Source organism: Amphibalanus amphitrite, unplaced genomic scaffold, assembly GCF_019059575.1.
Source record: "Amphibalanus amphitrite isolate SeventyFive unplaced genomic scaffold, NRLGWU_Aamphi_draft 000584F_arrow, whole genome shotgun sequence".
NCBI lineage: Eukaryota > Metazoa > Arthropoda > Thecostraca > Balanomorpha > Balanidae > Amphibalanus > Amphibalanus amphitrite.
In genome coordinates, this window is record NW_024882078.1 from 259,480 (window position 1) to 318,677 (window position 59,198).

At 50.5% G+C, this 59,198-nt stretch overlaps 4 protein-coding genes across 17 annotated transcripts; 2 read left to right on the forward strand and 2 right to left on the reverse strand.

Moving 5' to 3' along the window:
- Window positions 1–4,935: 4,935 nt before the first annotated feature.
- Window positions 4,936–14,837, reverse strand: LOC122394304 (neural Wiskott-Aldrich syndrome protein-like). The gene is made up of 2 exons (XM_043391080.1): window positions 14,675–14,837; window positions 4,936–9,096 (listed from the first exon to the last, which is right to left on the reverse strand). Exon 2 carries the CDS (start codon window positions 9,072–9,074, stop codon window positions 7,557–7,559), a length of 1,518 nt encoding a protein of 505 aa, XP_043247015.1. The 5' UTR covers window positions 9,075–9,096; window positions 14,675–14,837; the 3' UTR covers window positions 4,936–7,556.
- A 354-nt stretch (window positions 14,838–15,191) lies between these two features.
- Window positions 15,192–25,531, reverse strand: LOC122394303 (mediator of RNA polymerase II transcription subunit 1-like). Of its 2 annotated transcripts, none has more exons than XM_043391079.1 (11): window positions 25,410–25,531; window positions 23,485–23,634; window positions 23,167–23,300; window positions 22,724–22,868; window positions 21,839–22,085; window positions 21,171–21,372; window positions 20,637–20,754; window positions 20,358–20,471; window positions 19,951–20,131; window positions 19,065–19,248; window positions 15,192–18,605 (listed from the first exon to the last, which is right to left on the reverse strand). In XM_043391079.1, exons 2-11 carry the CDS (start codon window positions 23,596–23,598, stop codon window positions 16,439–16,441), a joined length of 3,606 nt encoding a protein of 1,201 aa, XP_043247014.1. In that variant the 5' UTR covers window positions 23,599–23,634; window positions 25,410–25,531; the 3' UTR covers window positions 15,192–16,438. The 2 variants fall into 2 exon arrangements, with proteins under 2 accessions (XP_043247014.1, XP_043247013.1); XM_043391078.1 differs by having other exon boundaries at window positions 25,494–25,525.
- Window positions 25,532–25,767: 236 nt separating this feature from the next.
- LOC122394299 (digestive cysteine proteinase 2-like) lies at window positions 25,768–39,797 on the forward strand. 12 transcript variants are annotated; one of them, XM_043391060.1, is made up of 14 exons: window positions 25,768–25,877; window positions 30,650–30,716; window positions 30,935–30,975; window positions 31,842–31,997; window positions 32,218–32,324; window positions 32,670–32,840; window positions 33,233–33,365; window positions 34,946–35,141; window positions 35,249–35,362; window positions 37,391–37,491; window positions 37,820–37,991; window positions 38,296–38,383; window positions 38,751–38,913; window positions 39,125–39,797. In XM_043391060.1, the coding sequence occupies exons 3-14, from the start codon at window positions 30,936–30,938 to the stop codon at window positions 39,307–39,309; spliced, it is 1,626 nt and encodes a 541-aa protein (XP_043246995.1). In that variant the 5' UTR covers window positions 25,768–25,877; window positions 30,650–30,716; window position 30,935; the 3' UTR covers window positions 39,310–39,797. The 12 variants fall into 12 exon arrangements, with proteins under 12 accessions (XP_043246995.1, XP_043246999.1, XP_043246997.1 ...); XM_043391064.1 differs by having other exon boundaries at window positions 25,768–25,820; XM_043391062.1 differs by having other exon boundaries at window positions 25,771–25,877; window positions 30,458–30,716.
- A 302-nt stretch (window positions 39,798–40,099) lies between these two features.
- Window positions 40,100–44,373, forward strand: LOC122394300 (nucleolar protein 4-like). 2 transcript variants are annotated; one of them, XM_043391071.1, is made up of 8 exons: window positions 40,100–40,718; window positions 41,050–41,110; window positions 41,345–41,463; window positions 41,599–41,736; window positions 42,204–42,359; window positions 42,650–42,859; window positions 43,128–43,515; window positions 43,814–44,373. In XM_043391071.1, exons 1-8 carry the CDS (start codon window positions 40,629–40,631, stop codon window positions 43,969–43,971), a joined length of 1,320 nt encoding a protein of 439 aa, XP_043247006.1. In that variant the 5' UTR covers window positions 40,100–40,628; the 3' UTR covers window positions 43,972–44,373. The 2 variants fall into 2 exon arrangements, with proteins under 2 accessions (XP_043247006.1, XP_043247007.1); XM_043391072.1 differs by having other exon boundaries at window positions 40,315–40,718; window positions 43,421–43,515.
- The last annotated feature ends 14,825 nt before the right edge of the window (window positions 44,374–59,198 follow it).

The window sequence follows — 59,198 nt, forward strand, 5'->3', positions numbered from 1 at the left end:
CGTGGCCGACGTAGTCAGAGTTGTTCGTCGCGCCGAGGTCTCCCGTGCACTCGTGGATGGCCTTTTTCTTTCTGGATCGCGGTTATGGTTGGCCGAGTTTCTCAAGATGGCAGTCTCTGTCTCCAGCCACTTGCTGAAGATCTCCAGATCGGGCTGCTTGGGATGCATCTGATGCACTTCTCGTCCCCACTGGTAGGACAACTCCGCAGGAAGCTTCAATACCACTCGACGCAGATTCTCGATGGCTCTCAGATCATTGTAGTGGTTCAGAGCGCGCAGCGTCAGCACAGTGTTGCTGACAGCTGAACTGAACCTCTCCACTGAGGCGATGTTGTTGATTGAAGGAGCTGGGGTCGCAAACATGGAACTGAGATATGCTTGACTGATGTCACCTTCTCGACCGAAACGCTCGTGCAGCCTTGCCAACGCCTGGTGATACATCTTGCCATTGAACAAGAATCCCTCGATGGCTTGATGGGCGACTCCATCTACTGCTTGCTGTAGAAGCGCCATCCGCTCCGTGTCAGAGAGAGATGCCTGATCGTGAACCAGTGCTCTGAAGAGACTGATCCAGCGCGGCCACTCACTTGGTTCGCCTGTGAACCGCGGTAAATTAAGACGTGGAACACTGTTGGTAAAAGCTGACATCCCAGGAGGTGGATGCCCGTGCTTCTCCTGCCCTTTGCTGTTTGATGTCCAGTTGTCTGGGTTCAGAGATGAACCATCCACCTCCACTTCCGGAGCAGCTTTAGGTCCTTGTGGTCTTGGACCAGGCACATAGTCGGGTACGCTCGAGCGATGCGGTGGTTCGGCAGCTTGATCTACCCCCGCACCTTCAGCAGATGCCTTTCTTCCTTTGACAGCTGCTTCGTCGAAATCATGCCGACGATCCCAGTTCAATTCGTCTTCCGCAGCCTGATACATGTGCACCTTCCGAGCAGCTCTGTCGCGGGCCTCTTCAGCTATTCTGAGCTGTAGCACCCTGTCGCGTTCATCTAATTCTTGTCTTTCTTTCATGTTCCGACGACTCTCTTCCACTTGAGCTTGGAGGTCCCGCAGCTTGCGATCAGCGTCATCCAGTTCCACAGCAGCCTCTCTGGATCGAACTGAAACTGCGGTGCCTGCTGACGTGTGTGACTTGGCACGACTTCGAGTGTGACGGGAAGTGGCAGCTGATGACTTGGCTTCATCCAACTCTTGAAGGTACAGCTGGATCTTCCCCCGAATAGCCGACTCTTCTTCTTCAAGATTATCAGCGTATCGCTGAGCTTCCTCCAGTTCTGCGTCATTGAGTTTGGTTTCATACTCCTGATGAACTTTTCTCAAATCAGAAAAAGCTTCTTTCAACCTTCCGTTTACTTCCTGGATGCAATCGCGGTTCCGATGTCTTGCTATCTCTGCCTCTAACACCTTGGACACCCTCGTCACGACAGCCCTCTTGATACCACGCAGTCGTCGCAGACCAGCAAGCTCTTGATCTCTAACATCCTTAAAAGCTCCATCTGCAGTGGGATCGGGCCGTTTGACATCCTTTGCCTCTTCTTTTTCTATCCCCATCTTCTCCTGTTCAGCTCACTGGTCGCAATCCGGCCCGCGGAGGACCAGAAATGTCGCCACGTGTCCTCTGGTATTTCACACGCCAACGACACTTATTTAGCCGGATGATAGACAAGGACTGTAGGAGAGCGATGGGTAGATCAGGATGGTGAGGAAGACGCCAGCCGCTGCCCAATGCCAGCCTCTCGATGGCGAGACCACTGTAATTGGACAGATCAACCGATACTCCGGCGCCTCGATGGCAAGGTTAGCCGGAGCCGACTGGTCGCACCCCTGTCTGAGCGGAGACCCCGCACCCGAGCCTCGATGGCAAGACCCGGGGAACGAGTTTAAGCTCAGTGACTCGATGGCGAGACACTGTGGCCGCCTCCCTCACACACCCCGGAAGAGGCCGTGTTATGAGTCCCGGATGAAAGGAAATGATCGGCTACTCGCACGCTGAGAAGACTTGCTGCTGTTCACTGTCGCGTCCCCTTTTCCACTGGTCCAGCTCCTCTCCACACCAGTTAAGATATTTCACTTGCTGTATTGTGCACCACCACCACACCACAGCCAGAGCACCACTTCCACCCACACAGCGAGCACTTCCCCGCCGAGCATCCAGAACGAACTACCCTCAATAACCGCGCGCTGACCCGAGGTCACCTCGCATGCGCCTCGAGGGCAGGAGCCCAAGCAGCCAATCACCGGCGAGAGGCAGTGAGAGGCGGCGAGAGGCAGTGAGAGGCGGTGAGAGGAAGTCAGTGAGCAGAGGCAGGCAGTCAGAGACAGGGAAGGAGGCAGTGAGAAGAGGTGAGAGGCAGTGAGAGGCGGCGAGAGGCGGTGAGAGGCAGTGACATGCAGTGAGAGGCAGTGAGAGGATGTTAGAGGCAATGAGAGGCAGTAAGAGGCAGTGAGAGGCGGTGAGAGGCAGTGAGAGGCAGTAGAGACGATGAGAGGCAGTCAGTGAGCAGATGCAGGCAGTCAGAGGCAGAGCAGGAGGCAGTGAGAGGCGGTGAGAGGCAATGAGAGGCGGCGAGAGGTGGTGAGAGGTAAAAACATGCAGTGAGAGGCAGTGAGAGGCAGTGAGAGGAAGTTAGAGGCAATGAGAGGCAGTAAGAGGCAGTGAGAGGCGGTGAGAGGCAGTGAGGGGCAGTCAGGGACAGTGAGAGGCAGTGAGAGGCAGTGACAGGTAGTGAGAGGCAGTGAGAGGCGGTGAGAGGCAGTGAGAGGCGGTGAGAGGCGGTGAGAGGCAGTGAGAGGCAGTGAGAGGCAGTGAGAGGCAGTGAGAGGCAGGGCAGGAGGCAGTCAGAGGAAGTCAGGGGAAGTGAGAGGCAGTGAGAGGCAGTGAGAGGCAGTGACAGGTAGTGAGAGGCGGTGAGAGGCAGTGAGAGGCGGTGAGAGGCAGTGAGAGGCAGTGAGAGGCAGGGCAGGAGGCAGTCAGAGGAAGTCAGGGGAAGTGAGAGGCAGTGAGAGGAAATGAGAGGTGGTGAGAGGCGGTGATAGGCAGTGAAAGGCAGTGAGAGGCAGTGAGAGGCGGTGAGAGGTGGTGAGAGGTGGTGAGAGGCAAACAGGGGCAGTCAGGGCAGTGAGAGGCAGTGAGAGGCAGTGAGGGCAGAGGCAGACAGTCAGCGGCAGGGCAGGAGGCAGTCAGAGGAAGTGAGAGGCAGTGAAAGGTGGTGAGAGGCGGTGAGAGGCAGTGAGAGGCGTGAAAGGCAGTGAGAGGCAGTGAGAGGTGGTGAGAGGCAGTGAGAGGCAGTGAGAGCAAAGGCAGTCAGTGAGAGCAGAGGCAGGCAGTCAGAGGCAGGGCTGAGGCAGTCAGAGGCAGTCAGGGGAAGGCAGTCAGAGGCAGGGCAGGAGGCAGTGAGAGGCAGTGAGAGGCGGTGAGAGGCAGTCAGGGCAGTGAGAGGCAGTGAGATGGTGAGAGGCAAGTAGAGGCAGTGAGAGGCAATGAAAGGCAGTCAGGGGCAGTCAGGGGCAGTGAGAGGCAGTCAGGGACAGTGAGAGGCCACCACTGCAGACCATTCCTCCCACAACCGCAGACCATTCCTGTCAGGTGTCTCATGTATCAGGTACCGGGCCAACGGGGTTCATTCAATCCACTGAATATGAATCTGACTATAAAGCTGAGTTAATCAACAGTGGAATGGTTGAAAATACACTCACTTACGGTGCATGACAATTTTTAGAGGCATAACTGTAATGTCTTTGTTATCTGGTTCAAACTTCAAGATAAGCTGCATGTCACACCATGGGGCATGGGTGGGATGTAGGTGGGCCTAGTGAGCAGCAAGTCAGTCCTTGAGCTGGTTGACCGAGCCTACACCATCAAAAAAGGGGGCAAGTGGTTAATCGCCGACAGCCTTGACCGAGAATGTTGATATGTTTCAACAGACGCAAGTGGCTGCATGGGGCTTGGCCAAATGTCATACATTAAGCCCCTTACCGATATGAACGATAATATCATAGGTATAAAATAAATACAATGATTGGAACAAGAATTGGTTGAACATTGGGAATTTCAATTTAGGTACATTACATCTTAGCAAGTCACAGAACTTACTTGCAACAATAATTCCAATAATATAATTTATTGGAGGTTAATGACTGCGATATAGATTATTCTATTGATAATGATTATTTTTACCTTACTCCTCAATCCTAGGCAGCAACCAACCTCTATGCTTGACCATTGCCGGTGGACGGTAGACCAGCGCGGTGTTTACATTTTTTTGCGCCTTGTTTGTCGCTGAAGCGCAATTCAAAGTGCTGGTCAGCCATGTTTGACTGAAAATATTTATTCTATTTAATTAAAAACCTAGTCATAGAAAGGCTTGCCGAGCTTAGCTAATACTACCATTCGATTGAGAAAATAAAACTGAAGGGAAAAACGAAATTTTACGAAAATTGAAGGGGTCCGCAGGTCAATGACCTTGACCTTTGACCCATAATTTCTCAGAAAATGAGGCTTGCCGAGATTATTTATTTAAGCACAGTAATAAGTGATTCTAAATGTATTATCCCACCAAATTTCAAAGAAATCTGTGGGGTCCGATCTAGAAGGGTCACGTGACCTCAACGTGGCCGCGACCTTTGACCTCGCCGTACTCCTAGGTCAGGGCGTGCCGAGCTAAGCTTTTACTATTGTCGTGATCAGCACATTTTTATCTATCAGTGAGCAAATTTGTAAGAAAATTGAAAGGGTCCGGCCTGACTGACCTTGAACTTTGACCCTTGATAACTCCGTAAGTAAGGCTTGCCGAGCTTAGATTTTGTGCTTATCGTACTCAGGAGGTCAAGATCTATCATTTAGGTGATTATGAGCCGGATCGTAGGGGTCCGCTGGATTCGAATATCAAACAGCTGTTTGATATCAATCGGCTGCACACTTGACGAACATGCTAATTTCGTAGTTTATTTGGAGCGATATGGCAGCAATTATTTTCTACGGAGAGTTTTCTCTACCAGGTGCTTTCGCCAATAATGATGAAATGCATAGTAGGCTTTCTGAACTGAACTGTGGCGTAAATATCGCGTGGACCCGTCTCGATTGGATAACGAAGGACTATGAGTTAAACACGTGGACACTTCATGCACGTTCCTTTGCGGTCGGAGGGAGCCTGAGGCCGCGCTGTGGCCTCCGTCCTACCCAGCGACCTCGGCGAGCGGGCCGTCGGAGCGCTGTGCTCCAATAGTGCCCGGCCCTGAGCGCGCCGCCCAGGAGCGCTGCGGGTACGCCTGCCGTTCGGGCCGCTTCTCGGCGTCGCCGTGGTCCTGATAGCGATGTCGGAACGAGGCCAGCGGGTAGAAGGTTTGTACGCGCGCCGTGATGTTGCCCGTGGTGTGTCCCTCGCGGTCGGCGCCCTGCGGCGTGCGGTCGGCGAACGCCTCCGTGTAGTCGGTGCAGAACGTCCTCCGGTCGAGCTGCAGCTGTTTGATGGGGTTGTTGGAGTTGAAGCCGGAGCTGTTGATTTTGGTGGGCAGCAGGATGGCGCCGGGCTCCCGGTCGGCCGGGTTGCCGAAGTCCTGCTGGTGTTTGGTCTGCGGAGGCCGCAGCTGACCGGCCACCGTCACCGGCCGCTGGTTGGGGTAGCCCGTGCCCACGTCCCTGGTGTCCGTGCTGGTGGAGGGCAGCTGAGCGCCGGGACCCAGCGGCGCCGTGGAGAAGTAGCTCTGGTAGGCGGTGGGCGGTGTGGCGAAATGACGCGCCTGCGGACCGCCCTCGGCGCCGCGCTCGTGCGTGAAGCCCGTGCTGCAGATGATCTCTGGGTTCTCCGGACAGCGAGTGCCGGAGAGGTCCCCGTGGAAGGGCTTCTGCTTGAAGATGGCGTGGTACTCGGAGACGTAGTCGTTGTGCTCGTTCTTAGCCAGGTGCTGTCGCGCCAGTGGCTGGTGCTTGGGAAACGTTTCTGCCCGGCTGTCCGGCTGCCTCCAGTCCCTGGGAAATTTGACCAGCTGGTGCGTGGGCGTGGCGTTGCTGGCGTACCCAGACGCGGTGCTGTCGTTGACGGTGGCCGGCAGGGGCTCGCGGCCGTCGTGCATCACCCAGGGCGGGTGCCGCTCGGGCAGCGCGGACCGGCACAGCCCACTGGTGAGGGCCTTCACCTCAGCTCCGGCCATTACGCCGATGTCACCAGTTGGCACCAGAGAGCGGATGAAGCCAGTTCCGTTCCGGATGAGTGGCGGGTTCGGCTTGTAGGCCGGCTTATTGTGAGCGAGAGAGTACGATGTCGCGTAGAAGTCCATGTCGTACGTTCCACCTCCTTGACTTTGCTCGATGTGGCGGCTACCTCTTGAAGTGCTGGAATAGTAATACATTGCTGATCCTTTTGCGATGCTTCTGGAACTCAAACCTTCACGTACTCAGTTCCTGAAACTAAACGGAATGTTTACTGTGAAATTTTCGCAAATGCCTATTTTTATACGCATATGTCCCTACATGCATGGGCGGCGCTACTGATTTGTCTTCCAGTCTGTCGTGCAATCCAAGGCCATATAAGTTGTGCAATCAGCTCATGTTGATCCTAAACATTTTTCAAGGTTTGACAAAACTTCTTAGCCAATTTGTAACACCATCAGTTGCTAGGCAACCATCATGACACCGGATCTGATCCTCCGGTCTGGACGACAAATTATGGCTGTGTCAAGTGTCGGCTAGCCCTTCGATACACCAAGGATAGGGTCGCTCATAACTGTCCACAATCAGTGAGGTGGAATCGGCGACTAGCCCAAACAAAAATAAAACTTTCGGGACGAATCTCGTCATTCGAAAAATCTTAAGGCCCATGGATGGTAGCTTTGCAAGCCACTGCATAGCATTCCACACCGGGATTACCTAAACCTTAAACGTACTTAACGAGTTCCCACGACTTGAAGAGGCAATATGGGCGTGATACAAATATCTCTCCTGTGAATAAGAGGTCACCGTGAGACACAATTCATATGGAAGTATGAGTGAACTTTTCTTACCTAGATGAATACGACAGTGAGTATATGACTACGATATAAATTTTAATCACTGAACACGATTTATTTCGCAAGTATGATTCACAAACCATAGATGTTACCGCCAATATTCGCCATCTTGCCCATCGTCTTTCGAAAATACCCCAAAGACAGGACTAGTCAAGGAATATGCATTATATAATATATCGTTAACAAAGTGCTACAACATACATTCCTCTGACACCTTAAATTCGCCTCAGTGGTAAATGAACAAATCATCCCCTTTTCATTCAATCACACCACTCAGCAAACGCTTTAATATAGATTCGCCGCGATTAACCTGCTTACGATCTTGCAAAGCAATAAGACTGTAACCCCGACGTCAGGGCACTGCAATCGTTACAGAGGTCGAACACAATACTCCCGCCCCAATACTCGCTGAACTGTGGCCGAGACAGGGCTTCAGCACCCTGGGAACGGCCCCACCGGTGGATGGGAAGGCACGATGGCGACTCAGACAGATCTCACCGCGGCAAGCACGGCGACGACCAATCCCAAGCGTCCTCCGGCTCCATCTAGTCCTCCCACTCGTCATCATCGTCTTCCTCATCGTCGTCATCATCGTCTTCGTCGCTGGAGTGGATGACGCGCTTCCTGTCGGCCAGCGCGCGCGCCAGGGCGCCGGCCAGGCCGGGCGGCGGCGCCTCGGAGGCCGCGGGCGCAGGCGCCGGTTTGTCGGTGACGTGTCGCAGCGTGGCGCCGCCGCGGATCTGTGCCATCAGGTCATCCCGGCCGCCACCACCACCACCGCCGCCGCCGCCGCTGCCTCCTGTGTCATTGGAGGCCGCTACTGGCCGCAGCGTGGTGCCCGCCCGGATGGAGTCCAGCAGCTGACTGCGACTGTCAGAGACCGCGGGCAGGCCCGGTTTGGCGGCCGCTGACGGCGGCGGGGGCGGTGGCGGCGGCGCCGGTACGCCCGCGGGCGGGGGCGGAGGCGGAGGCGGAGGAGGTGGAGGCGCTGAACTGGGTACTGGCGGCGGGGGCGGCGGCGCCGGAGCGCCTGGTTTGGCGGCGGCGGACGGCGGCTGCGGCGGCGCCTGCCGGGTACGACTGGGCGGCGGCGGCGGCGCGGCGCCGCTGTGCGTCAGGGGCGGTGTGGAGCGGACTGGCGGCGCCGGCGGGGCTGTTGGCCGGCCGGACGCCGGCGGCTGCCGAGTGGGGACCGGTGGCGGCGGCCCGGGCGCCGCTCCCGGCACACCCAGCTGGTGCACCTCCTTGATGGCCGCCTCCACACCGCCGTGCTTGTCGATGAAGTCGTAGATGAACTTCCGCGTGTCCTGGTCCTGTAGCTGAGTGTCTGACACACCAGCTCGGTTGAAGAACTGTTTCAGATTGGGGTCGACGTTCTCCAGGTCGAAGCCTTTGTGTGGGTCCCAACCAACATGCGAGATATGCTGGAAGTTGGTAGGCAGCGAGATGTCGGCCTTGCTCAGTTTGTTTCTCTTCTGCTTTCCTCGCGGCAGACCACGGTCAAGCTGTTGCGTGGGTGCTGGCCGCTGCTGAGGCATGGTGCCCGAGCGTGGCAGGGTGCCGTTCGAGTGGCGACTTTCGCCCATCTGACGGGACCGGAAGCGCTGCTCCTTCTTGAGCTGCTTGTTGTGCAGGTGCTCTTCAATGCGCCTACCGAACTGGTCAGCCTCCGACTCATCGGCAAAGTTGAGCCCCGCTCGGCAATCGTGAGCCTCAAATGTGTGGAAGAAATTCCGAGTGCGGCTGTACTTGAAGTTCTGGTAGAGCTCCTGCTCCCAGAGGCGCGCGTCGGCCGAGTAGAGCTGCAGGAAGTAGGCGCGTCGCGAGTTGTCGCGCACGAAGCAGACGACGCCCGTGTCGTGCCGGATCCAGGCGGTGTGCGTGGGCGGGCTGGTGCAGTACAGCTGCACGATGGCGGTGGCCAGCGTCTGGCAGCGCTCGCCCAGCAGCCGGAACAGGCGCTGGTTCTCCTCCGGGGTCAGCAGCTGGGTGGGCACGTTCTCCGCCGGGCGGCTCGACTGCACGCCAGCGGCCGGCGGCGGCGGCCGCATCGGCATCGTCATGGCCGTAATGGTGTGACGCTACCTGTCAGGACAGAGGAGCTGAATCAACAACGACATCAATTCCAAACGCATAATTAAGTTGACTGTCATAAATCAGTGATGAGTCATAATGCTGTTTAACTTAACTATTTGGAACAAAGTTGGGCATATGTAAAGGTAAAGAGATGACAGAGATGAAAGAGATGAAAGTCTTTCATTTAGTAAATACCTTAGTGCATTTAGTAAATGCACATAGGGAGTGAGGGATCAGGAATGCACCAAGCCCTGAGATGGAGATTGGAAGAAAAGAAAATTATTTAAGGAGGGAGGGAGGGAGAGAGAGAGAGAGAGAGAGAGAGAGAGAGAGAGAGAGAGAGAGAGAGAGAGAGAGAGAGAGAGAGAGAGAGAGAGGAGAGAGAGAGAGAGAGAGAGAGAGAGAGAGAGAGAGAGAGAGAGAGAGAGAGAGAGAGAGAGAGAGAGGAGAGAGAGAGAGAGAGAGAGAGAGGAGAGAGAGAGAGGAGAGAGAGAGAGGAGAGAGAGAGAGGAGAGAGAGAGAGGAGAGAGAGAGAGAGAGAGAGAGAGAGAGAGAGAGAGAGGAGAGAGAGAGAGAGAGAGAGAGAGAGAGGAGAGAGAGAGAGAGAGAGAGAGAGAGAGAGAGAGAGAGAGAGAGAGAGAGAGAGAGAGAGGAGAGAGAGAGAGAGAGAGAGAGAGAGAGAGAGAGAGAGAGAGAGAGAGGAGAGAGAGAGAGAGAGAGAGAGAGAGAGAGAGAGAGAGAGAGAGAGAGAGAGAGAGAGAGAGAGAGAGAGAGAGAGAGAGGAGAGGAGAGAGAGAGAGAGAGAGAGAGAGAGAGAGAGAGAGAGAGAGAGAGAGAGAGAGAGAGAGAGAGAGAGAGAGAGAGAGAGAGAGAGAGAGAGAGGAGAGAGAGAGAGAGAGAGAGAGAGAGAGAGAGAGAGAGAGAGAGAGAGAGAGAGAGAGAGAGAGAGAGAGAGAGAGAGAGAGAGAGAGAGAGAGAGAGAGAGAGAGAGAGAGAGAGAGAGAGAGAGAGAGAGAGAGAGAGAGAGAGAGAGAGAGAGAGAGAGAGAGAGAGAGAGAGAGAGAGAGAGAGAGAGAGAGAGAGAGAGAGAGAGAGAGAGAGAGAGAGAGAGAGAGAGAGAGAGAGAGAGAGAGAGAGAGAGAGAGAGAGAGAGAGAGAGAGAGAGAGAGAGAGAGAGAGAGAGAGAGAGAGAGAGAGAGAGAGAGAGAGAGAGAGAGAGAGAGAGAGAGAGAGAGAGAGAGAGAGAGAGAGAGAGAGAGAGAGAGAGAGAGAGAGAGAGAGAGAGAGAGAGAGAGAGAGAGAGAGAGAGAGAGAGAGAGAGAGAGAGAGAGAGAGAGAGAGAGAGAGACTTAAATACTTCAGGCTCAGAGTCTTATCTAAGTTCTACTGCATCTCTTTTCAGCAAGCACAAATCAATGTTAAACAGCTTTTGCTAGTTCTGTTCAAGTGGTAAGTATACACACCACACAGCCCTTGGGGTTGTGTGTCTTGCAGTTCATCATTTCATGGTTCCTACAGTTATATAAATGCATCCTGTAACCCCTCATCAAAATGATATTTTAAGATGTGTGGAGTTGTGTGTTCGATTGACTCTTGCTTTCATAGGGTGCCTGGCATCTGTCACACTTCCCACATTACGAAAGCTTGGTTTTATAAAGCACACTCAAAGAAGTTGTAAATAAAAACACAATCTAATTATGGTTATGCAAGTATGTGTAAGAAAACAAATCATTAAGTTTATGCAAAGCAGTCCTAATTAATACATGTGCCTGCGTATATTCAGTCCCTGTATGGCCAAGAGAATTGCTGTTAAAAATATGGAAACAGATAGACACTCTGGTCTACCTACAACCATTGAACGAAATGCGTGCAACTCTCCTAAGCCCTTGGCATAGCTCTCAGTAGTCAGTATCATCCTACATCAGTCCCACGCACAAGGGGGAAAAGCTCAAAAAATTGAGCGCTCAAAAAATTGAGCGGGCCCCATTATGAAGGAATAGGCGAAACGATGGTATTTTACAATGCCGTTAGCGTCACACTACGGCAAATATCGTATCCAAATAAGGTATCAATGGCAAGAGAGAGCAACAAGGTTTCTTCTCGAACACTTGCCGTGATAATTCATATCGGTGTTTTTGGAAAGAAAATGCCCTAAAGACGCTCAACTTTTTGAGCGCCACTTGTCGCTCGGGACCGCGATACTCAATAAATTGAGCGCCACGACAGACGACAGTCAGCTGGCGCTCAAAAAATTGAGTGCCGGCCAGCATCTACACTCAATTTTTTGAGCGTTCTCCGTGACAGGTGAAGCAGGTACTGGCTGCCATTTCTGATGTTATGTTCGTTGAAATACGTTAAACTGAGTTGAAACAGAAATGCAGTAAGTTGAATGCTACGTGGTACCTAAACTTTTCACAAACCCATGGCATCATGTCACATTTTCCGCTAGTAGTTTTATCGGTCGCGTTTCGGATTCGGCACACCTCAAATAATTATACAGGGCTTGAATAATCCGTATGAATACTGTATTGATATTCTCTGACTGTACTGGAAGAAGGGAATACGTGAATACAGAAAGATATCCACCCACGCTTGAATATTGGAGAATTATAGCAGGAAAAACTGTATTGCCACGGTTACAACTTACAAGGCTATCGGCCGCAAACAAACAAAAATACTATACAATGTGGGTTAGATTCACAAACATCATCAAGTGTGGAACACAGAGACGAGCAAAACAACATCACATTATCGCATGCCAGCCCGACCACATTGGAACCGGGTGACCTGCGACCGGAACCTGCGTCTTGCCAGCATACATCACAAAAGCAGGAGGCAGTGTCGTACTGCTTTGATCCAAAATATGCCATATAACAAATGATATAAACGACCTAAGCTCGGACTAAGCTAATCATTATCAAATCCTTAACATGTAAAGGACGAATGGAAACATCGAGTCTCAGACCAGCAGTAGCAACCATCACAGTAGCAACATCACAAAGAACACGCGGCATTTTCAGACAGCCGTTTTGTTATCGGGCTACAGGCGGCGACGGCGTGGTTGCAGACCAGCTGCGAGGTAGCGGCGTGCGGGCAAAAGGCGCGGGCACACCTCCATGTGGCCGTGCGGACAGTGCGCGGTCGGCGTCGCATAGTGGGCGGCATCGGGCTGTCCCGGGGCCGTCGAAGCCGCACAGGTTGTCGGCGCATGTGGGCGCGCGCGGTCAGCACGGCCAGCTGCTCACCGCCAGCACAGACTGCGCAGCGTCGCCGCTCCGCCGGCCAGAACACGCAGACAACCCTTCTTGCAGTCGCACAACACGTCGCCAAACTCATTCACCTGCTCCACCATGTTGTTGATGTCACCAAGTCGTTCAAGTTGTGGCTCGTGCCGTCGAGCATGACCTGCCCGATCGGACACGGGTCAGCGGCTTCTGCTCCAGCGAAGTCTTCATCTTGGTGACGTCTTGCTGATCTCCACAAAGGCTGAGCAGATGACCTTACCCACAAGGACGGCCGACGTCCTCGCCAGCGACCGCTTGGTTGTGCAGACCTGCCAGAAAAAGAAAAGCTGTTTGGTGATCTCAAACGATTTTTTTCTTTATGCAGTGGAAAATGGAAAATATGTCATACAACAGGAACTAAAAAAAGATGCAGCCTAGGTCGTCTAAGAAATGAGTGCAACATTGATAAAATTCTTCATTGAATGAGTTCTGCAAATACTTTTGATAAAATGTGTGGTGATTATAAGGAGACCACTTTACTATAAAATTGCTCAGGATTCCCTATCTGGACCTGTCAAAAAATCCTGACTGCACACCAACAATGAGCATTAAATCCGAAACCTCTACCAGGTACCTAGGGATAATTAAATTCTGATTCATGAAAATATTTCACATCATACAAATAAAAAGCCTTTACTATATTGAAACTGAAAATGTGATGCCGATCCAGTGACCTTTGGGTCTCAAAGTATAATAATGAATAAATCTATTATAAATTTGGTGGTGACTGCCGACTGGCATCTGGCGGCCTAGACCTTCAGGCTTAAAAGTGGCCTTCCTTTTCCGTTGACTTCGATCCTCCAGATGGAAATGATATAAAGGATCATTTTTATCTTATTTCATATGAGCCAGTCAGCAAAGTGGCTATCCTGTTTCAGCATTCACACACACAATAGTTGACTGTCAGTCTGTCATGCTGTCAGTGTTGTGAAGTAACGAAGGAGTTGAGTTTTGTTGATTATAAATTGTGATGTTATGTAAAGGACTGGAAAATGAATGTGAAAACTATGGAAACATATTGGCAGAGTATTGTCACTTACTATCAGGACATATGGATAGAGAATACGCTCAAATTAATAAGAAATGCCAAATATCAAGGTACTCAATCACTGATAGCAGTGGACTACCATATGTTTTCATGTCAATTATATGAAAGTTAAGACTGAAACTACCTTTTACCTCATCCTACCTAATGAAAAATTGTGTGAAGAAAACATTCACAGCCTCTTTGAAGCACTTAGACCACTAAAAAACAAAAATTTTCACGTAAATATGTTGTGTCTCCTTCCTTCAAAACATCATATCGGATGGCGCCACTTTCGTCGACAGTTACTTATCTGCACGCAAATCGAGGAAAACGTGAATTGATTGACGTTTACGTGTTTCCAAATTTAAAATCACAGCATATTCAAACTTTTCAGTGTACCTTTTAACATAAAAGTATAACTAAAACGATAAAAACTTACCTTCAACACAAGGACGACGACGACCACACGGCCGGAGACGTCGCGACGAAATAAACAAACGGCGCCGCCAAATGAAAAATATTCTCCGATATGGGTAATGTGAAATTGAGTCGCAATCATTTTGGGTAGTATGAAAAATGCTCTTTCCAACAGAACCCTAGTAAAAAACGTGAATGGACAAAAAATAACTTTTATTTCGACATAAATATTGGCCTGTTTTTAGGTCATCCTGGTATGCCGTAAGATTTCGACCTATAAATTGGTGTTCCCCCAATCATTGAAGCTTGAGCAGTGAAAAATATGAAAGCCTAATCTGTTTTGCATCATTAGTGATTCTCCTAGGGTGTTGCCATTTCTCCCTAGGTGTTGCGAGTTGCTTTTGCAAAACGTGTTCCTGAAACGGCTCAATTTTTTGAGCCCTCAGCATTACGCCTATGGGAGCCTCTGACGTCACACGCTCAATATTTTGAGCACTCAATAATTTGAGCTTTTCCCCCTTGTGCGTGGGACTGACATGAAGTGGCCAGAATGTACCGTACCTACAACACAATAAAACATCAACATGAAATGCAAAAGTTAACTATTACATCTTTTATCAATAGTCTTACAGGATTTAATACTGATACCATACCAAAACAAAAAGTTAATGAACTTGGAACAGGGAAAATCACCCTGAAATGAAATAGCTTCAGAGTTCAGCCTGGCCCCTGGGCCCATTTATTTATCTGATTGAATACAAGCTCAATCATAATCAAACAAAAACAAGTAGCGAATTTTTGAAGTATCACTTCGACGAATTGAAAATCTTGATCTGAAGCTGAAATATAAAATACTCACAAAATCCCTCTTATCTATTCCGATGACCACACCTCCAATTTACAAAACGCCCCATTGTATACACAAATCCCACATCTGTCCAATGGAATTCAGATCTTGCGATTTAGTTACATTAGTGGCGCAGTCGGTGATTCATTACGAAACTTTAATTTAGCAGCTGCTTCTTTAGAGCGGCTAGTTTCCCACACGCGATATACGTATCGCTCTGATGAAACTGTGAACCAGCCTTTTGCTTTTATCCGTTTGTTCGTTTCACATTTCTTTTGCCTTGCAACCAATTTTCTTCACTTGTAGCGTGGCATTAACCGTAGCAATACCCGAAACCTATGAAAATGCACAAGTCGACCTACGACCCTTATGTGAAGAAATCTGCGGATTGTGTGGTGCAAACCTGTAAGAATCTTGTATCTGTAAGAATCTTACCTTACCGTACCTTACCTTAGTTGGTCATCGGGTTATAAGGCCACTCGGCCTATGGGTCCCGCTCGTATCGAGTATCTTGGTACAAACAATGATACTGTAACCTTGCAATCTATTCCACACGGACACAAGTTAGACAAATATGCACACAACTACTACAACAGCATGAACCGGCGCCAGAACGACTTCTGAGGATGGAATGCCTGTGGACGCTCCAAGTTTCGGTACCACCGCCACTGAACGCACCTTTTTAGCTGATAGGATAAGGACTAAAGAAGCGACCTACGCAGATGATGAGCTGCAGTCGACGTGGCGGAAACCGTACCGGTTTGAGCTGCGCCCGGCTCCTGCTCAGCGAACTGCCCACAGGAGCCGTAACATTGCTCTCAAAAACGAAGAAAATCACAGCACACGGGCCAAACAAAAAAATGAGCAATCCAAAGAATGCATGACAGTACAGGATAGTGCCGTCAACCGTCCACTCCAACTGGGAACACAGTCCGTGTGACGCATATTACAAGACGCGAGACGAAAAAATAATATCGCCCCGGGAATCTGGAGCACGGTGGCCGGATGTGAAACGCATCACAACTATCACCCTCCACCCGCGAATCTCGAGCGGAGACAAACACATGACGTATTCGCGTCGACACCAATCTGCCGAGTCAACATTGCGGTTTAGTCCTACAAGAAATATGAGAAGTGCTCAGCTGTACATACATATAATCTCTGTACACTGTTACCGCGACTGCCTTTCGGAGTCAGTCAGTCATTTTGATCAGTGAGTCACGGAACTGGCCTAGCCTCGCCCTCGGTGGAACGCCCTAGTCCCAGCTCCCGTTGAGATACGGTATGACCGGTGAGAGAGGGGACTATCTCGCCAGCCAGCCAAACTGACGCACGACCCTGACTTCAGTCACAGACGCGAAGGGAGACTTGAGCTAAGAAACGACATGAGTAAATATTAAAGCGGGGGGAGCTCACATACCAGACACGCAACAGAAAAACCACACAGACAGGGACTTTCAGACATTTGCAAGCCGTCCTAACCGAAGAGCGCTTCAATACCGAACTCATGAAAGGAATACGGGATAAACTGTCAACGGTATCGGAACCAATACGGCACAAAAAAGACGAACTCGTATTGCAGCGTTCCGTTCCAGTCCGACTAGTCCCTTCCGGACAGCCCTGCCGGCTTGTCTCCTCCTGCTGCGGTTACGGCCGGAGTGTGCCGGTGCCCGGTATGGTTTCTGCTCAGCGTGGCCCAATGGAAGCTCCGCCCGCCCGTCAGCGGCCGGCCCCGGCGGCGACGACAGCGCGCGGCGGGCCGGCCGGCCACCCCCGTCACTTGCCCCCCACCAGTGCCTCGTCCATCAGCTCGTCGTCGATGACGCACGGCGAGGCGGCCGACGAGTGGGGCGACACCAGACTGGAGAACTGGTGCGGCGACGCCACCGGCGCCGGGCTCTTCACGATGTGGATCTGTACGGACGGCGAGGGAGGGAACGAGGCGCGCGGCACGGGTGGCGGCCGCGGCGGCGGCGGCGGGCGCGGCTCGCCGCCCAGCTCCGACCCCATGTCTCCGGAGTCGGCCGAGGAGGCGGTGCGCGCGCCGGCCGGCGGCCATAGGTCCGCCCCGCCGCCGGACGGAGCGCTCGGCTCTGCCGGCGCCGGACGCTCGATCTTGCGGATCTCTAGCGACTTGGGCAGCGGCGGCAGGTCGCCGCCCACCGCCAGCTCGGCGGCCGTCTTGTCCGAGCGGTGCTTGTCGCTGCGAGGCCGCACTCCGCTCGCCGACTCGGGGCGCTTCATCATCTTGGCCGACAGGCTCTTCTGCAGATCGCTGAGTGTGCTGGAAGACGAGTGTTTGCCGTCGCCACTCGATTGCTTCGGGAACACGAACGTCTTCTTGGAGGCGGGCCCGCTGGCGACGCCTGGTTTTAAACCAGATGGAGAGTTCCTCTCTCCGTCTTTTGAGCTCGGCGCTCTGCTGCCGCTGCTGGGGCTGGACGAAGACGACCGAGACTTGGTCTTATTGATCGTGAGCTTGATCCCCTCCGAGGACGGTTTAACGGTAAACTCTGTCCTTCGTCCGTCCTTTCCTACGCCCTCCTTGCCGGCCTCTTCGGCCGTGGCCAGAGTATTGTTCAGTTTGCTAATGACATCGTTCAACAAACCGGTCTTCCGAGATCGTCCAGGCGACTTTGACTCGGACGACGCTGATGATCGATCCCCACTGCCGCCGCCGCTGCCACCACCGCCGCCACTACCGGCCGGAGACGGGGCCGACCGCGAGCTGGAGCCGCCCTCTCCCTCTCGCTCCGGCCGCGGCCGATGTGACTTGGCCCTGTCCTTGCTGCTCTTGTCGCGGCTCTTCCCCGACGATCCGCTGCTCCGGAACGACGACTGGTGTGACGGAGACGGCGAGCGGAGCGACGACAGGCTCGGCTTTCCCGAGCTGGGCGGCTTGGGTGACGAGCCGTGCTTCGGACTGGCGCTGGGATGCTTCGGTGACGATGAGTGCTTCGGGGAGACGGTCAGATGGCCGTGCTTGGATGATGATGACGATGACGATGACGATGACGATTTTGATTTTGGCACTGGACTGGATGATTTCCCCGATGACGACCCGTGAGATTTGTTCGGAGAGCTGCCGGCGCTCGATGAGTGTTTCTTGGCCGGCGGAGAGGCCCCCTGTTTCATGGCCATCGGCTTGCCGCCACCCTCACGCCCACGCTCTCGTTCCCGCTCGCGGCCCGGCGTCGTACGGCCGCCGGGGGACTCGTCCCGGCGCCGCTTCTTGTCCGATCGCTCCTTGTCTTTGCGCTCCTTTTTACGCTCGTCCGGTCGGCTGTTCGGTATCGGGGTGATTGTCAGCGAGGGCGGAATATTGGGCTGACCGCCGCCGGGAAACGAGAACAGATCAGTGCGCTTGTCGGCGGCGCGCGGGGAAGGCTCGTCGGCCGGCCGGCGCGCGCGCTCCCGCTCCAGCTGCCGCACGGTGGCCTCGATCCCCTCCATTTCTGACTGCGGCGCTGGCGGCGGCGGCGGCGGCGGCGGGGGAGGCTGAGGACTGTCGGCACGGCCGGCAGACGGCAGCCGCGGTCTCTCGGCCGGGGACGGCGCCGACAGCGGCGACGGCGTGGGCGCCGGACTCGGCGTGGCCACGGCCGCCGGCGTGCTGGCCGCGCTGGGGCCGCCAGAGGCCGGCGCAGAGGACGCCGCCGTGGTGGCGGCCGGCGCGGCGGCGCTAGCGGTGGCCGTGGCCGTGGTGCCCGGCCACAGGCCCTGCATCTGGTTCAGTCCGAACGGCGGGTACGTGGAAAACCCCAGCGACGACCCGGCGTCGGAGGCCGCGTCGGTCCCTCTCTTGACGTCGGGCGTGTCTCCGGGCGTGTCAGTGGCGCCGGCAGAGGACACGGCCGGACCCGGCTTGGCGTCCCGTCGGCCGGCGGCCGCTCCGCGCAGACGCTTCATCAGGGCGCGCATGGTGACGGGGATGGAGAGACACCTGGCGGCGAGGGGCGGATGTCGTGAGATGACTACTCTGTGCCCACTACAGACAATGAGCTGTGCAGAAGGTAAAGTTAGCTACAACGTGGATGACTGGGCGGCCGTATCAGGAATAATAATGAAGCAGAAAAATAACACAAATATGAGGTCTGAACCACATTGCACTAAAATGAAGGTGATCACGGACTATCCCAAGAAGCGGTAATACAACATTCCGAGAGAAGAATGCCTAAACTCCATAGCATAAGTTCGTAGAAAATTGATTACCCCCATTAGTTGATGGCACATTAAAATAATCAAAATACAATGCAACTACATCAAAACCACTAAAATTGATGTAAAAAAATCAGAAATTACCATGAAAGCATACGCACATATAATTCAGTAGCTATTCATTTCGTAACTGGCCTCATTACCCCTCCCGGCCGTGTTCGGCCGCCGCCCTCAGGTGACTCACTTTTGCAGGACGGCGGTCGCCTGGTCAAAGTCGCTGTGTGTGGCCGTGTGTAGACGGCAGCGAGGCGAGCTGGACAGGTCGACCTCGAGTGTGGCCAGCGCATCCTCCTGTGGGTGCTCGAACGATATGGAGAGCCGCGAGCCGCCCATGGCGGTGAGCTCCATACAGACGGCGCCCTCCGTCACTGCGAGGGACAGACATCAGTCAGTACCGCCACTTGGAGGAGCAGACACATACGCGTCAGCTCCGTACAAACGGCGCACTGCGTCACTGCGGGAGGGGACATATACCGTCCGCACCGATACAGTGAGAAGGGACTCAGAAGTGATGGTTTGAAAGTGTACTTCTTCAACACTGACGACGGACAAAACACTCAAATCCAAGTAGCACATTACAGGTAGATCCACCATACCAGCTTCACACGGAAGAAGGCAGTGTCCTAAAATGGGTTGATTTGGGTGGGAAACGACATCAAATAAATATCATTTTGCTGACTCTCATCTCCAATTTTAAGAGCAATTTTCTGCTACCAATGTTACAGGGAAAAACATTTGCAAGGATGGTCGTTTTACATCTTACATTTTGCCACACTTTATGTGATCGATCCTATTTTCACTCTTTTTGGGCCATATCAGGACTGGTAATTCCACTCAAATCCCCCTTTTTCGGAGAGGAATTTCCCTCTGACACCCAAACCAAAACACAATTTTGGGACACTGGAAGAAGGTCAAAGAGCAATAACACAGTAGGTATCATCAAACGGAGAAGGTCAAAGAGCAAATAGCACAGTATCCAAATCTTAGCATGTCGTCATTTTCAGTTTCACGCCAGTTCCTATTTCACACCATCCCCACCCCGGTCCCGTCTGCCGGCCGCTGTCCGGTACCTTTGGGCGTCTGCGTGCGCACGCAGCTGGCCACCAGCGTGTTGAAGAGCGCCTGGGCGCGCAGCACGGTGAGCAGCGGCGGCACGTGCGCCGGGTGGGTGAAGGGCACGGCGTCCACCACGGCGCCCACCAGCTCGGCGCCGCCCTCCATGTAGTAGCAGTGCAGCGCGTCAGGCAGTTGCTGCGACACACGGGAAAACGGTTTCGAGGTGTCAGTGATAAACCATGTTACGAATGAAAACCGATTCGAGTCATGCAGTAAAGCTGTAGTAAATATGAATGGGAGGTAAGGTAAGTTCATCTGTAATTCAAAAATATCATTTACATGCGTCGTGCATTCTGGAACAATGGAACAGTTACAATGCTAGGCTGTCGTTTGACGCTCCCCAAAGGGGCTGACCACTCACCACATAGAGTGGCTGGTCGGGCCGTCCCTCAATCTTGCCGTCCGAGCTGACGCGGGCGATCAGAGAGAGCAGACTCTGTGTAACGGGCGCCTCCGTCGGCCGGATACTGGTGATCTGAGAGATGACACGGAATACACATCACACACAGCACAGACGTAGACAGTGGAGAGTACTAGCGAGTCAGCTGACGGGCATACGGAGTCACGGAGTCGTTACACGGGAGACACTTCCACAGGTACTGCAGATGATGTAACGGCCACGAAAACACACCGTGCCTACCTCGGTTATTTTGTCCAGCGTTTCAGCGGACATAGCCATCTTCTCGGAGAGTTTGAGTACGAAGGTGGCCGGCAGAGTGCAGCTGTTTGAGCTGCTCAGCTGGGAGTAGACCGGCACACTGCAACCAATCACAGCGTTAAACTGGGGAGTGAGGATGACGGTATACTGGAGCCCATCACTTGGGGGCTAATTAATTGGGGCGCGTCGATTACGAGGTCATTTGCTCTGGAGCCTAGCAGACACTGTTCACGATTACACCCACGAAACACCACAAAGAAACGTCAGAGAATTATCGAGCGATACCACTCAGAGACCTCAGAGTCGGCATCTCTGTAAATCCTAACACACACTGTATCGACCTTCTACCATTAAGTGCCAATCTGGAAGCAGGGAGTACAAGTTCCAGGCACTGATACCGTCACAAAAGAAGTTTTCTCTGCAAATCAATGCTTTTTTTCTGCGCATGCCTACTTGCCTTTCTAACCTCTCTGCGATCGCCTCCCCCGTTCACCCCACTCAGTCCCCAGCACACACCTCTTTCCATCTGGCCTCTCCTCCACGCTGATGAGCCCGGTGGTCTGCAGTTTGTGCGCGGTCGAGCTCTGCAGACACACCTCGGCCCAGAGTCCGAGTCCGCGCGAGGTGACCGTTTCCACGGTGAGCGGCAGCAGCTGCCGACTCTCCACGTCCAGCAGGTGGTACGGAGTCACCATGTACGTCAGACGCATCGGGTGACCTGTGCAGGGGCAACATGCGCGTCAATAATGGCCTGGACAGAAGGAGAGGGGTTAGGGAGAGATTTAGGGGAATTGGAGGAGACCAGGACAGGATCGACATTATACACTGGGTATTGGTGCATCGATTGAGGCTGGGGAGGAAGCCCGATATTCGCCCAAATTAGGATTGCAAACCAACCGAGTGGAGGGAACTCATCTTTAAGCCACGCTGCCACCCCGCAGCATCGCACTTAAAACATTAATTTACAAAGAACATTGATGCACACAACATTCTCGCTGACGGGTCCAAGACTGTATGAAAAATAAATAAAGTACGAGTCTTAAGCATTTTCCGAAAGAACCTCGATATTCCAGATAACATTCAAAGACATTCAAATTCAAAGACATTCAAATTCAAAATAGGTACTGAAAAGGCGAACAAGAAATAAAATAACAGACAGGGCTAGCTTCCTTTTTCTCACCCACCGAGCCGGCGCAGCTGCACGATGCCGACCGGCCCTCGGTGGACCAGCGAGCGCGGGTCGGGGATGGAGGTGGCCTGAATGGCCGCCAGGCGCGACAGGTCCTCCTCCATGGCACGCAGCGCCGGGTAGGCGCGCATCTTCAGCTTGCGGTCGGCGTTGAGTTTGTAGAGCGCCAGCAGGCCCTCTAGGTGGGCGGTGAACTCAGTGAAGTCGCCGGCGGTGAGGCATTTCACCAGCTCCGGGCACGGCTGGAGGGACAGGAGGGCGGTCAACTGACAGCTGGTACGGCTTGTGGTGATACTTTTGAAAGATGCATTGGAAAGAACCTGACACACCTGAGCTGGGCGTCTTGAGTTCACAGCACCATCAGTCAATGGGATAAGGACGGCAACAATTGACATAGGCTTCAACTTAATATGGTCCGCGCATTATTTCAGCACGATAGACGATAGGAGGGTCGAGACAATACATCCAATACCAATACCATACCAGTTACTACACGGATGCGTGTCAGTTTATCGCTTTCCGATGACCATCATATTTTAAAAAAAAACACTCCGCAGCTCCAGATCACCAACAAACAACATACAACGGCCCGCTTTTCAAGTCGTTTCAGGCACCCGAGTTCACTACATTTTCTAGCCGTTCCGTCTCTGTCAGCTGACAGGTCTGGCCTGGGGACACACGGCCTGATCAGTTCACTGAGGAGTGAGGGGTCTCACCTGGGGAGACACGGCCTGGTCAGTTCACTGAGGGGTCTCACCTGGGGCGGCGTGGCCTGGTCAGTTCACTGACGGGTCTGACCTGGGGAGACATGGCCTGATCAGTCCACTGAGGGGTCTCACCTGGGGAGACACGGCCTGATCAGTTCACTGAGGGGTCTCACCTGGGGCGGCGTGGCCTGATCTGGCTGATGCTGGATCTTCACCTCGCGCACCTGACCGGACGGCGAGTGAAGCTCCAGCTCCACATAGAACATGTCACACTCGATGAAACACCCCTGGCCGCTGCTGCCCAGACGGAACTTGATCCTGCCGCGGCGCACCGAGAGCGGCGTCAGTGGGGAGTACGATTTACCGTAAATAATGGCAATATTTGCAGTACTCTACAGAATATTGAGCAAATACATTCTGAAATCAGCAAATTCTTGAGACCTCTAACGGAAAATGCTATTAGCAGTAGGGTTGTGGCTTCTAAATTAAGATACGTTCTGCATCTACCTCCAAATTGATGCCTGAAACGCATCAACCGATTGAAGAGTACATATACCAGTTCATCCCGGACTGGGGGGCATCAGACTACATGTCGTTTTTCCTGCCAGATACTCACCCGAGCTGTTTGGCGACGCTCTCCAGGCGATCCAGCATGCCCTGCAGGCTGTGAAACTTGACCTTGCCCTGCAGCTGGTCCAGACACTTTTGGAGCTGCGCCCTGTCGGCGCTGTCCACAGTCTGACGCTTGTCCTGCGGTGGCCGCACGGGGAAGGGGTCAAACGCATCCAGTCACACCAAGACCGAATACATAAACTGTGGGCTATGGGCGATTCAAAGGAGTCATACAATGAGTGAAGATCGTATCTTGAGTAGCAGCATTGCAGCCCAATAAGACTGCTGACTGGGTATTCCTTCCAAACATCCAGCTGCTTACCATTAGTGCCAGGCGGAGATTTTTAGAGCTCTCCTGGAGAGTTCTGATGTTGGAAGACTTCGCTCGCAGCTTCTCCATCAGCATCTCCACCTTCCATCCTGCTTTATCCTCCATTTCTGCAATGTACTGTTGGCAAATTTACACTGTGACCTGGAAAACGAACAAATCAACAATAATTAGGGCTCAGGGTAAGTTAGGCTAGTTATTTTAGGTCATAGTCAGTGCCTGTATCAATTCTTCAAGTACGGTCCTAATTAGCCATCCAATTCCTCATTGTCATTGATAATTTCCCTCGGCTCCTTCAGAGTTCAGGCTTCAATCCACCAAGACCAAGAACTTTGGGCGACTATGGATTTCGGAATAAAAATGGCAGCAGCCAGTATTTCTTCTGAAAATCAAACTTGAACTGGCTTTAGCCTTTAGGTCAACAGTACCAAAGTGAAGTGAAATTACATGCAATGTACGGCTCTCGCAGGTTTAAGCGTTACAGTTAGGTTTTGCCTGTTTACATTTACCGCTATATCTCAGAAACTTATCCATCTACGACGAAGCAATTTTAGAGGATCATGGCAGGCATGTGTACGAATAAATCTATCGCATCTTCAACCCTCATAAGCTTAAGACGAAGAAGATATAGCCGGAAATTTATTTAATTTTAAATGGGCAAAACCTACCGCTAAAACCCGTGAGACCAAGACCTGCATATTTGCATTAACCATTTTGATTAATTCGTAAAAGCTAGTTCGTGTGATAGAAGGGATCAATATTTACCCTATATTGACCTTCCTAACGGGTGAGCACTAAATTTTTGCACAAACTTTGTATGTCAATAGAACATTAATTGCCTGATGCCCGTGAAAACAACAACTACCAGGTGAAAGGTTGGGAAAAATACTTTCTGTTCATATGCAATATAAGCTGTTTTGCCCTGCCAATCGTGAACACGGAGCCAAAGAAGAAAGACGCGTTGTTAAAAGGGGTGGCGAAACTTAACGAAAAAATCGTGAGCTCGGTAAACCGTTTACCGTAAGGCACTCCGTGCCGGAAAACCAGGGATTTTATACATCGGGTCCTCTTCAGGAAGATCCTGAGCATGTTCGGTTCAACTAAAAAAACAAGTTTCCGTAGAAAATAATTGTGTGGCTTGCCGTCAGCGAAAGAGGTGTATTTTAGCCCTTCTTCTGTCAAAGCGGAGGTGCCCTGGGTGGTCAAATCTACCGAAAACAGCGCGTGACCAAGATGTTTGTCCTCTTCATCGAAGAAAAACATAGTGGAGACGAAATTATGTTCTGGCCGGAACTGGCATCGTGCCATTACGCTCGTGAGACGCAAGAGGTGCTCCATGAGAGCATACCGTCGGTGCCGAAGGGTGACAGCCAGCCATGCTGCCCACTGAGTGCATACAGCTGAGACCCATGTGCAGCGTCAGTGGTCTATGATTAACTCACCTGGTTCACTCACTCACCTGGTGGGGTTCCCAATCTCACGTCTGCAGACAGGAAGGAGTAGGCAGGGATACAGTAGGAACCCGCAGACACAAGGCGCACCAGCAGTTGCTACTACCGGAGTGGAGCGCCTGCACATATGTTTGCGCGAAAACAGGCATGGTTCAAGATGCAAACAAGAGTAGTTGAATTAAGGCCAAAACATACGCAGGAGGCTGGAAAGCGACGAATGACACCCAGCTCATTAGGAAAATCTAGAAGGGCATCAGCTACACGGACCAAGAATTAGTGCACAAGATGATGAAGGGGGTACCACAGCGCGTGCAACACGCTGCACGTGCAGGAGCCAATACCTGCGTCCACTAAGCAGCATGTGAAAGCGGAGGTACAGATCTCCAGTCTATGAAAGTTGTACGCTAATCTGCTGAATATAATGTGATTTATAAACAAATGAATTTTGTGCAAAATTTTAGTGCTCACCCGTTAGAATATCTTTTTTATTGCTGAGTGATGCCTGGCAAACACACTACAACAGTTAACAATTAATTTTAAAATTCCACATACACGCTCTCTCCACCGTGCCAGCGGAGAACGCGGCGAAAGGGACACGGAGGGCGCCGCTGCTCGTCTTATCACGACGTAAACAGATGAATATGGTAGCATTATTGCTTCATATTTTGACGAAGGAATAATCATATTTCTGCATGACATTTTATATCAAATAACATTACTTTTTCTAATATTTTTTGTTACCACAATATCGAATTATAATTATCTTTCATAATAAAATTTGAGTGAAGATTTACAGATTTTTCTCGTAATGGGGTTTCTTCTAAACACCATTCGGTGTCGGGGCGTGGTGGAGGGCAGACGTGTCTCCAGGAGCTCCCGGTTTTGGCAGACAACGCTCCACTATCCACCACAATTACTCAACCACGATCGTTCCAGGTTATAAATCCTTAGATAACAAATCCAGAATTACCTTCTATTAATCCCTTATATGCGAAGCGGAAGGTTGAACACCTCGCGGAAATGCCGGTTGGGCGATCTCCGCCCTTGCAGCGACGCGCGGGAATTTTCACGGAAGGTGCGTCAGATACGCCTCAAGACCAACAGCATGAATCTGCCATTGGAAATAAAGCGGGATTATGTCATGCTTCTGCGCCCAGTGGCGTTGCGGCAAAAGTAAGTGCAAGTGAGAAAGAAGTTGCTAGAGGACATGATGAAGACGTAGATGCGGTAGATGCGGTGTCTCAGTTTAATACCGCTCCGGATATTGTGATTTCTGAGGAGATCATCAAGTCTGCAACTGGTAAGGAAAGTGAATGCAAGGGGGGAGAATCAAAAAGCATTGGTAAACTCAGCCCAGAGGCATACAGGCTTTGGGGATCAGGTCACAGCCACACGAGCAGTGAGGGCGATGGCAGGGCAAAACATTGCAAAGGGGGACCCAACCTCCTGGTGTGTGGGAACCCGGTTGAAGAGGATGACCAGGGCGTTCATTGTGACAAGTGCAACCAATGGTTTCACTCTTCCTGCCAGGGAGTCCCTGTCGGTGCATACAGAGCACTCAACAGGTTCCCGATACTGTCATGGCTGTGTGCAGAGTGCAAGGTGTCAATAATGAAAAGAGGGGAAGAGCATGAATTCTCAGATCATTTTGCCCTACAGAAGGAAAAGATAACTGAACAGACTGACACAATCACTCGTCAGACTGAAAGAATCTCAACCCTTGAGAGCAAAGTGGAGGGTCTGACAGTTATGTTCATGGAGCATATGAAGCGAGTACAGGGATCTCTCAAGGAGCAGGAGACTGCACTGATTCACCAAACGCGGGTTGTTGAACGCTCGTTCAAGGAACAGAAGGAAATGAAGGATTCATATGCTAGCATTGTGAAAGGTACCTGTGACGAGGTTGTCAAATCTGTCAGGGAAATCAAACCAGCTGAAACTTCAGCACCAGCAGTGAACATAGGATCTCAGGCAGCCAAGGAGATTGCAAGTATCTTTGACAGCCACAATGACAAAGAAAGGAGGAAGTGCAATGTGGTGGTCCACAACTTGCCAGAAGACGATCAAGGCCAAACACCGGCTGAGCGTATTGATAGGGACAAAGTGGAATTCATCAAGCTGGTCAGAGAGGAACTGAAACTCAACATCAGAGTTACGAAAGCCTTCCGAGCTGGCAAAGTGCAACCTGGCAAACCTAGACTCTTGATTGCTACACTGGAAAACGTAGAGACTAGGATTGAGCTTCTCAAAAGTGCGAGGCAGTTGAGGGACAGTGCCAGGTGGAGCAACATATATATCTCTCCTGATTTGACCTTCAAGGAAAGAGAAGCGAACCGAGTATTGAGAGCTGAACTCAACAGCCGCAGGATGGCTGGAGAGAAAGAGCTGTACATCTTCAAGGGCAGGATCATGAAGGGATCTGCCAAACCCATCACACATGACAAGACCAGCTCAGATACTACCGCAGCCAAGACTGGTGAAAAAGCTTCAGTCGCACCAGAAGCCTCAAGCTCCAACAGGCAACAAAGTCAACCTGTAGACTCTCTCGTCCAAGAACAACCAGCTCTGAATGCTCCCAGCCATGCTGGTAGTGGGTCTTCCGGAAGCAGACCACGTCAGTATTGACATACTGACTCAGCGGACAGTGCACAGTTCAAGGTGTTATACACAAATGCCGACCAGTTTGTTAGTAAGCGGGACGACCTGTGCATGGCTATCTGTGACAATATGCCTGATATAATTATGATCACGGAAGTCATCCCCAAAGCTCAGACTCTTCCTATCTCACCTGCTTTGTTGCACATCCCAGGCTTTACAATTTTCAGCAATTTTGACCCCTCACATACAATGCTTGGAAAAAGTGGGAAGAGGGGAATATGCATATATGTGTCCAGCTCACTCATTGTATATGAAGTACCATTCCCCGAACGTGATGTGGAGCAGTTGTGGCTCAAAGTTGGCCTCCATGGACAGGATGAGTTGTTGCTTGGATGCATTTACCGCAGTCCCTCCGGGCCCATACAGGAAAGCACTGAACAGCTGTCAAGTACATTGAAAGAGGCATGTAATCATGGAGCATCCCACCTGATGATTGCGGGAGATTTTAACCTCCCCCAAATTAACTGGGAAAGCGAGGTGTCCACAGCCCCTGAGACTCATCCTTCTCATGCTGTCATTGAATGCATTCACGACTGCTTTCTTTACCAACATGTTCGAGAGGCGACACGATACCGAGTGGGTGAAGCTCCAAGCACTTTAGATCTTATACTAACCAATGAAGAGGGCATGGTAAGAAATGTTGAATACCATCCCTGCCTGGGAAACAGTGATCATGTAGTTCTTCGTTTTTCACTGGTATGCTACTCAGCAGCCAAAATTCTTCCCAAGGACCAGAGGTGCCGTGTGGACTTCAATCAACTGGCTTCAACCCTAGCCTCCATCGATTGGGGCCATATGACTTCCATGGACTTGACTGACGCTTACTCCTTCTTCAAGGGCAAATGGGATTGGGCTGTCAAGCTGTGCACCCGAGCAGTGCCAACTGCCCTCAGGTCCAGAAACCTGTACATGGACAGGCAAGCCATCCAGCTGAAGAAAAAGAAGTCCCAGCTATGGAAGATCTACATAAGGTCTAAAGATGTGATCGATTTTGCCAGGTACGCAACGTGTCGCAACAGGCTTAGAACTCTAACGAGAAACCTTCGTAGGAGCTTCGAAAAACAACTAGCATCAAGGACAAAGGACGATCCAAAAGCTTTCTGGAGGTACACGTCATCAAGATTGAAAACAAGATGTGGAGTTGGTGACCTCAGGGACGAAAGGGGCGAAGTCGCTACATCAAATCATGAAAAAGCCTGTATATTGAACAGGTTCTTTGCCAGTAACTTCACAGAGGAAGGCAGCGATGATCTACCAGTACTGACAGTCGAGCCGGTTTGTCAACCAGCTGATGACATTGAGATCACGCCCGCGACTGTTGCTGAGAAGCTCTCCTCGTTGAAGACAACCAGTGCCCCAGGACCGGACTCCATTCATCCTAGAGCCTTGCGAGATTCTGCAAACGGCCTTGCTCTCCCGCTGTGCACTCTGTTCAGGAAGTCGCTGGACTCCGGAATCCTTCCTCCGGACTGGAAGACTGGGAATGTGATCCCGATCCACAAGAAGGGAGACAAACGGTCCCCGGGAAACTACCGGCCGGTGAGCCTCACCTCTGTCCCCTCCAAGATACTTGAGTCCATGGTGAGAGACCGACTGATCTCGCACCTGACTGACAATGACCTGCTGCACCCAGCTCAATATGGGTTTCTGCCGAAGCGGTCTTGTACTTCTCAGCTCTTGGAAGTTCTGGACGACTGGAGCGCAGCTATTGAGGATGGTAAACCAGTCGACGTATGCTACCTCGATTTTGCAAAAGCCTTCGACTCGGTCCCTCATAAGCGCCTCCTCGGGAAACTGAAGGCATATGGCATCTCCGGCAAACTCCTACGGTGGATAGGATCATTCTTGACTGGCCGCTTGCAGAGGGTGCAGGTCCAGGGAGACGCATCAGACTGGTCCCCCGTTACAAGCGGAATCCCTCAAGGATCTGTCTTGGGTCCTACCTTGTTTATTATCTATGTTAACGACCTACCCGAATGTGTAACGAACTGCGTTCGGATGTTCGCCGATGACACCAAGATGTACTGCCGCGTTCCTACTGCGCTTTCCATGCCAACTCTTCAGCAGGACCTTGACGCCCTCCTTCGCTGGTCGGAAACGTGGCTCCTCCGCTTCAACGCAAGTAAATGCAAGATTATGCACATTGGGACCAGAAACCCTCGCATGCACTACAGCCTCGGAGACAGTGCCATCAGCGAGGCGACCGTAGAGAAGGACCTAGGCGTCATCATAGATCACCAACTCAAGTTTCATGAGCAGACAGCGGCTGCAGTGTCGAAGGCCTCTCAGGTGTTGTCGGTCATCAGGCGGTCATTTGCGAACCTGGACTCAAACACCCTCCCATTACTATTCAAGACACTGGTGAGACCGCTGTTGGAGTATGGGAACCTCGTATGGGGACCGTTTAGTAAGCTGGACCAGAAGAAGGTTGAGCGGGTGCAACGAAGAGCTACTCGCCTGGTACAAACTGTCCGACACCTGTCGTATCCAGAGAGGTTGCGCGCACTGAAGCTCCCTTCGCTATACTACAGACGTCAACGGGGTGATATGATAGCCGTCTATCAGATTCTGCATGGTGGCATGGCGGTCCCCACCGAGAAGCTGCTCACCAGATCAACTTCAGGAAGAACAAGAGGCCATGAGTGGAAACTAGCGAAACCGCGGGCCACGACGTTCATCCGAAGACACTCTTTTAGTACACGTGTTATTAACCCATGGAATGCTCTCCCGCAAGCGGTCGTATCAGCTACGTCAGTCAACCAATTCAAGACCAGGCTGGATGCCCACTGGGCTGACATCATGCAAAGCCTTCCCACCTGAACCCGATCTTACCCAACCTGAGGCTGACTGTCGATAAGCACTGGGAGCTCGCTGAGACCGGGCCCCACAGGCCAAATTGGCCTCCCACAACCCGTATACCGTAACGTAACGTAACGTAATTGAAGTTTTTACCTGAAGGAATGAAATATTGGCACTCTTTTTTCACTATTGAGAGTTCAAGGTCATTCACTCCTGTGTTGTTTTTGTTGTTTTCAAATCACTCATTTCAGTTCGTGACCCAAGTCGGCAGGGGATTCTCGCGCAACGTTCCTGGGGAATCTAGCAGTCTGTTTGCAGGTGTGCTCCAGTAGACAGTTGGTGTTCCACGCTGACGTTTCACCAGTGTTCATGCTGAATGGTTTGCGACCATTTCAGTTTGTAAAGGCCCCCGACTCTACTTGAACTGGAACTGTAACATGATCATGATCGTCTGTGTCAGCCCGCTGTGACGTGGACGAGTACCTACCAAGGTCTTGGACATTTAGCAGCTGAAGTGGTGCTTTTTTCTTTTACAGAATGGATCTGCAGTTTGGGGCTCTACTTCTGCTGTTAACATGTATGTATCTTCAATATTCTACTTCCTAGTTCCTGTTAGCCCCCGATTCCGAACCGACCGCGTGGGACGCCGACCTCGGCTTCTCAAGTCTCGCTGTCCCAGTCCCGGTCCCGAGCATAGTGCCCATTTTTGGATGCCAACTGCCAATCACTGACAGCATGATTTGCTACTAGTCTACTTCAAATGTGAAAAAAATGAAGCTAATGAGCACTCATTTTGACATTTATACCCGTGCCTTGGTCTTGCCTGTGAACACTGGCTCCTCCATAATTTTCTATCGGTTGAGACTTGAGGTGTTGTCTTGCTTCTGTGTTGATACAAGTGTTATCTTTATTCTTCAGCGAAACATTAATGGAAAGGGCAGCGTTTCCTCCCTCGTCTCGCAAGCGTAATTCAAGTTAAGACTTCCGTCAGTTTGTGCGTCGGCCTGGCCCAGCCCGGTCGTTTCTGCTCCCCATATGACAGTGAGAGTCATATGTTGGGCCGGCCTATTCGCTACTGATATTAAACCTTCGTTCCGGGACTCTACGATCGGGCGTCAGAGGTCACTGTCTGCACGAGCTTTGCTTTGCCGGCTCTGGCTTGGTCAGTAATCCATAAATTCAAGATATTTGAGCCTTACAAATAAGTCTCGTTTCCCGGACCAGAAGCACATAAATCCACGAGTGCAGTGCCCGACCGACGGTTGAGTGTTCTATCTACCTCTGTCTTCACCCTTTGCTCATTTGAGTCATGAGTCATCAGAAATTCTCGTTGAGAGAAGGGCTTTTGCGACGGAATCTGCAAATTTCCAGTCATGGTTTGCCCAGGAGAGTTGAATCGACGATTATTTATTTCGCACCTTGTTGACGGTGCGTATGATGCAGGTGCCGCCGGCTACTCTCCGGGCGACCCGCCGAAGCCGATGCCGGACCGCTACATCACCTCCGGCATCCTGCACCTGCCGTACGCCGAGCTGCACGAGCCCTTCTCGGCCTGGGTGGACCTGAAGGCCGACAATAGCCGACTCGACTACTACAACGGTGAGACGAGGAGCATGCCGTGCTGGTGCAGAGTTAATGGAGGGAGTAGTTGGGCTCCATCATCTGCTATTTATGGATCTCGATGAAAACACGCACAGGTTACAGATATCTTGTAAGCTTTCTTATGAAATCTACGTTTGATTCAGTTAGCAATGAACTGGAACATGATGGTAATGCCTGACATAACCAGCACAAATAATTCACACGGTACGTCTTGCAGGCGTCATGAAGACCTATCAGATGGGCGGCAAGGACGGGGGTAGCTCGTTCAAAATCATGCCTGTCACCGTTGATGGCAAGGTCTATAACAAGATGATGTGCTTCAAGGTAAGCACTCCTTTCAGTTTTCTACACCATACCTACGTAAGTTATATATGCTGCTTCTCATCATAATTGCGTCCCCTGCAGCAATCCTGATGGCATGTGTCTGGGTCACACGGAGAAACTTTGAACGTTTTATTCGCCGAAAGTACTGATTTACGGGGTCGTTTCAGATTGTAACAAATCTTGGCTCTTGATTTCCTGCTCGGTTTCATCTTCCGCTCTTCTATTAGCTACTACGCTATTGCGCAGCTGATATCGTTCACTCTCTCCGGACTCGGCACGATCGGTGTTGGAGCTGCCGCTCTGTTGCGGCGGCCACCCCATCCCACTGACCTGCTGTTCCCTCAGACCCCCGGCAGTGCCGAGGCGCCCATGCACGCGCAGCCGATGGTGCCCAACGTGGCCAACTTCAGCTTCGTCCGGCGCGAGAAGTTCTCCGGCCGTATGTGCGACAAGTTCACAATGGAGGAGGATGTGGGCCAGAAGCACAACCTCTACACCCTGTGGACGACCACCGAGGTGAGGCGGTCCGTCCGTTCCCCCCGGCCGACCCAATGACATGATCTGGTGCCGACCTGTCCCGACCTAGCCTCCCTCCTACGACCTATCAGAGGATATTTGGTCTACGGTCCGCTGATGCTAACATGACCTGACCTGATCTGGGACGGCTACCACCTGGTGTTCAAGAACCGACCTTACACCTGACCTGACCCGGTTTTGCGATCAGGGCAGCTACCTTTCCGGTGTATATGACCTGGTCTGCTCTGTCCTGACCTAAATGTATTGCTGATCGCCAGGACATCTACGTACTACCGTAGATGCGACTTGACCTGGCATGCACTGCACTGACCTACACTGCCCTGCCCTGTCCTGAGCCAGCTGACCTGACCTGACCTGTTTCTGACCGCCAGGGCGGCTACCACCCGGTACTGTACGAGATGAAGGGCTACGACAGCCTGCTGGGCTCCCACTTTGACCATTACATCGTGCAGTACACCACGTTCGTGGCGGCCACGCCGTCCAAGGCCGACATCAGCCCGCCCGGTGAGTCCCGCGCGGAGTCGAGAGCTGGCCGGTGTGCGCTGACATCTGATCTAGTGGGTCGGATATGATGCAATACGTTTTCTTTTTACGTAGAATGAAATTCGATCTGCGGTGTTATCCCGCGACCGCCTGGGGGGGGGGGGTCGGATCCGACCCCCCCCCTCCGTTTTTCTTGAATAACTCATGAACCACTTTCGCTATCTACTTGAAACTTGGCATACCTTCTCCCCCATCAATTTGACGTCTCCTGTGCAATTTTTAAGGAAAAATTTCCAATTTTTTTAGATATATCGATTTAGTGATGTAACTACATGGCGTTTTTAGTCAAAAAGTGGTAAATGTTTAAAAAATCGCCAAAAATCAGGGTTTAAAGCAAATTGCAAATTAAGGACATGAAAAGACGCAGCTCAACGAGTTCTTTAAACTGGCTATCTCGGATTTTCCATAAAATGTGTTTTTCACCCCTGAAAATTCAAAAAACTATATTTTTTGGAAAACAGCTAATAAAATCCAAAATTTTGGGAATTTCCAAAAAACCGGAGTATATGTTGTAGAGCTCTATTAGAACATTAGATGCCCCATATTTCAACTTTCTATCTTGATTTTTGACCCCCAAATTGTAAAAAATAGCTCCAACATGTATAGGGCATGGTGACGTCATAAGCATTTTCGTGAATTAGAGGTACTTCTGAACATCGCATGTGAAAACAAATGGCACCACTAGATTCCTGGGACAAAGCTCGTCTAGAAAAGCGCATTTTTATGTCAAAAATAAAAAGTTGAAAATTGACCTTTTTTTCTCAGCCCTCGTATAGTATAAACGATTTTTTATGCTTTCAATGCACACTTATCACCAGCACAGTGACTTGGGGTCACATATAACCATTACCATCGGATTCGGCGTGAAAAATAAGCCATAAAACATGTGTCGCACGCCCATGTAGCAGAAATTGAAAACCGTGACCTTTCGTGACCTGACCTGACCTTGACCCGTACTTAGTATGACCCCTTTACACACATGGTACCTTCACTAGGCCTTTGAGGTCATTTTTGGTGAGTTTCGAGCAGCAGCTATCGATTCCGCTGTCCGTAAGCCTAATCATGCAAAACCCCTGAATTTGACCTTTGACCTGACCTTGATCCGAAAGTTGACCTCAATCTTAAAATCTTAAGAGTGCTTTGGGAAGGTCTCGTAGAGACCTTTCGAACGCCGCCTCGCGGGGCTCGATACGACCATTGGTTCTCGAGATAACAGGGGGGGGGGGTCGGATCCGACCCCCCCAGGCTGTCGTGGGTACGGAAATAGCCCAGGCGGTGCCGGGTTATGTTACTGGCGTCAGTCCGATGCCAGCTGGTGAGGATATGTGATATTTTAACGATTAGTTGATATGCTTGCATGGTCTTTGCCCCGCATCTGTGTCCGTCTGCTTCGGTTATGAATCCTACCTGAAATGGACGCTTGTAGTCTAACCAAAATAATTTCATCGTTTGTAAAATACTTTTGGAGCACGTCAGTGCCCGCCATTCCCTATAGTTCCGACCTGCTGGCCGCTAACGGGGCATGCCGTGCGGCGCCTCAGACCCGACCAAGTGCAGCGGCTGGAACCCGGGCGCCGGCGAACACAACTACCTGATGAACCCGATGCGCGAGTTCATCCACAACGACGACTCGCACGTGGAGGAGAGTTTCGCGGCGTTCAAAGCGCGCCACGGCCGCCAGTATGAGGACGACAAGGAGCACACGCAGAGAAAGAACCACTTCCGGCACAACATGAGGTGAGAACAGAACAAAAATCGATATCGACTTTGTTGAGCATTTGAACCAGTATTTTCATATCACAATATTTCGATATGCCGATGACGAACGGTTTGTGCTCGCTCAGATACATCCACTCGAAGAACCGCTCCGGGCAGAAGTTCCGGCTGGCGGCCAACCATTTCACCGACCGGTCCGATTCCGAGATGCACCAGATGAGAGGCTACCGCTACAACAGTGGGTAGGTCAAGGGGGAGGGGTCACTGCTACGCTACCGCTACAACAGCGGGTAGGTCAGAGGGGGGAGGGGAGTTCATTGCTACCGCTACAACAGTGGGTAGGTCAAGGGAAAGGGAGGGTCATTGCTACCGCTACAACAGTGGGTAGGTCAAGGGAAAGGGAGGGTCATTGCTACCGCTACAACAGCGGGTAGGTCAGAGGGGGGGGGAGGCCACTGCTACAACAGCGGGTAGGCCAAGGGGGAGGGGTCATTGCTACCGCTACAACAGCGGGTAGGTCAGAGAAGAAGCTACCGCTACAACTACAAAAGCGGGTAAGTTTGAGGGGGGGGGGGGAGTGCCATTGCTACTGCTACAACGGCGGGTAGGTGCTCGCTGTCGCAGCGGGGGGGGGGGGGGAAGGGGAGGGCTGCAGTGGAGAAATCGGGCTGACATGTATAGCTCGTCCATGGACAGCGTCACCCTGGGGCATGGGAACTTGTGTACTGAACCTTGATACCCTGGGGATGCCCCATGTGCGACGGCTGAGACGGAACAAGATGGGATGGTTTAGGTTATCGGCTCTGGAGAATTCTGAGGGCACAGCGGACAAAGGCTGGAAGAGGGCTGGGGTTGCGACTTTGGACGAGACTCGAGAGCTGAGTCTTATTTGTGTGTGCGTTTGTGTGTGTGTGTGGGGGGGGGGAGGAGAGAGGGGCATCTGCTGAGATATGCTGGATCTGTGGGGGGGGGGGGGGGGGGGTGCGGCTCTGCGGAAAAGTGCCGGCTCAAGCTGGGGACGGACGGACTGTGACCCCGCATGGATGAGTCTGTCGGCCGTATTTTGTTTGTCGAAGCCTGGGGTCGGTGAACTGGACGCACGTGAGCCGTGTTTTTGTTAGGACAGCCCCGGGTGTCAGCACCAGTAAAACTGTGGTGATATGCGACCAATGCTACTCTCAGATAAATCTGCTCATGCTACATCAGCACTTAGAGTTGTTGAGCATTTGAGTCCATTTAAATAAGTGTATCTATCCGTAAGCCTTTTCGCCAAACAATCTGGGTTTTGCGCTGTTTTTTTTTTCGTGGCCGATAGGTAAAGGTTTGTGAACTATGAAAGATAGTGATGGGGCAAGGTGCAATGCTGAAATTGCACAAAACATCCCCGGCTGATTCCCAATTATACATTAATCAGCATGCGTTGGAACTGAATCTCGTGAGCATCAGTTTTGTTTGCCCAAATAATGCAGAAGCATTCAAGCTACATATTTTGTTTTCGTATTTTAACGTAAAATTGAGCTTTGATGAATGAATCGTGTCATTCTTTTTTCTTCACAAATCGGAAATATTTTATCCAACTTGATGACTTGTAGCCATTTACCACCGTCGTGCCTTGTTGGGCTCGATCGGTTCATGTGGGTCTGGCTTTCGGTCGGCCGACCGAGATTGTTCACGCAGTCGGCCGGCCCCTGGCGCCGCGCTGACGGCGGTGGATAGAGTCCCCCCTCTCCGCTGACTGGGCAGCTGAGGCCTGGCAGACCTCCCCCGTCTGTTTACGTGATGTGGTGCAGGCCGTCCGACGTCCCCCGTTCGCCAGCCCGCGGTGGGGGGGGGGGGGGGGGTATGTAACACGACGCGGTCATGCTGATCACATGACACAAGTGGCAGCGGGGAAAGAGAGAGGAAGGAAGGGATAGAGAGCTGAGAGAGGGGAAACGGGGAGGGGATGGGAAGAGTGGGGTGATACTTTCGGCGGGTGTGATTAAAAGCCTACTTTTACTCACACTCAGCTTACTTGCGAGATTTTATTGGAGTGTAATAACAATAAGTAATTAATCCCGTACCATACTTTGGCTGTTGTTGTGCTTCTTGGCTAAACGAAACAAGAATACCAAAGGGAGGCAGTTGTGCTAAGAATACATCACCCTACGCGCTCGATTACTGCGAGCCCTGCCGGTACCGCCCGCCGCCGTGCCGCGCGGTGTGCGCAGTGCCCTACCGAACCCCGGCGCCCTGTGTATGAGAGCTGACCGTGTGTGGCGTGTTTCCAGACACCGCGGCAGCCTCAAGTTTCCGTACCGGGACACTAGGATCCCCGACAACGTCACAGACTGGGACTGGAGGCTGCGAGGTGCAGTCACTCCTGTCAAAGGTAACGCATGGGTGTATTTCATGCAGGGTATGTCTATTGCGATGAAGTCGCGCCTTTTTGCATCGATATAAGCCAGCTGGGTAATCGAAGAACGTCTTTTTCTAGATGCGGTATCAGAATTGTGCTCAGGGTTGTTTGTATCGTTTGCGTCGAAATAAGCCTGCTTTTATGTCGACTGACAGTATCACCACCAGCGATTGATGTCTCGCTGACGTGACTACCTTCGTCCGCTCTCGGCTTCTCCCGGTAATCGTGGGTGACTCCTGTACCTACACCACTGAGCAGAGGAGCATACACGCCTGACCCCTGCCCCGCGCTGTCCCCTCAGACCAGAGCGTGTGCGGCTCGTGCTGGAGTTTCGGTACCACGGGCGCCGTTGAGAGCGGGTACTTCCTGCACTCGAGCCGGCTGGTGCGGCTCTCACAGCAGGCGCTAATCGACTGCAGCTGGGGACAGGGCAACAACGGCTGTGACGGCGGCGAGGACACCAACTCGTACAAGTCAGTGGCGCCGCCGGGCCGGGGCGGAGCGGGTGGGGATTTACAGACGTCCCTGGTAGTTTGATATGGTGTGCCGGCGGGCTGCCCAGCGACGAGGAGCATGTTCTCAGGAGTCGATAGATTGTGTACACAGTCGAGTGCGCTAGCTACTCGTATTCATGTATTCATACAAATTGTGCGAAAGAAAGAATATTTTGTTATTGTATCCCCTTACGACAGCACCCTTTGTTTTGGGGCTTACCCTGCTCGTCGTCACTTTGACCGGTGTGCCAGTTTTCGTGACACCCTCCTTCTCTGGTTCCAGGTGGATTCTGAAGCACGGCCTGCCTACCGAGGACAGCTACGGACCGTACCTGGGCTCGGACGCCTTCTGCCACGTCAACGAGTCGCAGGTGAGCCTGCCTCGCACAAACATCAGCTAGCGGAGGTGCAAGCATGACTTTCAGAGCCCTCTGGAAATGGATAGAGGGCTTGGAAGGATGAGACGGAATAATGACCTGTAGCTTGAGTTCAGAAGAGCGAAAGGCGGAAAATACAGAAGCAGAACTTGCATGTTTTAATCTGACTGCCTCGTTTGCTCACCTTAACGATTTTTGCGATCTTTGTGCGATTGACGATTTTTTGCGTCCAAGTCCAAACTACTTCAAAGCAATATGCATGTGCGTAAATTGAAGCCAGTGTAGTTTTTGCCGCTGTGTCTATCAGTGCACAATCCCACCCAATATGTTCTCACGAAATGTCCCGTTCTCCTCTCACCAGGCTGGAGCGGTTCGTATCAAGGGCCACACTGACGTACCGTCGGGTAGCGTGCATGCGGCCAAGTACGCGCTGTGGAAGCACGGCCCGCTGTCGGTGGCCATCGACGCAGCGCACCGCTCCTTCGTGTTCTACGCCAACGGGGTCTACTACGAGCCCGAGTGTGGTGAGTTAGCGTGGGGGATTCCACTACCGGTGTGGGGTAAATCACTACGGGTGGAGTAAACCACGAACGGGGTGGGGTACCTACTCCTGACTGTCGGGGATAGGATAGGTAATCAACTACCAGAGGTTATAAATCACGCAAGTACTGACATTGTAAAACTTGTTTTGTAAAACCTTTTGCCTATCCTGACTGCCTCCTGTCGTGTTTTCAGGCAACAGCGTCAACAACCTGGATCACGCGGTGCTGGCGGTCGGTTTCGGCATTCTGGACGGCGAGCCTTACTGGCTGGTGAAGAACTCGTGGTCCACCTACTGGGGTAACGCCGGCTACGTCCTCATGTCGATGAAGGGCAACAACTGCGGCGTGGCCACGGCCGCCACCTACGTCAACTTCTGATCGCGAGCACAGCCAGCCGCTCACGGACGCGCTGATTGGCTGGTGGCGCCGTCTGCCGTCCTGTGATTGGTCAGTCCGCCGCGGCCCGGCTGTCGCCACTGGGGTGTCCGGGGACCCTTGGGAGGTGAGTGGCGCCTCACTCGCGCGGTGCCTTTGTCCTCAGTGACGGGAGATGGGTCGAAAGTCCATGTATAAGCGTATGCCAGGTGCGAAATAGCGTAACTCCATTGGTGGCCAAAGAGGAAATAAGCCGCCTCATGCTACTCAATGATGTATTTTACAATATGGTGTATGCTCCCAACTGATATTGCAGATGTAGCTCGTGTTAAAACCGTTACTGTTTACCGTGCCTTGGGATTTAGGTGCCAACACATCAGGGTCTTTCACAAGGACATATACTCCAGGGCATTTCTCCTATTGTAGCGCGCCACGGTGTGTTTATGGATTTTTGATTTTGCATTATAAAACGAATACAGTGTTTGACACTAGTGCTATGCCTTTGAGGGATCAGCAGCGAACGGGTGTAAATTATTTATTCGGAGGGCAAAGATAGAATTCCAAACAAGAAGCGATCACTTGAATAACACTCGACATTTACCTTCTCTTGCTGCTAAATAACAACTGATTGGCAATCGAATTACTATCCGTAACGTAAATGTCAAATATTGCGGGGAAATGCGTGTGCTGCATTGTATTCCGAAATTAATGTCGTATTAATTCAATATTGATGAATCGAAACGATCTGCTTCCAGTACCTGCCTTCTAATCTCAGCTGTGCCACGGAGCTGTGCGTTATGAGTCGCTCTTCACCGACTGAATAGCAGTGGAAGCTGTATCCAATTGGTTGACTGACGGATTCGTGCTTAGCGATTCAGGTCACGCCACAAACCCTGTTATTGAGATAAACCCGGCAGCGCATTTTCTGAACGACCCGGGACCCCTGTTGTTTTCTCTTGGGTGTATTGCTTGGGCGTTGTTTTATCGTGCGGTGCGGTTCCCCAAGCTGAAGGATGCGTCGCGAGTACAAGTCACGAGCCGACGGCGTCACAGCGCCGGCAGACGATTTTTAGCGCCGCGGCACGTGCTGCATCGACCGATTGTTGCCTCTCGGCTCGTGCGGGTGGCGAAAAATTCACTCAGTTATTTGGGTTCAGAAGTTGGATTGGTGACGCCGCTCCGGCCGATCCGGTCGATTAAGGAATATTGGTGTTTGTATCTAGCGGTGGTGTAACTATATCGTGGGGTCTTGATTTGCCATCGTTTCTGACTAAACGGAGTTATCACCCAAACGTTCAAAGCCCGATTCGTATTTGACATTGATGAAGCCGGAGATGGACGACCTTCACATCCCGTTCGCTTATCGACCTCGCAAGCAGTCATTGTCGGCCATCATCGAACGGATCGTTCTGGTAAGTGGCACGCAACGATGAACGACGTCTGGGTTTCGTTTCACGACGCTGCGTCATGACTTGAAATGATTATAAAGGGCCAAGGGGGTACGATGCAATGTCCGGTCGAGACGGCTTTTCAGGTGTTATCGTGGTATGGGCTGCCTAATAAAATATACTTTTATCGATGCAGAAACGGCACACCGATGTGAAATGGGAAGCCCCAATAGCTTACCTACCCATTGCACACTTGCATCGCTCATTATTCTAAAGAAATAGTTCCATTATTCAGTTCCGCTCGATTCCAGTTGCTCGGGTACTGTTTGAATTCCCTGTTCGTCCTTTCTTCCAGGAAAAACAGCGCCAGAAAGAAAGGGCGGTATTCGAACAACAATTGTCAAATCAGAGAAGTGGTAAGTTACGCTCTGTTGTATCATCTCATCATAACGCGCTATCGCACATTTTCAGTGTGTCTGATATGTTTCTCCTTTTGTGTGCCTTCCCGACGTACCGTTTGAGTTGGGTCATGAATTTAATGAGGAATGGAATCGCATAATCTCTTGGCTACCTATATTTGCCTACTCAGCAATTTAGATGCCTACTGAGATTATTGCAAACAAATGACATTTTGTCTCTTTTTGTTTCAGTAAATGTTCCCAAGGTCGAGCCCTGCGAACTGATTGAAGACTCTGGAAATGATTCTCGGAGTGCGCAAAGCCAAGGCGATCTTCAAGCTTCGAGTTTTTCTCAGGACGGAGACTCTTCGGTGAGACCTATTCACATATAACGTGATAAAAAGGACAGAATGCTGCAACGAACAAATTCATGCATTTTACTTGAGGGACCGCGAAAATTTTTTGCATATTGTCGAAATCATCTTCAATCGTCATTACTGCGGCAGGCTGCGGAGGCGGGGAGCCAGTTCGGTCCGAAGGCGCCCCAGTCGACCAGCCAGGAGGAGGACGAGGAGCTGGATGAGGACGATTCTCCGGAGAGGGAGGACGCCAACATCGACCCCGAACGGCTCAAGGCGTTCAACGTAAGTGCTTACATTCTCGGTAATTACCGAACAACAATAAAAAATGCTTCGTCGAAATTGTGGCGTTGCTAGAGTACGAAATGCCTTATGCCGACAAATATTAACGTCAAAGTTTGACACTAATTTCGCCTCTTGTGACTTGTATGACGTACAGTGCAAGATATCGTCGAATTTGTTGTCTGAGTAATTCTATTTATGAGCGAGGGATACTTATGCCTTTCGAAGTTCTTGCGAAGCTCCACCTTCTTAACGATTAAGCCTTATCGGCTAACATATCAATTATCAGTATCTTCGACCTTCTTTTCGGCAGTTTCTGGACTTTCCTTGCATCTTGGCTCAAGCTATGACATTGCCATTTTATTTCGATATTTTTCCTGACCCTTTCCCATATCGTTATGCAACCAGTCCGATTCTCTATCTTATTCACTGGACGTATATACGTTCTGACTTGGCTCGGCTCGTTACAGCTGTTTGTGAGGCTGTTCGCGGACGAGCACTTGGATCGGACGGTTCCCATCAGCAAACAGCCCAAGGAGCGAATCCAGACCATCATCGACTCCTGTAACCGGCAGTTCCCCGAGTTTGAGGACCGCACGCGCAAGAGGCTCCGCACCTACCTCAAGGTCAGAACGCCGTCATGTCACGGGTCATGGGAATCGTGGGGACATTGCTTGGGTTGATGGTGGTCTTGCCGCGATGTCACGCCTCAGATTTGTAGCTTATTATCCAGATGGTCTACGATTTTTGACATAAACGGCATGAATTGGGAGCTGAGTACTTAAATCAGACTGTCTCATTCTGCGGTATACTATATTTTGAAATCTAACCCAGACCCACATCACAATGTAGACTAGAGTTTTTATCATCTGGCGACTCGTTGCCCATTTCTCCATCCCTCTGCCCTCTCACACAGGCGTGTCGCCGCCACAAGAGGCTGAAGGAGCCGCTGACCGTCAGTGATGTGGCCGGACCGGGGCGGGTGCCCACTGGTCACCTGTCCTCAGCGCAGGCCGAGATGATCCTGGCGCAGGCGTGCGAGAACGAGACGAGAAGCGCCAAGCGCCGCCACCTCACCCCGGACGCGGACACCCAGCACCAGGAGGGGCCGCCGCCGCTGATGCAGGTGATTGTTGAAGAGAGGTGGGGTGGGAAGGGGGGGGGGCGTCTCATGCTACGCCTCGTGCTGGTTTCCGCAAGACGCTTTGATAATTGTTTGGAATGTTTTATGTTAAGCACTGCGACAGAATTATGGGCGTCCGATGTTTCTTTTTTGAATGTTGGATATCACAGGCTGGTGGTGTGGAATATCCCGGGAGAAACTGAATGTAAATGGTCTGCCGGCGTCCATTTATGGCGCTAACTCTTAGAATTTGTGTGCGCTCCTACGGCAGCTCGCCTCGCTGATCCCTCCCGAGTCATCCGGCGAGTCTGTCAGCACCAGCTCCGTCCCGCCGCTGGAGTCGGCTCCGGCTCCTGCTCCTGCTCCGGGACCTGCTGCGGCTCCTCCGGCTCCTGTCCCGGCCCCGGGATCTGCTCCGGCTCCTGCTCCGGCCCCCATGCCGTCTCTGCCGCCGTACCTGACCTCCTCGGGAGCTCCGGGCCCGGCCCCGCCGCCGGTCTCGGCTGCGGAGCGCTCCTACCCGCCGCCTCTGCCGCCTCTGCTCAACCACCTACCGCCCACCAGCGCCGTGTTCCACGCCGACGTGGGACACCTGCTGAGACACGTGCTGCCCGGCCGCGCCGGCGCGCCGCCACCGGCCCCGCCGTCACACAGCGCAGGTAACAGCAGCCGGACGGGAGACGGGAGATCGGTATATCGCGGAGAGCGGTCATTAGCGAGGAAATGCTGTAAATACAATGACTTATCCTTATGGGAAGTTCTTCATAAATTTTGGTTAATTTCCTATGACGCAATCACTACTACTGTATTTGCACAGCACATCAAGAAGCATTTCTCTAGGCTACCGTTTTTATACCGCTCGGCTGCAGATCGTAATGAACACGCCCTGTGGCTGTTCGAACTGGCAACACCGCCGTGACTTGCCAGCACAGCACTCTGACTGCCCTGTCTTCACAGGCGGTGATCTGTTCTTCCGGAGGGCGCCCCACGCTCCGCTCTCGTTCCCTGAGGCGGTAGCTGTGCGTGCTCTGGTCGACGGCTACCGCCAGTCGGCCGGCCTGCTGCGCCGCACAGCGGACGAACTTGAAGCTCTGATACCTCACCATCTGCTATAGAGGTCGCCCTGGTCGGTGGGTCGGTATCACGGAGCTATTTTACGATAATAATCTCGGATTGCATGCGACTGTAAATAGACTGTGATTAGGTTGGTGTTATCGTCATGAACAGCGCGCAATGTTTGTTAGTCGAATCAATATGTCCTGTGCGCATGAGAGATCTGTGAAGTCCGGTTCTGCTGTGCCTCGCTAATGATCAGTCAGTCGTGTGTGATGTTTGCGTCGGATGTGAATCTAGCGCTGTGTTACCGCGTGCATGCCATTGTAAATCTGATTGTGTTCCTGTTCTCAGTTCTATTTTCTTTTGGACGGTTATCAGTTCATCTTAACGAGATCGAAAATCAGTTTTACTGTATGTCTTCAAATGTTCTTTTTCCTTGTAAATATATGTTTCAAAGGCAATCATATCGTATGCTCCAATCCTGAAGGTCTAACCGTCATTGGAATTCATCGTATCATCAGTTCTGTATAACCTTGCGATTCCAGAACTCAAGTACCTGCATTATGTACGGTAAACAAGTCTGAACGTTTGAATGTGACACTTCGGAATTTTCGACGGTTGGTCGCTTCCTGTGTAGACCCGTTTCGGGTTTCGTAAGCGGCTACTTTTTCTGCTCCGATTCTGGGTATTAATTATGGGATGCAACATATCTTCTGAAGTGACCTTGCTTACAATCACCGCAGTTTTGCACAACTGCGCCTCAACAATGCAACTAACCGCCCGGACAATTCATTCGCATCAGCAACTAACCGCCCACACAATCCCCTCGCATCTGATGTCTATCGCAATGAGTGCGATTTACTTAGTTTGTGCGCGGCACGCGTGATGTAACTGATAAGAGACATGCTGGTGTGCGCCGTCGGAGTCGCCCTGTCCGATGCGACATACCGGGGCGCTCCCTCTGCACTCCAGGGACCTGATTTGGCGGCCTTGAATTCGATATGCGCCGTGCAGCACCAGTATAATGGATGGATGTTGTTCGCGTCGTCCGGCCGCTGCTGATGTTGCCGATAAACAGATTGTGGTGACCGCAGCATGACGCCGGCTCCTGCCCGTCACATCTCCGCCGAGACTGATTGGTTCCCGCTAATTTTTCGGCACTGCAGGGAGATTACATCTCTGGGTGGATGGCTGATAATTAAAGAATTTTAAAGCAATAACAATGTGCCTTCTTCGAAACGAATATTGAGCCAAAGTATAAATAACGAGAATACGACCAGCTGAAGAGTCCTGAAGGACTTTATTCGCATCCAGTTTCTGCAACATACCTTAAAATAATCACCTTGTGGGCTGTGGCTATGGAAGGCTGCTGGCTACGTTGGGTTGGCACACCCCGGTCATTGAATTTATCGTCGTCTTTTTATCATAGTGCGCCCAATCACCGGCAAAAGCTGCTGACCACAGTAGGCCCTATCTGCTGGCCACTGCAGCGTCCTCTCGGCCCGGCCCGACCGGGGCACGGGACGGGCAGCAGCTCCCCAGTGATCGGCGTGGGGGGCGGACGACCGGACGGCCTTGTGTCCGGTCACCGCGGCACACAGGCAACCGGTCGGAATCCGCTCCTGCACCGTCTGCCACTGATTAGGCTAAATCTCGGCAGAATCTGCATCGCAAGAAACCAGCACATGGCCATCAATATTCAGGAATTATCGGATAACGTTCAGCAACAATAGCACAGGAATTCAGAAGGCTGCTGAGCGATCACTAAAAAGGGAAAGCAGAATGCATAGTACGATGAATAATTTTTGGTTCTAAGTAATCGTCCCAACCTAGACCTATCCTTATCAGTTGTCAGTTTCTATGAAAACACGAGTGGATGTTGATGTTTGGCTAGGAGCGTATGTAGATTTGGACGCGATCAGAAAAAAAGAATATTTAAGATCCACATCCCTTTCAACCGTAAGATAAGAAACAACATACCGTTGCAAATCGATTCACAACGCTACAGGGCTGTAGCCATAGTGCGGCTCCAGGCGTAGGATGCTGTCGTACCTACAGTACAACCATGGAGCATGGTTAATTGATCAATGAGAACGGCCGACAGGCAACAGACACTGTCCTCCAGAAGTGGTGTGTTTATTCAGTCATCGTGCTGAGTGATGAAAGATACCAGCCGTCTCCACGCCAATGGATCGGTACTCTGTTTCACTCTTCCTACTTCCTTCAATCTCCATCGACATACCTAACTGTGTCGGAGGAAAATGCAGTTTTAGCCGCGAGGCGAACAAAGTATCGAATACAATTTACGGGCCTAAATAGTACATAATGCCGTCGATCGCAGTTCGGAAAAGGACTGGAATGTAGACTGTACCGCATCGATTAACCAATCGACTGCGAAGTGGGAGGTAGACTGTACTGCAGTACCTATTTTGACCAGCAACTGGGAGGTAGACTGTAGGTACCCAAGGGCTCCACTCCGTCACGACCCGATGGTTGGGGGGGGGGGGGGGGACGAAGGCCGTTTGAAGTCGATTCTTTCCATGCAGCACCCATAAGCATAATGTTAAAAATGTAAAATATTGGGGAGACACTTCCCCCCTGTCCCCCCCCCACGGTGGCGGAGCCCATGCGTAGTACCTATTTTAACTAGCGACTGGGAGGTAGCCTGTACCGTAGTGCCTATTCTAAAAAGCAACTTGAAGGTAGACAGTACCGCAGTAGGGGAAGTTAGGTACCATTATGCGCCCGCTTAAAGGGACCCTCCCACCTTCAAAAAAGTTAATGAATTGGCATGAAAGTGATGTCGCTCGGTTCAGAAAGAGCAAAAACGAATATCTACCAAATTTCATCGAAAAATATTCACCGGCTTTCAAGATATTAGACTTTTACTTTTGTTTACTTTTTGGGATCTCCGCTGTTCCTAGCGACTTTATTTGAAAGTGCGGCATTTGTTGCGCGCAAAGCAGCATATACCACCGCGTGCTACAAAACGTTTTAGTCAAACATTTAACGGACGTTCGAAAGCCTGATGACGTCATCAGATTCCCGTAATGGTAATGAGATAGGGACCACGCTGGTCCCACCCTGCAAGAAAAGGGAAGAAATTTCTTGAACACCATAAAGCTGCGGGGGTTGCGACCAGGATAAATGGTGGTTTCTGAGCCTGGCCGCAAACTTGGCTATCTCAACTCAAAACTAATGTTAAGGTGGGAGGGTCCCTTTAAGCAGAAACTCAACCTGTGCTTAAGCAACGCATGTGTCTGGTGAATGCGGTCTCTGCTTAATAACGATCGATGAACATTTTTCTATGTACAGGGTCCGGCAAAAGTCTTGTCGTATGTGGTATTCTAGTTTCTGTGTCTTCCCAGGCGCGTTTTACCCCACCCAGCGTTTTGCTTTGAACGCCATTGGGTCCGCGCATCTATTGTGCCCCGGGGTATGAGACCACGGATAACATTCTGGTCAACGGCTGATTGTGCGAGGTCATTTGAGTAGCGAGCGTGCAGTTGAAATGAAGGCTGAAAATACCATGGTCAAATATTACGATGTCAGCCTCAGGAATCGAGCCATCGGCATGATTCAAGCGGGAATGTCGCAAAGTCTGGTCGCGAATAATGTCGGCGCCCCTCTCCGACCAGTGCACCCACCAAATCGCCAGAATGGCCGCATTTGGGCGCCCGACGCAGCCAGTGGGCCCACAGCTCCAGTCAAATTCCCAGCGAAGTTGATGGTGTGGGTGATGATGTCACATCAAGTGCTCCGGTGAGCTGCTCCACGTCATCCCGCCCAAGACGAAGGTGGACACCAAGTATTATGTGGAGACCATCTCGGAGGAATCCTGCCTGTCTGCCATCAAATGGCCCAGAAACGGCTCTGTTTTGAAGCGACGGATGGTGGCTGAGAGGTCGAAAGCCATCTTCATGCAGGAAGGGGCTCCAGCGCATCGCTCTGCCACAGCCCAGCAGTGGTGCTGAGACAACCTGCCGCACTTCTGGGCGAAGGAGGAGTGGCCGGGGAACAGTTCAGACCTAAATCCAATTGAAGAGCTGTGGGCGATCGTCCAGCAAGACCTCGACAAACAGAACGCCAGCAACCAACCTCGCGCAGCTGGAGACGCAGCTCAAGTCTGCGTGGTCACGAATGCAGCCGTCTGTGCTCTCAACTCTCGTGGCCAGTATGCCGAAACGTGTTTGCAAATGTTTGCTTGTCCGTGGACAATACATTGAGCGCTGAACAACTTTTTTATTTACAATGGCTTGAAGGATGGAACGATTTTAAAACTACGTCAAGACTTTTGCCGGACCCTGTAGTTAAATCTACCTCCACTCTTATAAATGAAGTACATTTTATTGGAAAAGATTACGGTTTTCCTAACCCCTGCAAAAGGCGCATTTAGGCACAGCATGCCCTAATTGCGCCACGTGAAATAATGCATTAACCCGCGCCCCATTGGGGTCTGCGTATAACACGCCCTACTGGGGGGGGGGGGGGGGCTATTCATAGCCCCCCCTCCTAACTCCGAAACTACTGGGCCGATCGTCAAAATTCAAACGGCGTCTGATAGCCCCGGAAAAACTGTCGAGCAAAACCTAATTTCATTGACCTCGTGGTCACCGATGACGTCACAGGTCAGGTCAAAGTAAAAATTATTAGCATTTTGGCTTCTTCACGTTTTGGGCTCTGGCCGCCGTCTTACAAGTCAGATCAGGCTCATTTTTGGTTCACACGCTCGTGAACAGATGCTCTAGATACTTTGAGGGTACCAAATTTGTACTTTGATTTTCAGGTCAAGGTCAGGTCATCACAGGTCACGAAAATAACATATCATCCGTCGGTCACGTGACACATGTTTTATGGTCCATTTAGGCCAAAAATTTCGAATTTGATGTCGTCTGTGTCATTCGAGGTCATTTTGAGTCAAATTTAGCTTAGGTCAGGTCACTTTCAGGTCAAAAAAGGTCAAATTTTGAAGTTAAAATTTTTCAACAAAAAAGGTGTCTATTGGATGCGGTTTGAGCTCAGGAACACGATGGTGCTATTTATATTGGCTTACGATGTCAAATTCGTGCTGAAAAAAATGATTTGAAAAATTAATAATTGTTAATTTTTTGCAATAATGCGTATAACTTGGCCATTTTTGAAGATATTTAGCTAAAACTTGCTAGAGTTAGTCATTATAATGCGTTCTATCACATATATTCCGGTTTTTTTCGAAAAGTCAAAAAGTTTAAAAATGTAAAAATATAAATTTTAAATTTTTTATATACAATTTTCAAAATTTTCAAAATTTCGAAAAACCGAGATAGCAGTTTGATAGCGCAGTCTATTCTGAGTCCTCTCATGCAAAGAAATTGAATCTAGCTTAAAAACTGAGCTCTTGGGAGTGATTGCCGTGGTTCAATGTTTTGCGTCGAAATCGGCCGAACATGACGTCACTCTGACGTCATTTCCGGCCGACCTATGGTAGGTACGAAGTTCAAATTTTGACACAAGGTGTCAAATTGATGCAGCCGAAGGTACTGAAAGTTTGGCGTCGATACGTCAAGCGGTTTGGAAGTTATTGCAGAAAAACGGGAGGGGGGGCTATAAATAGCCCCCCCCCAGTGGGGCGCGGGTTAAAGAAGCATGCAAAGTTAGCCCTTTTACTGGCAAGGGCGATAATGTTCCCCTGAATGTCCTTATTGGTCAGTACGGCCCCTCAGACATTCTGAGGTCAAACTCCGGCTTCTGACACCAATTATTGAAAGACCACTTTTATAGCATTATGCGATAACATTGAAAGCGTTGATGTCTTGACATAGCCCTAAATGCGCCCATGCCATGGCGCATGTTGTGAGGGCGCAATTCGGAATGTGTCATATGGCAGCAATATATTGATAATGCTGCACAATAGGCATGTACTGTCTTTTTTTTGTCTCTCCATACCCGGCACATATACCAACGCTTTTTAAAAACCCTTCCTGACGAACAGCAGTAACAGTTCAATAAGTATAGGCAGGCTCAGCATAAGAAAACAGTACACTACCTACATTTTACAAAACCACTCCAAGTACGCGGCTTACAGCCTTACGCTGGTGGTGGTAGGTCAAAAAATAGTTTTGATGATTGTTATTAAAGGGACCCTCCCACCTTCAAAAAAGTTAATGAATTGGCATGAAAGTGATGTCCCTTGGTTCAGAAAGAGCGAAAACGAATATCTACCAAATTTCACCGAAAAATATTCACTGGTTTTCAAGATATTAGGCTTTTACTTTTGTTTACTTTTTGGGATCTCCCCTGTTACTAGCGACTTTATTTGGAAGCAATAATTTGGCAGCCTTAAAGTGCGGCAGACGTTGCGCGCAAAGCAGCGTATACCACCACGTGTTAACGATGGTTTTACTCTAAGATTTAAAAATCGTTAGATCTCCGCTGACGTCACAAATTCTAAGGGGGCATTCCAATGCATTAGCCCCTTAGAATCCGAAAACTGCAAGTTTGAAATTCCATATCTTCGAATTAAAGCATTTTTCGATGTTGTGAGTGCCCAAACCGGTATTTGCAGGCCATGGCCACCAATTTGGCTATCTCAACTCAAAACTAATGTTAAGGTGGGAGTGTCCCTTTAACCCGCGAGTTGCTGGGGGGGGCGTTTAACGCCCCCACTTTTTTCGCCGGGCCATAGCATAAAAACGGCGCGCCGCAGGCGCGCGCGGCGAATTTTGGGTACCTGTAGAGAATTGATTGAAGTTTATTGTGACAAAGTTTCAAATAAATCGGTCGGAAAATTTTTGAGATATCGAGGTTTTGGTGACGTCATGATTTCTGAGTTTTCAACCAAAAACGGCATATGTTCAAAAATTCATATAAAATCACAGAATAAACATACAGACATGCCGTAAACGCCTTTAGACTGCCAATACCATGAGCGATCAAATGGCTATCTTCGATTATTGATTATCGTTCCGCATTTTCCAAAATCTTGAACTGAATCTTGGCAATTTCTCGTGACTACTTCACGACCATGACACATGCATTTCTTAAATTGAACTTTTTTAGCCAAACACGTACATATATGATAAAATGAATGTCACCATCGTGTTCTACGCCCCAAATTACCCATAAAACATGTGTCACAGGCTGCGAATATCAGTTTTGATTTTCGGGGATATGTGCCTACCTGGTTGACCTGACCTTGACCCTGACCTATGCTTGACTGACCCCTACATGGAACTGACACTCTTGTAGGCCTTATATGCTGGATTGTGCACCGTTTTGACACAGTTTATGACGAGAGGCGCCCATTGCGAAGTCCTGAAGTCCATGCTACTGTAAGCCCGATTTCAGGTGTTTGACCTGACCTTGACCCGACCTGTGACCTCAAAATTCAACTTTAAAGTACTCATCTGAAGCGTCTCGTCGCGTTCTTTCGTTTGCCGCCTCGTGCGTTTCGCTGCGCCTATTGGTTCTCGAGCTATCGGCTGGGGGCGTTTAACGCCCCCCCCCCCCCCCCAGCAAACGGTGGGTGGCGTGGCGAAATACCCCAGCAACTGCCGGGTTAAAAGGAAAAGTGCCACCTTCGTGAAATATGAAGATATCGTTGCTTTTCATTTTGACATTATTATTTTTCATGTTCTTTTTAAATCTGGTGCCAGAAGTGCATAATTCGCAAAAAGGTATGTCAAACTATTTAACATATTGGTACTATGTTTGTACTCTCTACCGCACCTTCTGTATGATGTCATAGCGATGACATCACACTCAAGCCAATCAGCCTTCAGAAGACAGTCCGTCGGTTTGTGTCAGATTAGCTGATTGGTTAAAGCTGAGCTGATTGGAGCTGATTGGTTAAAAACCAAAGCCTCGCCGCGGGTGGCTGTATTACAGGATAAGAACGCATTCCTGGGATAAGGACGCATTCCTGGCATATTTTCTTTTAAAATTGCCGATACCTACAAATGGAGGCCGAAATCGGCCGTAAGGTGGGACACTCTCGAGGTTTTCGGACACGGGCTACAAGATGGCCATCTCAGTTTCAAACCCCATGTTAAAGGTGACCCTTTTCCTTTAATAAATTGTTTTCTAAACACCAATCGACCTATTGGGTTCACATAAAATGACGCGGGCGCAATTAGGAGACCGGGCGCAGATTGGGCACTCTCCCCTACCTATTTTAACAAGCGACTGGGAGGTAAGAACTGTACCGCAGTCCGCAGTATCTATTTTTGCAAACGACTGGGAGGTAGACTGTACCGCAGTACCTATTTTAACCCTCGCCGGCACAGGGGGGGTTGATGCAACCCCCCCTAAGGTTTTTCGCGAATAACTCGCGTAAAAAGCGGCCGATCGCGACGAAACTTTCAGTACCCTCGCATTGATCAATTTTACACGTTCCCTGAAAATTTCATGACCCTGACCCAAATGACCTTTGACCTATGACCTCTTTTCCGTGACCATGTTTGGCCGAAATCGCGATTCGGCGTATGTCGGCTCGCATTAGCCGCGCGTTTGCAAGCTTTTCGTGGTTTCAAACGTTCAAACATGTGATTTGATGTTGCTCCCATACATTAGGGTGGGTGTCAAGGTCACCTGAAGGTCAGATCAGGTCATTGACCTTTGGTGACCTCGGGTGACCTCGGTTCACTTTTTCGAGTTTTACATGTTTCTAGGCTAGTTTTTGGAGCTGAATTCCAATTTAGCAACCATTTGAACATTTACGAAGTAGTTTTGGTGCCTTCGTAACATGTTACGAAGCTGCCAGAGGCGGTTGACACGTATTACGAATACCCGTCACAATCCCTACCGGTTGACCTGACCTGACCTGAGCCGACCTGGTCTAAATGCTTAAAAACATCATCTCTGATCAAAACTAACACGATATTCGTGATCAGCACCCCGGAAAACCATATAGCAGCCACACTTTACGACTTTCTAACAGGTCCCGATTTTCCCGGTTTTCGGGTCATTGACCTGACCTGGAATGTCACCCGATGACCTAGGACCTTAAAATTGGGTATCATCGGCTTCCTCTCGTGACGGGCAACACGCTCGTTTTTTCCGCGAAGCTCTAGCTCGATCAGGGGCCAAACGCGAGGGGGGGTCGTACCAACCCCCCCTTGTGCCGTCGAAGGACGCAAAATGGCCTGTGCCGGCGAGGGTTAACTAGCGACTGGGAGGTAGGCTGTGCCGCAGTACCTATTTTAACTAGCGAATGGGAGGTAGCCTGTAATGCAGTACCTACATATTCTAACAAGAGCAGCTTGAAATTTTAACAAGCGACTGGAAGGTAGACTGTACCGCAGTACCCATTTCAACAAGCGACTTGGAGGTAGACTGTACCACAGTATCTATTTTAACTAGCGACTGGGAGGTAGCCTGTACCACAGTATCTATTCTAACAAGCAAGCATCTTGAAGGTAGACAGTACCGCAGCACCTATTTTAACAAGCGACTGGGAGGTAGATTGTACGGCAGCATAGGCGCGGGGACCGGGGGGGGGGGAGGCCGGGGGGCAGCTTGCCCCCCTACCCAAGTCTGGGCCCTGGGGCTGTGGGAGCGGTGCTCCCCCCCCCACAAATTTGAGACGGAATACCGCACTTTTTGCAAATGTTTTTTTGTTGTTGAAAAAGCCAAGGGATGGAAAGTAAATGGCCTAAAACCGATGAGAAAACTAGATTTGGGGTTCCCTAGGTTGATCTCTATGTATTGTGGTGTGCCCCTCCCCCCAGTCTGAAGGTAGCTCCCGCGCCCCTGTACCGCAGTACCTATTTTAGCAAGCGACTGAGAGTTAGACTGTACCGCAGTACCTATTTTAGCAAGGGACTGGTAGATAGACTGTACCGCAGTACCTATTCTAAAAAGCAACTTGGAGGTAGACTGTGCCGCAGTACCTATTTTAACAAGCGCCTGGCAGGTAGGCTGTACCGCAGTACCTATTCTAACAAGCAACTTGGAGGTATACTGTAGGTACCGCAGTATCTATTTTAACCAGCAACTTGGAGGTAGATTGTACCGAAGTACCTATTCTGATAAGCAACTTTGAGGTAGACTGTACCGCAGTATCTATTTCAACCCTCGCCCCGTTGGGGGTGGGGCAAAATGGCCCCCACCTGTGGTTATTTTATTCCTGAATAGCAAGAAAACAGCGGCGCGCAGCGCCGCCAAATTCTCAGTACCTTCCCGGGCATCAATTTGACACCTTCACACGAAAGTCGAAATGTCAAGTCTTAGGTCACCTTAGTTAGGTCAGGAGCTATTGAGGTCAAACTGAGGTCATGTTCGAGCAAAAATAAGCAAAAAACATGAAATCTTCAAACGCTCACAAAAGCTACAGTTAACCCGCGCCCCACTGCACTGGGGGGGGGGGGGGCTTTTCATAGCCCCCCTCCCGTTTTTCTGCAATAACTTCCAAACCACTTGACGTATCAACGCCAAACTCTCAGTACCTTCGGCTGCATCAATTTGACACCTTGTGTCAAAATATGAACTTCGTAGCTACCATAGGTCGGCCGGAAATGACGTCAGAGTGACGTCGTGTTCGGCCGATTTCGACGCAAAACATTGAACCACGGCAATCGCTCCCAAGAGCTCAGTTTTTAAGCTAGATCAATTTCTTTGCATGAAAGGACTCAGAATAGACTGCGCTATCAAACTGCTATCTCGGATTTTCGAAATTTCGAAAATTTTGAAAATTTTGTATAATATATTCAAAATTCATATTTTTACGTTTTTCAAAAAGTTTTTGACTTTTCGAAAAAAAAAACGGAATACATGTGATACAACGCATTATTATGACTAACTCTGGCAAGTTCTAGCTAAATATCTTCAAAAATGGCTAAGTTATACGCATTATTGAAAAAAAAATTCAACGATTATTAATTTTTCAAATCAATTTTTCAGCACGTATTTGACATTGTACGCTAATATAAATAGCACCATCGTGTTCCTGAACTCACACTGCACCCAAAAGACACCTTTTTTGTTGAAAAAATTTTATTTCAAAATTTGACCTTTTTTGACCTGAAAGTGACCTGACCTAAGCTAAATTCAACTCAAAATGACCTCGAATTGCACAAATGACATCACATTCGAAATAGGTGGCCTAAATGGACCATAAAACATGTGTCACGTGACCGACGGATGATATGTTATTTTCGTGACCTGTGATGACCTGACCTTGACCTGAAAATCAAAGTACAAATTTGGTACCCTCAGGGTATCTAGAGCATCTGTTCACCAGTGTGTGAACAAAAAATGAGCCTGATCTGACTTGTAAGACGGCGGCCAGAGCCCAAAACGTGAACAAGCCAAAATGCTAATAATTTTTACTTTGACCTGACCTGTGACGTCATCGGTGACCTCGAGGTCAATGAAAGTAGGTTTCGCTTGACAGTTTTTCCGGGGCTATCAGACGCCCTTTGAATTTTGACGATCGGCCCAGTAGTTTCGGAGTTAGGAGGGGGGGGGGGCTATGAAGAGCCCCCCCCCCCCCCCCCCCCCCAGTAGGGCGTGCTACACGCAGACCCCAGTACGGCGCGGGTTAACAAGCAATTAATTTCAAAGTTTTTTGTTTTGTGTTCGTGTAGAGAGAAGACGGCGCTACAAAATTGTTGTCTCAGAGTTTTCCAAATTTTGTGATTTTGATCCTCAAAATAAAAAATTGTTTTTTTTTTTAAGATGGCAAACAAATCCCAAAGTTTTTTTCGAATTTCAAAAAACCTACAATATAAATGATAGTCCCTGCACTCTTCTATCTACATACCAAATTTTAGATCGACACCTCCTTTGTTGGCGAAGTTATAGCGAAAAACCTGTTCAAAATTGATGACGTGAAATTTTTAACTTTTTTTTGCAATTCTAGACCACGTAGCGCAAAAGAAAGACCATCATTAGACTCCACGTGACGAGCTACATCGAATCGATACCCATTTTATGCAAAAGTATGAAGTTTGAAATTTGACCTAATTTGACCTGACCTTGACCTGACCATGACCGTAACATGGCCTTAACTGGCCCCAAAGGCTGCCTTATCCACATAATCACATTTGTCATGTACAATGGACCATAAAACATGCATCACATTATATTTTTATATTGCGACCCTCAGTGACCTGACCTCTGTGACCTGACCTGGTATCAGTGACCTCAAATAGCAAAATATGTGTTTGACGAACAATTCCCCATCGATGATTTTCAATGACATGCATTTTACTCGATTTTACAACGCATTTCTTGAAATGCCTGTAAACGGTGAAAATTCGATATTTGACCTGACCTGTGACATCATCTGTCTGACCGAGGTCAAGAGTCACAAGGTATTCCCCGTTGGGGCTATCCAACACCGTTTGCTGCTTGTCGCTAGGTTGCGTGGTTATCGAGATCGAGACCCTGATCGAGCTAAAGCTTTGCGGAAAAAACGAGCATGTTGCCCGTGACGAGAGGAAGCCGATGATTCCAATTTTAAGATCCTAGGTCATTGATTGACCTTCCAGGTCAGATCAATGACCCAAAAGTCGGGAAAATCGGGAGCTGCTAGAACATCGTAAAGTGTGACTGATAAAGGGGTTTTCGGGGTGCTGATCACGAACATGATGTTAGTTTTGATCACAGATGCGTTCATGCATTTAGGCCTGCTCGTGTCAGGCCAGGTCAGGTCAACCAGTAGGGGTCCTGCCGGGCATTCGTAGTAAGTGTAAACCGCCTCTGGCTGCTTCGTAACATGTTACTAAGGCACCAAAACTACTTCGTAATTGTTCAAATGACTGCTAAATTCGAGTTCAGCCCCAAAACTAACTTAGAAACATGTAAAACTCGAAAAAGTGAGCCGAGATCATCAAAGGTCAATGACCTAACCTGACCTTCAGGTGACCTTGACAGCCACCCTAACGCATGGGAGCAACATCATAGGTATCACATGTTTGAACGCTTGAAAACACGAAAGACTGCAAACGCGCGGCTAATGCGAGCCGATATACGCCGAATCGCGATTCCGGCCAAACATGGTCTCGAAAAGTAGGTCACAGGTCAAAGGTAATTTGGATCAGGGTCATGAAATTTTCAGGGTTGGTGTAAAATTGATAAACGCGAGAATACTGAAAGTTTCGTTGCGATCGGCCGCTTTTGATACGAGCTATTTATGAAAAGCCGAGGGGGGGGGGGTCTGCTCAAGCCTCGACCCCCTCCCTCCCCCTATACGGGCGAGGGTTAACAAGCAACTGGGAGTTAGACTGTACCGCATTATCTACCTATTTAAACAAGCGACTGGCAGGTAGGCTGTACCGCAGTACCTATTTTAACAAGCGACTGGGGGCTAGACTGTACCGCAATACCTAATTTAACAAGGCGCTGGTAGGTAGACTGTACCGCATTACCTATTTCACCAAGCGACTGTTAGGTACCTACTACCTACATTTATCAGGCGGCTGAGAGGCAAAATGACCACAGAAGTTGGTAATTACAAGGGTGGGACTTGCGAGACAGAGTAGTGTGCACCGCGAAACCAGCGACTTTTACCTGTACGTAACGATGCTAAAGTTGAATCGGCATCCCATCTCTGTCGGGATAACGCATGTGTCATCGCTCAATTCACGGTAGTCAAGGACTCATGGGACAGGTTTACCGTTTAATTGAACATTAGTGCCTTTGTTACGCCAACAGATGTGCTTAGCAATTATTTCGTGCATACTTCAGATAACTGCAGGCATGAGGAATGTGTATATAATAATTATGGGTAGGACATGGGAGCCTACGCTGGTACAACCCATTTTCAGGCAACTGGCAAACTAAATATTCAATTTGCAATATCGAGAATAAAATCTCTTTACAAGTTTTCCGAGGGGCGGCTCCAAATGTTTGTAAGCAGCACTAAGGCATACCAAACAACAATCTTGCAAAGGTAACAACGTTTCTGCAGCCTGTAGCTATGCCACAAACTCGCAATCTCATTTTCTGACGCACTCGCTGCAACGAAAACATCAGCAGATTCTGCGCGCTGGGGTTGTGATCCACTTGCCTTGCCGACAACCCTCCCTCCCTCAGCTGCTCTTCCTCGTCCCCCCCCCCCCGGCTGACCACCGGCCTTGGCGGACGCATGTGGCACGTGCAGCGGTGCCTGGCCGCGGCGGAGGCGAGGTGCGCGCGGCGGTGACAAGAAACGGCGCAGAGCGGCGCGCCGCGGCCACGGCGGCCTTGACGCCGTCGGCTGGCGTTCGGGTCACGAGAAGCGGTCACACGGCATTTCCGGTGGTGACGAGACGATCGCAGTGGTTGGCTTCATCGTTTCAATATTGAAATTCCCAATGTGCCTCCTACAGTTTAGACCTCAGTTCAATAATCGAACCAAGATTTGTAATTATCTCACAGCTGACTTTTTGTCATTAAGTTTTCTGACTATTTATTCGTAAACGATCGATCGCGACTGATCGCATGCGGTTGAAGCTGTCAACTGCCTCGAGACATTTGTGTACATTTGGTAAGTCCCAAGGAAGGAAAGGAATCGTTTCTCCCAACAATTATTATCCAGCTGCCCTCAAACTCACGTATATAATATACAGAAACACTAAAGCTGGGCTCTCAAACCAGTAGCGATCATCTGCAGGGTAAACGGGGTCAGCTCGAGAGAAAGGCGTCAGCGTCTCTCGCAGATTATTCCTTCTGCTCGGGGTCGACCGGCGGGTGCCTTCTCTTGCTATTCCCGGTAAGTGAGAGGAAATTCACAGATGAGCTCCCAACTGAGTGGATCGGGCGTCCGAAGGCCAGCAAGGCATGGGGTGGACTGCTCAGAAGCACTAAGCGATTGCTACTGGCTGCGTATGGAGGGCTTAACTCAGCCGACTTATGTCTGTCCGGCTAAATGGCTTATGTCTAATGTTTGACTAAATGACTAAGGCGCGTCCGGTTGGGCTGCTCGCAAATAGACACCAGATAGGTGTACACTGTACATTCTTGTGATTATAAATGTACAAGCATGCTAACTGTGTTGATCGGCTCTATGAAAAACTTGCCACCCTTGCAAAACATGCAAAACTTATCAATAAAAAGCTGGCAGAACAAGCTGCAACATTTAAAATAGTTAATAAGTAATATTACATATTTTGTTCATACCCTTCCATACAAATCCGAAAATCGGTGGGAGCGTCAGCCGGATGACCGCAGCTCCTGATCCCACAACACACGTTAAATGTCACGGCAACCGAACGATTGCGCGACCGGTTGCATGACCTCGGTATCACGCGTGTTAGCCGTGTGTGCCCCATCTAGCATCTTATCCCAACATTTTGGTCAAAAATTATGCCTGGTTTATACAACC

Bases quoted from the DNA above. Each gene is read 5' to 3' on its own strand.
- LOC122394300 (XM_043391071.1), top strand. From the start codon at position 40,629: ATGAAGCCGGAGATGGACGACCTTCACATCCCGTTCGCTTATCGACCT. The intron at 41,464-41,598 runs GTGAGACCTATT...TTACTGCGGCAG, and splicing joins CTCAGGACGGAGACTCTTCG to GCTGCGGAGGCGGGGAGCCA. The intron at 41,737-42,203 runs GTAAGTGCTTAC...GGCTCGTTACAG, and splicing joins AACGGCTCAAGGCGTTCAAC to CTGTTTGTGAGGCTGTTCGC.
- LOC122394303 (XM_043391079.1), bottom strand. From the start codon at position 23,598: ATGGAGGATAAAGCAGGATGGAAGGTGGAGATGCTGATGGAGAAGCTG. The intron at 21,373-21,838 runs GTGGGTGAGAAA...GCCCCTGCACAG, and splicing joins CGTGCAGCTGCGCCGGCTCG to GTCACCCGATGCGTCTGACG. The intron at 19,249-19,950 runs GTACCGGACAGC...TGTCCCTCGCAG, and splicing joins GCGCACGCAGACGCCCAAAG to TGACGGAGGGCGCCGTCTGT.
- LOC122394304 (XM_043391080.1), bottom strand. From the start codon at position 9,074: ATGACGATGCCGATGCGGCCGCCGCCGCCGGCCGCTGGCGTGCAGTCG.
- LOC122394299 (XM_043391058.1), top strand. From the start codon at position 26,047: ATGAATCTGCCATTGGAAATAAAGCGGGATTATGTCATGCTTCTGCGC. The intron at 35,142-35,248 runs GTGAGAACAGAA...GTGCTCGCTCAG, and splicing joins CACTTCCGGCACAACATGAG to ATACATCCACTCGAAGAACC. The intron at 38,914-39,124 runs GTGAGTTAGCGT...TCGTGTTTTCAG, and splicing joins CTACTACGAGCCCGAGTGTG to GCAACAGCGTCAACAACCTG.